At 42.6% G+C, this 72,089-nt stretch overlaps 1 protein-coding gene, 1 long non-coding RNA gene and 1 other non-coding gene across 5 annotated transcripts; 2 read left to right on the top strand and 1 right to left on the bottom strand.

Annotated features, from left to right (window-relative positions):
* The first annotated feature begins 15,733 nt into the window (after window positions 1-15,733).
* LOC116275387 lies at window positions 15,734-28,606 on the top strand. Its single transcript, XR_004184460.1, has 3 exons — window positions 15,734-15,781; window positions 26,582-26,693; window positions 28,524-28,606. It is a non-coding gene; the product is annotated as an uncharacterized LOC116275387 (long non-coding RNA).
* Window positions 17,001-68,614, bottom strand: LOC116275386 (sorting nexin-3). Of its 3 annotated transcripts, XM_031667549.1 has the most exons (5): window positions 68,112-68,614; window positions 29,040-29,135; window positions 20,238-20,362; window positions 18,903-18,958; window positions 17,001-18,038 (listed from the first exon to the last, which is right to left on the bottom strand). In XM_031667549.1, exons 1-5 carry the CDS (start codon window positions 68,271-68,273, stop codon window positions 17,974-17,976), a joined length of 504 nt encoding a protein of 167 aa, XP_031523409.1. In that variant the 5' UTR covers window positions 68,274-68,614; the 3' UTR covers window positions 17,001-17,973. The 3 variants fall into 3 exon arrangements, with proteins under 3 accessions (XP_031523409.1, XP_031523410.1, XP_031523411.1); XM_031667550.1 differs by lacking the exon at window positions 18,903-18,958; XM_031667551.1 differs by lacking the exons at window positions 17,001-18,038; window positions 18,903-18,958; window positions 20,238-20,362 and adding an exon at window positions 28,250-28,413.
* LOC116275590 lies at window positions 49,916-50,019 on the top strand. The gene has a single exon (XR_004184705.1). It is a non-coding gene; the product is annotated as a small nucleolar RNA U13 (small nucleolar RNA).
* Window positions 68,615-72,089: the final 3,475 nt, after the last annotated feature.

Raw genomic sequence — 72,089 nt, 5'->3', positions numbered from 1 at the left:
CTGGGCCAGGGCCCAGGCATCAGTGTTGTTTTGTTTGCTTGTTTGTTTGTTTTTTGAGACGGAGTCTCATTCTGTCGCCCAGGCTGGAGTGCAGTGGAAACAATCTCAGCTCACTGCAAGCTCCGCCTCCCGGGTTCACGCCATTCTCCTGCCTCAGCCTCCCTGAGTAGCTGGGACTACAGGCGCCTGCCACCACATCTGGCTAATTTTTTTTTTTTTTTTTTGTAGTTTTAGTAAAGACAGGATTTCACCATGTTAACCAGGATGGTCTCGATCTCCTGACCTCATGATCCATGCACCTCGGACTCCCAAAGTGCTGGGATTACAGGCTTGAGCCACCGCGCCCAGCTGGCATCAGTGTTTTTAAGGCAATTCCAGTGTGCAACTAAAGATGAGAAGCCCTGATGCTGGCCTTTGGTCAAGAACCCTGGAAAAGGGGCTCATCTTCAGGCTCCAGAGTCGTCTGTGCCCTCATCCGTCATGCCTGGTTGGTCTCCCCCTACTTTCTGGTGACCTTTTAAAAAGTTAATTATTTCCCCTCTTTTTTGCTCTGGCTTGTCATTGAACTCACCCAGCTGATTATGGCGCTTATGATTGAGAACCTCTTCTGACCGCTTCCCTTTCCCCAGAAATTAACATGATCATTAAGGCTTATAATTTTACTCACCAGTGCTATCAATCAAGGGGCTGCAAAAAGGAGTTAAGAGTCCTTTTGTAATTGGCAGCAGCCTGTGATTTGGAGCAGAGCATCCAGGGTCTGTGGGAGGCTGGAGGTGGGGAAGGCCTGGGGTGCAGGGAGGGGCTCTGCCCCCCTTGAGCTGACTCCTAAAGCTTCCCCCAGGGGCTAGCGAGTTTCAGTCTTCCTCCTCCCTGAATATCAAAATAAGGAAGCCAGTTCTTGCCAACGGGACTCCAGGCTCACCCCAAGCTCTGCCATAGGAAGGAAGGTCTCTCAAGGCATCCCTGGGATAAGGAAGATCAGGGAATTTTGTATACACTAGGCAACCCAGGTCTGGCTGGGGAGGGGCAGTGGGCCCAGATAATCTGTAGTTCAGAAGTGGGATTGAGACTGTCAGGCCTAAGAAGGTGATCCATCCTTCCCTAGTCCCCTTGGAACCTTGTTTAGGGCAACAAAAACAACAGCTGAGCCTGATGCAATGCACCCTCCGCCGCTCCCCACAGCCCAGGCAACTCCATGCTCCTTCCACATGCAGCGAGCTGCAGAATCGCAGTGCCCTGGGACAAGGGCTGACCTTCCCTTCTGGGAGGGCTGGGCTGTCTGAAGACATCTCTGACCCATGCAGTGCCTTGTGGTTTATTTTACAGATACATGGTAAGTGGCATGTATGCCAGAGGTGATAGGGTAGTTATTCTCTCTTTCTCTCTCTCTCTTTTTTCTTTCTTTTTTTGAGAAAGTGTCTCACGCTGTCACCTAGGCTGGAGTGCAGTAGTGCGATCTCCACTCACTGCAAGCTCTGCCTCCTGGGTTCAAGCGATTCTCCTGCCCCAGCCTCCCAAATAACTGGAATTACAGGCACGCACCACCATGCCCGGCTAATTTTTGTATTTTTTAGTAGAGATGGGGTTTCACCATATTGGCCAGGCTGCTCTCGAACTCCTGGCCTCAAGTGATCTGCCCACCTCAGTCTCCCAAAGGGCTGGGATTACAGTCATGAGCCACCATGTCCAGCCCTATTTTATTTCAATTACAATATTGTAACCACATGAAAGTGATTTATTTTTATCTTTATTTTATTTATTTATTTATTTGAGATGGAGTATCACTCTGTCGCCCAGGCTGGAGTGCAGTGGTGCAATCACAGCTTACTGCAACCTCCATCTCCTTGGTTCCAGCCACAGCTTGGCTCCTGCCTCAGCCTCCTGAGTAGCTGGGATTACAGGTGTCCACCACCGCACCCAGCTAATTTTTGTGTTTTAATTTTGTAGTTTAGTTTCACGATGTTTGGCCAGGCTGGTCTCGAACTCCTGACCTCAGGTGATCCGCCTGCCTCAGCCTCCCAAAGTGCTGGGATTACAGGCATGAGCCACTGTACCTGGCCTTTTTTTTTTTTTTTTTTTGATAACACTATAGGAAAATCTGGAGACGGATAAATCACCTATAATTCTACTTCTCTAATACAACTATTTTATTTTCGCCTTTTTTTTCTATTTCCTACACGTGTACCTATGTATTTTAACATAATTGTAATCAGAGTAAACATGTTTTGCATTCTGATAGCCCTCTTAACATTCGATCTCTGGCATTGTTACTAGTGGTTATGAAGTCTAGAATTCCTTTTGGTGTTTGCATAATAATTCTGTTAGTTGGTATGTGCCATCATTTTACCTGCCACTCACTGTTTTGGCTAATTAGGCCCAACAAAAATGTTTAAAAAATCAGTTCGCAATATATGAAACAGCATGAATATGACTTACCCGTGGAGATTAGATTCCCAGTCCTTACCTCCTGAGACTGGGACTCAGCAAGTGCGAGGTGGAGCCCTGGCACCTGCATTTCACAACCCTGATGCCATTGGTCCTCACTCCATACTTCCTGAAACACTGCCCTGAGGCTTGCTGAGTTTCTTCAGGGACCATCAATGATAGGGGCTTGGTTATAGCCACCACAGAAACACCAAGAGCAATTGCTTTCATCTTCCCTTCCACTTAACACCAAGGTTGGGCAGAAGATTGGAGTTAACAACTCTTCAAACATCATGTGTAGGGGCTGGGCGCAGCGGCTCATGCCTGTAACCCAGCACTTTGGGAGGCCAAGGCAGCTGGATCACTTGAAGCCAGGAGTTCAAGACCAGCCTGGGCAACATGGTGAAACCCCGTCTCTACTAAAAATACAGAAAATATAAATAGCTGGGCATGTTGGTGCAAACCTGTAATCCCAGCTACTAGGGAGGCTGAGGCAGGAGAATCAGTTGAACTCTGGAGGAGGAGATTGCAAAGAGTGGAGATCATGCCACTGCACTCCAGCCTGTGTCACAGAATGAGGCTGTGTCTCAAAAAAAAAAAAAAAAAAAAAATATATATATATGAAATACATATACACGCACACATATATATGCGTGTGTGTGTGTGTGTCTCACATGTGGGTGGACCAGGTGCAGTGGCTTATTCCTGTAATCCTAGCTGCTTGGGAGGCTGAGGCAGAAGGATGACTAGAGCCCAGGAATTCAAGGCTGCAGTAAGTTTTGTTTGTGCCATTGCACTCCAGCCTAGGCAAAAGAGTGAGATCCTGACCCTGGAAAAAAAAAAGAAAGAAAAGAAAAGAAAAACAACTGTGGGTTACACTGGAGCTTCTTCTCCATGGGGCTGTTCTTCCCCACCTGGGCACTCGCTCTCCTGGAAGGTGGTGCCACAGGACATGTCAGCACCTTGTGGCCCTAGGTCACATCTGCTCCAGGTGCCTTTGTTCCAGTAACTCAATACTCAGATGATGGGGGAGTGGGGGGGACCCACATTTTCCAGCTGGTGGAGATCTGGGCAGTCAGCACAAGGAAGGGGATAGTGAGGGATTGCTTGACTCATGCTGGGCTCGCCTTACTTCCGGCAGCCCGGGCCTCTCTCTCTGCACACACAGGCTGCACTTGCCAGCATCTCTTCTCTCCCAAGCCGAAACCGTCTGGCAGTCTCTTCAACCTGCTCTCTTTCCTCCTCTTTGGTGTCTTGGTGGTCAGAATTATCTGCAAAAAGGAAAATGCCTGCCTTACCTTCCTTTGTTTGCCTTAAACCTCCCAAATCTGGGTCTAGCCCAGCTATAAGCAGAGGCTGAGCAAGCAGGCCCCGGGAGTGAGACTGGGCCCAGAAAATGGCTCCAGAAACCACCAGATGACCACGAGTAGACTGTGGTGAGCACTTGGAGTAACTGCCATGTGATTCCACCCCAAATCTGGCTGCGGCTCAACTTCTTTCAGAAAGGGAGAGGGAGCTGCCACCTCTGAAAAATCAAGTCAGCGACCAGCCCAGCCACTTGCCATGTCCTAGCCTGAGTTTCGTTTCAGGGCCACAGTTGTGAGCGTATTCTTTGCTTTGTTATGAGATCTCTGGGGTGTCGATTTTTCTGGCTAGAAACCTCTGTGGCCTGAGTTCCTGTTCTGTGTCCAGGAAGAATGAGGCACACAGACAAGTGAAGGGTGAAGAAGATGAAGAGTTTTATTTAGTGTTAAAACAGCTCAGAGGAGACCCACAGTGGGTAGCTCCTTTTTCCAGGCAGATCATCCTGTGGAGTGTTGAGCTCTCAGCAGAGAAGCGGCCCTGGAGAGGCTGGCTCCTCTCTGCAGGCAGGTCATTTGGATGTCTCTGCAGGTCTCTGAAGCTCTCAGCAGAGAGGGGCGTCTTGTCTTCCCATTGTCTCTCTACCCTCTTCTCTTATGGCCATCCTCTGCCCTGCTCTGGCTGAGCCCAGTTTTCATGGACCTCAGAGGGGAGGAAGTGGGTGCCAATTGGTCCATGGGCGGCCATGGGTGCCGGGAAGAAGCACCACCAGTCCCCACTTCAGTCTGTGGGACTGGCAGCCCGGCCTTCAAGCCCTCTCTGGCCTGAAGGTGGGGCCTTGCTGAGGACCGGCCCCTTTCAGGCCAGGACTCTGTCTCCAGCTGCCATTCAAGGCCTGGGGGCTCAGCCCCAACCCCACTCCAAGATCAGAGCAGGCGCCAGAAGTGGAGAGAGGCCAGGCGGTGGAACAGACACCCTCGAGCCTGTAGGGATGCGGAGGGCGTGGGGAGTGTCCTTCCTGGGGCCCCCGAAGGTGCAGGCTGCAGCCACGCAGAGGTCCTGCACCTAGGAGGGCGAGGCAGCGGGAGCAGACACCACCGAGCCTGCAGGGATTGGGGTGGGGAGTTTCCCTCCTGGGGCCTTCGAGGGTACAGGCTGCAGAGACGACGGGTCCTGTGCCTAGGAGGGTGGCTGCAGTCTCAGCAGATCCTGCCTGCACCCAGCCCTCCTCCAAGAGCATAAGGAGGTTCGAATCCACAGCTGCAGTTTGGGTGGCTATAGCCCTGCCCAGGAGTCGGGGGACTCCTGCCTGCTCCATGGAGCAGGAGGCCTGGGTCTGCAGCTGTGGTTTGGGAGGCTGTGGCAGCTCCAGGAGTTCCCATCCCAACTAAGACAGAGCAGAGCTCCCGGTGGGGCTCCCACTGGCTCCATGGAGCGTGCAGTCCCAGCCGCGCCTCCCTGCTGCAGCCGGCGTGATGGCGGCAGCCACAGCCATCAACTTTGCCTTCATTTAAGTACAGGCCATGAGAATCATTATAAATGAGTAACAAAATAACTGGGATGATACTTTAAATATATCTATTGCCTGGTTTCTGAGGGGATAAAAACCGACTTACATCTTCTCATCATCTTCATATCCCTCATGTTGTCTTAATTTTAGTTTTCTTTCTTAATTACCTTATTTTATTTCATTTTACTGTTTTTTGAGACCCGGCTTGCTTCGTTGCCCAGGATGGAGTGAAGTGGCATGATCTCATCTCACTATAGCCTGCATCTCTGGGGCTCAAGTGATCCTCCCACCTCGGCCTCCTGAGTAGCTAGGCCTACAGGTGGGCACCACCACGCCCAGCTAATTTTTGTATTTTTTGTAGAGACAGGGTCTTCCTATGTTGCCCAGGCTGGTCTCGAACTCCTGGGCCCAAGCAATTCACCCACCTCAGCCTCTCAGAGTGCTGGGATTACAGGCACGGGCCACCGAGACTGGCTTTAATTGCCTTAATAATGCAGATTCACGGCATGAAAGGAAGGGCGCAACGGTAAAACCTACCCAAAAAATTGAAACTAGATACATCAGCTCTGAAAAATCAACAAATTATTCTCTAGGACGGTAGTCCTTTATTTCAAAAAGGATTCTCAAATGCATGTTTTAGTGGAATTGGCAAGTTTACTAAAATTTCCATTTGCTTTGAATTTTTATGTGGTGCACACATTCACTCTAGGAGGCGCTGTCCATCTCTGGAGAGAGAATCAGAGAGAAGAGGAAGCTTTATGACCTGACCCCCGGGGCCCGGGAGGCTGAATCTCACACAGTCGGTGCCTTCATCCTCCAGAGAGGTGCAGTCATGGAGGTCAGCAGGCCTGCAAGACAAGGTCTGGACAGTTTGAAGTTTTTTGGCGGTTGGCGGGGGTGGGGCGGAGTCCCGCTCCTGTCACCCAGGTGGGAATGCGGTAGTAATGATCTTGGCTCACCGCAACCTCTGCCTCCCAGGTTCCAGCGATTCTCCTGCCTGGAGACAGGGTAGAATCCCAGACTGGTCTCAAACTCTTGGCCTCAAGGGATCTTCCCATGTGGGCCTTTAAGTTCTTTTCATCTACATTTTCCAAAATATCTATCATGTGGTTTTTAATTTGCATTATTTTATATGTTTATTTAGAGACATGGTTTCACTTTATCACCCAGGCTGGATGGAGTGCAGTGGTGCACAGTTCACTGCAGCCTTCACCTCCTGGGCTCAAGCCACCCTCCCACCTCAGCCTCTTGAGTAGCTGGGACCATGGGTGCACGCCACCACGCCTAGCTAATTTCCCCTGCTTCTTTCTTAATATGGAGGTACTGACTCAGTGTTTACATTTGAGGCTTTCTTCTGATTCCCCCTGCCTGAGGGCTTTGTCTCACAGTGCTCTCAACCATGGTTCCCTGCAGGCCCCCCCAGCAACAGTGCCTGGGCTGAGGACAAAGTGCACCAAGCCAGCTTCTGTTTGGTGCTGAAATGTGCGGGAATGTCTATGGGAAGGTTAGAGAGTGGTCAGTGGTGTCGCATTTCTGCACAAGTACAGATCCAGGATAGAGAAACACACTTCTTCTTCTCAGAAAATTCTTAGAAATCAGGAATACTTCTTCAAGGAATTGTTTTTAATTTTTTTGGTCTTTTAAGGAAATTATTGATATGTGTGCACCATGGATGACTCTTAAAACATTATGTGGAGCGAAAGAAGCCAGTCCAAATAGAAGTGTAGTGACTGGCCCAAGACTGGGTGACTTCAAAGCCTGTGTTCTTTCAACCACTCTCCAAGGGCCCCTCCCCTTGGTTTCTAGTCTGAGCCCCAGGTCTGCTGTTAGGGGAGGCCCTTGGACAAGTCCCTTCCCATTATGAGAGGCTTAGATGAGATTGCTTCTAAGATTTGTTACAGTTCTAACATCCTAGCACTTTCCAAGTCTATTTCTTTTAAAAAACTTACTTGTTTTTGGCCGGGTGCGATGGCTCACACCTGTCATCCCAGCACTTTGGAAGACCAAGGCAGGCGGATCACGAGGTCAGGAGTTCAAGACCAGCCTGACCAACATGGTGAAATCCCGTCTCTACTAGAAATACAAAAATATAGCTGGGCATGGTGGCACGTGCCCGTAATCCCAGCTACTCAGGCTGAGGCAGGAGAATCACTTGAACCTGGGAGGCAGAGGTTGTAGTGAGCCGAGATGGCACCACTGCACTCCAGCCTAGGCGACAGAGTGAGACTCTACCAAAAAAAAAAAAAAAAAAAAAAAAAAGCAATAATTAATAAATTAATTTACTTGTTTTTGAATAGTTAATAGTCACATGATACAAAGTTCAAAAGGATATACATGTCACAGACCAGGAAACTAAAGAGATAGGAGGACTAAGTGAAATATGGTTTCCTGGATTGGCTCCTGGAACAGAAAAAGGATATTCTTTAAAACTAGTGAAAGTGGTCCAGCACTGTGGCTCACACCTGTAATCCCAGCACTTTGGGAGGCCAAGGTGAATGGATCACTTGAGTCCAGGAGTTGGAGACCAGCATGGGCAACACAGTGAGCCACGCACCCCCATCTCTAAAAAAATTTAAAAAATAATTAAAAAAAAACCAAACTAGTGAAAGTCAAAGTTTGGAATTTGGTTAGTAACAATGTACCAATACTAGTTTCTTTCTTTCTTTTCTTTTCTTTTTTTTTTGAGACAGAGTCTCACTCTGTTGCCCAGGCTGGAGTCCGGTGGCACAATTTCAGTTCACTACAACCTCTGCCTCCTGGGTTTAAGCGATTCTCCGGCCTCAGCCTCCCTAGTAGCTGGGATTACAGGTGCGTACCACCACACTCGGCTAATTTTTGTGTTTTTGGTAGAGAGGGGGTTTCACTATGTTGACCAAACTGGTCTCGAACTCCTGGTCTCGAGTGATCACCTGCCTTGGCCTCCCGAAGTGTTGAGATTACAGGCGTGAGCCACCACTCCTGGTCCCAGTGCTTGGTTCTTAGTTTTGACAAATATGCCATGGTCCTGTAAGATGTCAGCATGAAGGGGTATATAACTCTTTGTATTCTTACAACTTTTCTGTAAATCTAAAATTATTCCAAAACAGGCCAGGCGCAGTGGCTTACGCCTATAATCCCAGCACTTTGGGAGGCCAAGGCGGGTAGATCACCTGAGGTCATGAGTTTGAGACTAGCCTGGTCAAGATGGTGAAACTCCATCTCTACTAAAAATACAAAAATTAACCAGGCGTGGTGGCACGTGCCTGTAATCCCAGCTACTTGGGAGGCTGAGGCATGAGAATCACTCGAACCTGGGAGGTGGAGGTTGCAGTGAGCTGAGATTGTGCCACTGCACTCCAGCCTGGGTGACAAGAGCAAGACTCTGTCTCAAAGAAAAAAAAATTATTCAAAAATAAAAAGCGTTTTTGTGTTTTTTGTTTTTAAAGTAACGTTTTCCCTTTGTCCCTGTCCTTGAGCCACCCAGTCCCCAAGCCAGACAACCAATGTTCAATGTTATCTCTTTCTTATATAATCTTTAAGATATATTCAATTAATATTAAAAGAAAATCTATATTCTACAAATGTATCTCCAAATAGAAAGTGTGCTCTGAGATAAATTCCTAGAAGTGGGATTCCTGGGCATATAGTTTTCATAGTTATTGCCAAATTGCCTTCCATAAAAGTTGTAACAATCTATCCTTCCACCAGACAATGTGTGTGAGGACCTGTTGTCTCATCAGCTCAGACTGATCTGAGAGTGAACTGGTATTCACTTACTTCAGTTTAAGTCAGACTGTCAACTCTCAAAGTGCTCTTGAACAAAACCTCTCTAGAAAGCTGCCACAAAATGGCGGCTCCATTCTCAAGGAGGGAGTAGAGGCAAGCTGGGAGTTGGCTGCAGTGGCAAAGGGCAGCAAGGTCATGAAGAAGCGCTCGCCAAATGATTAACATTCCTGTCGCCAATTACTACTGTCCTCAAGAGGAGAAGACATTCACAGAAGGGCATTGTCTCTGCTTCACAGCACACAAAGGGTCAAGCCTCACAAATTTGCTCCTAGTTGGGGGGAAAAACCCTCACAGGTCAAAGTGTTCAGATTACAGATCCAGGAAAATCCCTTTGCAGAAAGAAGACAGCAAATCCCCAGTGAAGTTGAAAGGACAAAACTTTCTTCACCTCAGAGACACTCCAATGAATAAACCGGTTAAACATGGTTTGGATTGAGTGAACATGAAAACAACTGGATTAAAGTATAATCTAGCTAGAAAGGAAAGGAAATGTGCGGAGAGCGCTAAGCAATGACAAAGCTGCGGTGTTTACATCTGTCAAGCAGGAACGACCATTCCAGGTTTATAACTGAATTCTCTTAAATGTTTAATTTTTCTTTAGCTCAACATGAGCCTCTGCTCATGTTGGCCTCTTTGATAACACTGGCACCAAGGCAACTGTGCGAGCACGAGGGGTGTAGAGTCCAGGAGTCTGCAGGCACCAGCTGTCAGGGCGAGTGTTCGGCATGGGCCTTGGCCAAGCTGCACACGGTCCAGATTGGAGGCAGCATCCATCACACAGGTGCAGGTTTTAGAATCACAAAGACTTGGGTTTGAATCCCAATTGTACTTTTTACTGGCTGTGTGACCTTGGACAAATTAAACTCTGTTCCATTTCCTCTCTTGGTAAAATGAAGATAATACCCATCCAATAGGGCTGTTTCGATAATTAAATGAGGTAATACATGTAAAAGCCTACACCGAAACCTAAACACTCAATAGGTGGTCGGATCACCAATCTCTGTCTTTCTGTCTCTCCTGCTCCTGTTTCCCCTTGTACACACACCGGAGCACCAAGTGAACCTGTTCCACATCAGGCTAACTCCAGGCACTTCAGATCTTACTCTGTGACAGGAGCATTCAGAGTCTTAAACATTTTTGTAAAGACCCCTACTCACATATCTGTTTGTAAAAGTATAAAATAAAATACATAGGATTATAAAAGAAACCAACTTATTGAAGTATGTTTATTAAAATATTTTAAAACTTGTGATAAAATATGTGCTTCTTTGGAAAATGTTAAACAAGCTGGGTGTGGTGGCTCACACCTGTAATCCCAGCACTTTGGGTGGCCAAGGAGGGCGGATCACTTGAGGCCAGGAGTTTGAGAACAGCCTGACCAACACGGTGAAACCCTGACTCTACTGGAAACAAAAAAAAAATTAGGCATGTGTGCACCTATAGTTCCAGCTACTTGGGAGGCTGAGTCTGGAGAATCGCTCGAACCCGGGAGGTGGAGGCTGCAGTGAGCCGAGATCCCACCACTGCACTCTAGCCTGGGCAACAGATTGAGACCCTGTCTCAAAAAAAAAAAAAAAAAAAAAAAGAAAGAAGAAAAAAATTAAACAAGATCTGGGGGTGAGTCTGATAACTACAATAATTTTCAAGCAGTGATCAATGTATTTCAAGATCTGCAACAACAAATGTGATATAATTAACATACTTACATTTTTTAATTGGTGACAGTCAAAAGTCCTGCTTCTACGAATACTCTGGTTTACTTCTACATTCATAATGGAAGAAATAATAAATTTTAGTTACAGACTATTAAAGGTGACCCCCTCTCTCTCTCCCTTAGAGCAGAAGAAAAAAAAGAATATTAAAGATACACCATTTTCCCATTCAAATTAGACTCCAGGTATTATAAAATATTACCACCTCTGTTCTCAAGACTGCTGATAAAAGATACTTACAAACTGTCATGCCAGCACTCCCTTATTTTACTTTTTTCTCTGACTTCTTTCAAGATTTTATCTTGGTCTGTGGTTTTTTTGCAGTTTGAACATGACATCCCTAGGTGTTTTTGTTATTTTTATTTTTTTACCAACAAGGTTATTATTTTTAAATTTATTCTGCTTGGTGTTCTCTCAGCATCCTGGATCCGCGGTTTGGTTCACTAACTTTGGAAAGGTCTCAGCCATTATTACTTCAAACATATAGACAGTTTGAACGACACGGGTTTGAACTGCGCAGGCCCACTCATACACAGACTTTTCCAATAAAAGTAATAGAATGTGCCTGTCCCTTCTGCCTCCCCTTCCACCTCCTCCACCTCTCCGCCTCCCCACCCCTCGACAGCAAGACCAACCCTTCCTCTTCCTCCTCTTCCTCCTCCTCAGCCTACTCAACGTGAAGATGAGGATGAAGACCTTTATGGTGATCCACTTCCACTTAATGAATAGTGAATGTTTTCTCTTCCTTAGGATTTTCTTAGTAACATTTTCTTTAGCTTACTTTAAAAATACAGTATACACGTAACATACAAAATACTTGTTAACTATGTTATCAGCAAGGCCTCTGGAAAACAGTAGGCTATTAAATTTTGGGGGAGTCAAAAGTTATATGCAAATTTTCAACTATATGAGGGGTTGGCACCCCTAACCCCTGCATTGTTCAACTGTATGTATTTTTTTGCTCTACTCTTTCTTTTTCACGTGTTCCAATTACACATATGCTGTACCTTTTGAAATGATCCCAGTTTTCGGATGGTCTGGGTTTTTTTTCCTACTTTTTCTCTTCCCATTTCAGTTTGGGAAGTTCCTACTGACCTACCTTCAAATTCACTAATTGTTTCCTAAATTTGTCAAGTCTACTTATGAGTCCATCAAAAACATTCTTCGTTTTTATTATAGTGATTTTGATTTTTAGCATTTCCTTTTGAATTTCCATCTCTCTGATTACCCATCTATTCTTGCACATGTCTACTTTTTCCATTACAAATTTTAATATGTTAGGTTGTAATTATCAAACAGGGAATCTGTGTCATATCCAACTCTGGTTCTGATTGCTTTCTCTCTTCAGACTGTTTTTTCTTTCTTTTTGGCATGCCTTGAAATTTTTTTGTTGAAAGCCAGTATGTTGCACTGGGTAATAGAAACTGAGGTAGACAGGCCTTAAGTGTGAAGGTTCATGGTAATCTGGCTAGAGGATGGACTATGTTAAATGTTTGCTGCAGTTACAGGTGCCAGAGGTTTCACCTTCCTCTAGTGTCTTTGCTTTTGCCTGTCTCTTAACTTTGGGTTTCCCTAGTTACTCCTCCACAGAGGGGGACTTCCAGCTGTAATCCACTACGGTTACACTGGAATCCCACTGGTGCGGTGGTAAACTGTGGGAAGCGGGATATTCTATAATCTTCAGATAAAATCTATGTCTTAGTGGGCCTGTGAGCTTCACAAGTGTTTTTCCAGTGGTAGAGCTTTTCCTTTCTGGCCTCCTACTCCCTTCTCTGGCTGCAGCATTTGCAGTCTATTTCCTTGAAATCCTGACCCCTCTTGACTAAGTCCCCATCCCCGCCCCAATTAAGAAAGACAGGAAGCCTAGAGGGGAGGGGCTAGAGTGGGAAGAACGCCCTTCCGCCAATTGGGATAAGGCTCTGGCAGTCTTTCACCCTGGAGAGTAAGCCTTTGTAATAAAGGTTTTGGACATTGATCCCTTTTCCACATCAGAGCCACAGATCTTACTAGATCTTCACCGAGAATGTGGTGGGATTCTTGGAGGTAAAGCTCACGAACCTGTGGAGACCCCTCTTAAGACTATGATCCCCAGGGACTTCTCACTCTCATACTCGCCCACACTCAGCTGCTAGCAATTCATTACCATCTAAGTGTTTCCAACTAGCTTATGGCTCCAGTAGCTTTTGCTCCAGATAAGCAGATTTTGGCTGTCTCTCTCTAGATAGCCGTTTCTCCAGACTTTAGGATGATGGTTTGCCCTTCAACCTCAATTCTCTGATGGGTCCAAGAAAAGTCACTGATTTTCCATTTGTCCAGATTTTTCTTGTTGTAAGGACAAGATGATAACTTTTTCTCTTGAGAAAGGGTCTCACTCTGTCACCCAGGCTGGAGTGCAGCAGCGCAATCACGGCTCACTGCAGCCCCACTCTCCCAGGCTCAGGTGATCTCCCGCCTCAGTCTCCCAAGTAGCTGGGACTACAGGTGCGTGCCACCATCCCTGGCTAATTTTTTAATTTTTATAGAGACTGGGTTTTGCCATGTTGTCCAGGCTGGTCTCGAACTCCTAGGCTCAAGTAATCTACCTGCCTCAGCCTCCCAAAGTACTGTTGATTACGGGTGCATACCACTGTGCCAGGCTTGGTGCCAACTTTCAAGCTTTTTACCTGTAGAAGCTTAAACCAGAATTATTTATATCATTTTGGTCATTCCCTTCCATCCACCTGAACTACTGTGTCCCTTCTTGTCCTCACATTTGCCGTGACTACTGTACCTCTTAGTCTTTTCATGTCTAGGTTTGAGGAAAGGGCTGGTGTTTGATCTCGCCTGTCTGTCAGCACTTTGCACAATCAAGTGCTTGGTGTTGCTAGTTGAGTCCACTGGGTCGCTTTCATTTCTGGCACTCACTCTACAGTAAAGAGCATCTGGGATGAGGTGTTATTGCCCAGCACCCTCTAAGCTTCCTTTGTGCTTTTAAATTCATTTCCCTGGCCTCCAAGTCAGTCTTATTTTCTTAGCAAGGTTGGAATAAAGCAAACTTCACTTCCTGTAAATTAGGATTTACAAAAGTGATTTCTCAAGTTCTGATAAATCCTTTTTTCTCAATTTCTTGATTTCTTTCTGTAATGACTTAAGTAGCCAGGTAAGATCAGATTTGACCAAGTTCAAGGAAATCACAGGGCCTCTGAGCTAAATGACCAAACCTGACAGTTTCGGAATTACTTGGGAAGCTTTAAAAAAGAAAATCCTAAACTCAGTCCTAAGAGAGTAATTGTGGTGGGTAGCTATGTTTAGGAAAATACGATACTTCAAGTAAGCTGTGCCATGTCCAAAAGAGCTACTTACACCTAAACTTAAAATCAAAACTAAAAAACATACTAGGGAGACAAAGTGAAAAATACTATTAGAAAAACCAAACCAAACCTATTCATTCATAACAAACGATATAGGAATTGTTTCTTAACATTCACCCTTTCACTCATTCAGTAACTGTATTGAAAGTCAGAGGCACGGCTGGGCGCGGTGGCTCACGCCTGTAATCCTAGCACTTTGGGAGACTGAGGCGGGTGGATCACTTGAGGTCAGGAGTTCCAGACAAGCCTGACCAACATGGTGAAACCCCGTCTCCACTAAAAAAAATACAAAATTAGCTGGGCATGGTGGCGCACGCCCGTAATCCCAGCTACATCGGAAGGCTGAGGCAGGAGAATTGCTTGAACCCAGGAGGCGGAGGCTGCAGTGAGCCAAGATCATGCCACTGCACTCCAGCCTGGGGAAGAGTGAGACTCCATCTCAATAAAAAAAAAAAAAATCATAGGCCCTGTCCACAAGGAAGTACACCAAGCCATGGCCTTTAGAATCAAACATCTTCACAGTTTATATCCAGTACCATCCTCTCCCGGTTAACCTTGAAAATTCTGCTCAAGCTTCCAAAACCTCAGTCTTCTCATTTGTAAAAATAACATTATGTACCTCATAGGGAAGTTCTGTGACAGAGATCACAGTGGAATTATTACAAACTTATTATCTCTATCCTAAAACAGTTTTAACTCCTTTCCTAGCCTAAACACTGGCGTTTTGTTAATAATAGCAGCTGGCACCCACTGAATATTAATCTATATGCCAGGGAGTGGCCTAAACTCTGTCCATCCATAGCTCAAACACATTTTATCTGTAAAGGCCTGGGGGCCACAGCCTTATTCCTTCATTGGCCATATTCACCCCACTCATGTAACCAAAAAAGGCAAAGCAAGTGGACACAACAGGACAGCTTTTAATCTAGGGTGGCCTCCTAGCAAAGAGGGCTGAGTGGAAAAACCATGGGATGTAATAAAAAGGAGATGCTCCTCCTCCCCTAACACCCCTTCCCCCAAGTCATAATCACTACCAGGGGTCATGATGGCAGAACCTCTGGGTAGCAAACCAAATACCAGATAAACCTATTCTGGAACTGCCATGGTAAATGAGTAAGAGTGGTACCATTTGCTGCTACTACTGTTGTATCCATGACTACCACTGTCAACTAATAACTATTATTATGCTTTTATATGTTCCGACACTGTTCTATGAATTTTACATGTAATCCTCAATGTAAGTTACTAAAGTTACCACCAATATTGACCCTTTATAACTGGCAGGAGTTGAGACAAGGCAATTAAATACTTAAACAATGGACACAGAGCCTGAGATTCCTTAGAATTACCCATCTATTGCTTTGTAATTCACTGCCAAATTAGTTTTTTTAGGAAGATTCTTAAGGGATTCTGGAATCCCCTCCTATGTAGTTAGAATTATGAGCACCTGTATTTTTACTTTAGTGGATTAAAGGCATAGTTTTACTATAAACCATGGTCTCAATTTCCTACGAGACATCACTGAAAAGTACCCTCCTCCATTAGGCAAAAACATGTTACCTGGAATAAACTTTTCGCCTACTTTAAAACCATTGACTTTTCAAGAGCATGCCTGCCCTTAGGAAATTGTGGTAGAGGTTAAAAGTGGGCAGGCTGGTACAAACCATCCTAAACCACACTATTCCTTGTCTGTGAGTGATCAAAATCAAGACTCCATGGTGAGTGGAAACCTTGACATTACTGACATTTTTCTGTTGTGGGAGGCTGGCTTGTTCATTGTAAGAGGTTTAGCAGCATCTCTGACATCCACCTGTTACATTCCAGTAACATTCCCTAGTTGAGACAACCAAAAATATCTTCAGACATTGCCAAACATCCGCTGGGGGACAAAATCATCCCTGGTTGAGAACCACTGCTTTATTTTAATGTTTAACAGAAAAAAAAAAAAAAAAAATTCTTTTGAGACAGGGTCTCACTCTCACCCAGGCTAGAATGAAGTGGCATGATCTTGCCTCATCGCAACCTCAACTTCCTGGGCTCAAGATACACTTCCGGCTAGCCACCCAAGTAGCTGGGACTACAGGCACACACTACCATGTCCAGCTAATTTTTAAACTTTTTGTAGAGACACAGTCTCACTATGTTACCCAGGTTGGTCTCAGAACGCCTGGCCTCAAGCAATCCTCCTGCCTTGGCCTCCCAAAATGCTGGCACTATAGGTGCAAGTCACTGTGCCTTGCTGAGAACCACTGCTTTAAAGAATTATTTGGTTTTGCAGAGCTACCATTATTCTGTTCTGCATACCCAAAACTGACAGCCTTTGACTTTACTTCTCAGTTCACTGAAATAAAACTTACGTGTTGCTTAGCTTTGTACCTTCTTACTTTACGGTAATTGAAATCTCCAGTATTAGGGAACTGTGAAATACTGTTTGAGCAACGAAAGGCCTTATGGGGCAACTATGACTTCTTCCTATGACTTCCATCTGCTTGGTGGACGTCCTAGTTTGGCCAAGACCTAAGCTTGTTTCCTTTTAAATGGACTGATCCATCTTCAGAGGAGACGCCTCTGTTGTAGGAGGACAAAATTTCTTTACCTTGGGATTTAACTCCAAGTCACAACGGGTCCCCAAACCACCAGAAGTTGTACAGACTCAAACTAGAGACCACATTCTGGCTGAAAGGTCTGACCACAACACAAGCTAGGCAGCAAGAAGTCATGTATTTTCTGGTATCTTATCATTTTTGCAGGTCAGGCTACAAGATTGTGCCCTTCTCTTAAAGAGGATAAAGTGTGCTAGTATCCCAAACCAAATTAAAGAGAAAGCACAAACCTGCTGACTAAGAAGAGTTATTACACCCCTGCTAAATTTATTTAAACAAGTCACTCAGTTGAACTAGGAAAAAACTTCTGAAAAATAGGAGAAATGGTATTGAGTTATCTTTAAAAGTCCTTTTAATAAATGACTTGAGATTATAAAACAGTTTTGAAATACACAAAAGTGCTTCAAAATGATTCAGTAAGTCTTAAGGAATAAATTTTTTAGTATATCACTTTTGTTGTTGTTGAAAACACCCCATTCAATGGGTGGAAGTATATTTGATGTCACCACTGTTTAAAGGGAATGGAATGACAGGAATGAGAAGTATATAATTAGTAAATAATCCCTCTCAACAAGTGACTTAAGCAGTCACTCATAGAGAGCAAAGAAAAGCTGGAGGCAACACAATCAGTGCATATCAGAAACGCATTTTAATTTTTATTTGAAAACAACTTAAATTTTTAGACAAATGATTTTAGTATATAAATTTGATTTTGTTTTTATACAGAATATAAAGATTTCCCTCATTAATCTTCCATGTGAAGGGTATTACAAGCCTGAAGGAAGATACTTTCTGCACACAAGTATGTATCTTACGTGTGCAGTATTGGAAACCAATGGTGTAGTGCTCCTACACATAAATTGGGTCAAGTGACATCACACATTAAAAGGGGGAAAGAGAAATATTCTAGTTAATCAGATGCAAGAAGCAAACAAGACACAAAAACTGTGCAAATAAGACCAAGCCAGTAACTTTAGTTAGGACACTGCAGATTACATTGGAATAACAGGTTTGTGAGGCTACAGTGTGCACCACATTAAAACAGCAAGGAAGAGCTATTTATATAGAAAGGCTGGAATGAGGGATTTTCACTAAAGCAAATTAACTTCTTGTCAACTGCCAAAACAAAACAAAACTGAGCATATGAGTGTTAGTATACTGAAGGCATGTTATACCAGTTTCTGTGCAGCATGCTAAAAGTTAGAACTTCTTCACTGGTGCTTATCAATCATTAATAGTCACATTTTTGCCCCTTCTTGCCAAATTTCAGGCATGTCTTATTTTAGATGGAGTATAGCTTTTATCTATTATTTCATCTTGTAAAAACATGTGAAGACAACGTTCATTCTGTGCCAGAGGATGACCAGCGACCCTAAGAATAAAAAATATAAATTTAGTCCAACATTTTACACAAGGTGGGGGAGTTCAAAACACATATTTTAAGGTTAAGAAGTATGTATAATTTTTTTTTTTTTTTTTGAGATGGAGTCTTGCTCTGTTGCCCAGGCTGGAGTGCAGTGCCTGATCTTGACTCATGGCAACCTCCATCTCCTGGGTTCAAGTGATTTTGTGCCTCAGCCCTCTGAGTATCTAGGACTACAGGCGTGTGCCACTATGCCCAGCTAATTTTTACTAGAGACGGGGTTTCACCATGTTGGCCAGGCTGGTCTCAAATCCCTGACCTCAAGTGATCTGTCCACCTCAGCCTCCCAAAGTGCTGGGATTACAGGCATGAGCCACCATGCTTGGCCCAGAAGCATGTACAGTTTACTAATAAGTATTATTCTGGACTGTCCATAAAGCTATGCACTATCAACTAATAGCATATGTTCTTTTGTTTGGTTCACAACTCTTAATTTAGAAAACATTTAATCACAAATTTTTCACTGCATGTGGTACATGTATCCAATTAGCTTTACATATAGCTGGTGTATTCATAAGAAACTTTAATTTTAATGTTAAAAGTGAAACATGTCAATTGATCGTAAGAACCTTTTTTTTTTTTTTTTTTTTTGAGATAAAGTGTTGTTCTGTCACTCAGGCTGGAGTGCAGTAGCGTGATCTCGGCTCACTGCAACCTCCACCTGCCAGGTTCAAGCGATTTTCCTGCCACAGCCTCCTGAGTAGCTGAGACTACCGGCGTGCACCACCACGCCCCACTAATTTTTGTATTTTTAGTAGAGACAGGGTTTTGCCATGTGGCCTTGGAACTCCTGACCTCAAGTGATCTGCGCACCTCGGCCTCCCAAAGTACTGGGATTACAGGTGTGATCCACTGCACCAGGCCAGAATCTATTTTAAAGAGGAGAAGATACAGGATTGAAGTTAGAAATACAATGAAGTTCAATAAAAGCCCCAAATACTAAAAAAACAGGCACAAATATCCAGGCATTTTGTTTTTGCCTGCTTAAAACCAGACTGGGCAACCAGACTCCTATCTTACAACTTAAAAACATCTAATATAGGCCAGGCGTGGTGGCTCATGCTTGTAATCCCAGCACTGTGGGAGACTGAGGCAGGCAGATCACTTGAGGTCAGGAGTTCGAGACCAGCCTGGCCAATATGGCAAACCCCTGTCTCTACTAAAAACACAAAAATAAGCCAGACACTATGGTGTGCACCTATAATCCCAACTACTCAGGTGGCTGAGGCATGAGAATCACTTGAACCTGGGAGGTGGAGGTTTCAGTGAGCCGAGATTGCACCACTACACTCCAAAGCCTGGGTGACAGAGCAAGACTTTGTCAAAAAAAAAAAAAAAAAAAGGTTTACAGACAATGAAGATTGAGTGCTATAGTAGATAACCAAGGGCTTTATGTAACCCTTTCTCTTCTGTTTACCACTCATGCATCTTCAAATCACTAGATAAAATTTAAAGTGTAAGCTCATATTACCATATTCTGTAGGATTTGATTTACTTTTCCTAGTTTAAGGCCAATGCACAATTACAGTGAGGTCTTTCTTGGCATAAATCTTTCTATCATTTTGGCTTTCTATTACTTTACAAAATAGCTGTATTTCAAACGGGAATAAAATTAAAAGCTAAAAATATTGGTTTGAGCTTATCAAGAGTTTCTAAAGTAAGAGAGAAACAATCCTAAGTCCTCTTACATTTTTAAAAGAATACATTTTACCATGAAAATTAAAAATGTGCACCTTTATACAAGACATGCTAATACCTCCATCTGCAATCAGACAAGATGATTGCAAGTATATTGTAAGTTTTATTGTTCATGCTAGAACATACCTTAAATCAGAAAGAATCATAAGTAAAACTGTATTTTTTAAATGCCGTAATTTTAAATGTAATTTGCATAAATTAACCAAGAAAAACAAATACAAAACTTAGGTCAACACAAAGATGCTCATTTCAATCACTCAAGTGTGTTAATATTTATCACATGATATTCAACTTGTCGGATACTTTACTTTGTTTAAATGATATGAAAAGTTAGGAAATGGCTAAAAGGCAACAGTGCAGTTTAGCTTAACATCTAAACTATAAGTAGTCACTTCAAGTAGTCTCAAAACATACCTCACTGCTACACTTTGAGGAATAGGAAGCACTTACTTGTTTATAAACTGCTCCAGCCCTTGTTTTCTTTCCTCAATAAAATTGTCATCAAATATTCCATCATCTCCTCTAAAAGGAAGCTGACGCAAAAACGCTTTCCCAGGGAGTGGGGGAACTACGACCTAAAACATGAAGACGGAAAGTTCTTGATCATGATGACTGGTTGTGAAAATGTATAGAGCACAGCATGAACACAAAGCAAGTCCTCACTATGGCAGCCATCACCTGGTCAAACTAGTTTAAATATAAAAGAGCAAAAAATACACTGAAAAAAGACCAAATGTTTAGATAAATGCAGAATAGCCCATCAGACAAAAGCTCCTAACTCAAAGGCAGGGCCCAGAGCTTATATTAATTTTCTTGGCCTTATCGAAGCACAGGTATACAAAGAGAACACTCACAATACTGAAATAAAGGTTACCATGCCCCTCAGACACTTGTGATGCCACTTGGAGAAGGCAATGCCTTCTTGCAATAGAAACTGCAGAGATCAAAATCAACTCTCAATTAAATGAAGAAATGTTAATGTTCTCTCTGCAACATGGTTAGATAAGAATTCTGGTTTCAGCCGGGCGCGGTGGCTCACGCCTGTAATCCCAGAACTTTGGGAGGCCAAGGTGGGCGGATCATGAGGTCAGGATCATCCTGGCTAACACGGTGAAACCCTATCTCTACTAAAAAACACAAAAAATTAGCCGGGCATGGTGGCGGGTGCCTGTAGTCCCAGCTACTCTGGAGGCTGAAGCAGGAGAATGGTGTGAACCCAGGAGGCGGAGCTTGCAGTAAGCAGCGATCACACTAGTGCACTCCAGCCTGGGCGACAGAGCGAGACTCCATCTCAAAAAAAAAAAAAAAAAAAAAAGAATTCTGGTTTCTTCAACCTCTTACCGTCTGCATTATAGTCTTTCCTGTTTGTGTTTGAGGTGATGACAAAATATCAATAACTCTAGTTGTCACTATTCTGTTTCCTAAATTAAGAAACAAGTCAACTTTCTCCCAAATGTCCTATCCTGCTGTATTTTCCCAAAGACCTGTCATTTCTCCCTTCCCGCACTATAGGAAGATCCCAAATTTTCCCCTTCAAAGCCTAACCAAGGGTCAACTCCTGCGATCTCTCCCTTCTGGGAATTATCCAGAGCTCAAATATTATTATAGGCCAGGTGCAGTGGCTCACATCTGCAATCCCTGCACTTGGGAGGCCAAGGAAGGCGGGAGGATTGCTTGAGACCAGGAGTAACACAAGCCTGGACACATGTCTACAAAAATAAAAAAAAAACTTAGCGGGGTGTGGTGGTGTGAGCCTGTAGTCCCAGCTACTCAGGAGGCAGAGGTGGGAAGATCACTTGAATACAGGAGTTCAGGACTGCAGTGAGCTAAAATCACATTGCTGCACTCTAGCCTAGGTGACAGCGAGACCCCGTCTTAAAAAAAATAAATAAATTTTAAAAAATGTTATTCTGGAGCTCAAAATACTTGTTTTGATTAAATAGCACCTAGCTATTTCACAGGTTTCTTTGGTTTCTCTATCCTAGCATTATTGAGAATCAGGTAATTTTTGTACAGGGGGGCTTTCTTGTGCATTATTTTCTTTCTTGAGATGGGGTCTTGCTCTGTCACCCAGGCTGGAGTTCCATGGTGCAATCATGGCTCACTGCAGCCTCCCCCAGACTCAGGTGATCCTCCTGCGTCAGCCTCCTGAATAGCTGGGACACTACAGGCACACAGCATGCCACCATGCCTGGCTAATTTTTCTATTTTTTGTGGAGATGGTGTTTCACCATGTTGTCCAGACTGGCATTCTTTTCTTTAGCTGTATCCCCGGCCTCTACCCACTAGACATCATAGCACCCCCCGCTGAGACAATAAAAACTGTCTCTAGACAGTGTCAAATGTCTCCCGGGGGATAAAACTGTCTTTGGTGGAAAACCACCAATCTATCATACTAATGTCTTCAAATCAAGACCCCTGTCTTAGGCTTCTTGTGGTTATTTTAAGAAAAACTGGGCATACAACAGAAGCTCAAATATCTGTTAAATGACCAACCACTTAGCTGGATCCTTACTTTAAAACCAAACAGAAAAATGTGTAAGCAAACAATTAGAACAAGGAGAAATATAGATAGTAAACTGATACATATATATATTTCTTTTCACTAATAATAAAAATTACACATATTCAAAAAAATTAAAACTTTAAACCCTTGATACAGTTTCTACACCAAGGAGTTTATCCTCAAACAAAATTCAATAGGGTAAAAAAGGGAAAGAACAACTCGACTTCATGTAGATTAACAAAAAACAAAATAAAAACAAAAAACGAAACGTCTGGCCGGGCGCGGTGGCTCAAGCCTGTGATCCCAGCACTTTGGGAGGCCGAGACGGGCGGATCACGAGGTCAGGAGATCGAGACCATCCTGGCTAACACGGTGAAACCCTGTCTCTACTAAAAAATACAAAAAACTAGCTGGGCGAGGTGGCGGGCGCCTGTAGTCCCAGCTACTCGGGAGGCTGAGGCAGGAGAATGGCGTGAACCCAGGAGGCGGAGCTTGCAGTGAGCTGAGATCCGGCCACTGCACTCCAGCATGGGCAAGAGAGCCAGACTCCGCCTCAAAAAAAAAAAAAACGAAACGTCCAAATAAACTTTATAATCCCTTCCTAGATTTACTCTCCCCAGATGACCAATGATGAAGATATCTAAGGATTTATCTCTGTAAATTTATGCTAGCATTCTTAGATCTCACTCCCATGTTAGCATCTGTTTAGCTAAGAGTTAAAATCTGCAGGGACCTTTTATAACTGAGAAACAAAGGAATGCTAACCATTAAGTTCCAGTAGAATGGCTATCTGGTGAGCAGGGAAAAATATCTGTATCTACACAATTATTATTTAGAAAAAGAATCTAGAACCAGTGTGTTAAATAAACGACCATCATTAATTCAGGGTAGAATTTAGCATGAAACTTAAGAAAAGTATGGCTCGAGGATGTCAAAGAAAGAAGGAAAATGATAAAAAAAAATTTAAGAATATATATATAAAATTAAATATATATAAATTTCATATATAAGGGAAATTTAAGAAAAGGATTGCTATATTATCCTCTGTAGAGATACATTCTTCCTAATATATTCAAACTAGTCATTCAAATGGATGGTGAGGTGGTAGGCAACAGGATTAATGACCTATAAAAATCATAAATGGCTTATCCAGCTAAGATTCTCTTCTACATCAAATTATTTTTGCTAAAGCAGTCTGAAAACACCTAATTGGAATTCTAACACCAGGTTGGGTGCGGTAGCTCACACCTGTAATCCCAGTACTTCAGGAGACCAAGGTGGGCAGATCACCTGAGGTCAGAAGTTCGAGATCAGCCTGGCCAACATGGTGAAACCCTGTGTCTACTAAATATACAAAAAATTAGCCGGGCATGGTGGTGCACGCTTGTAACCCCTTTACTCAGGAGGCTGAGGCAGGAGAATTGCTTGAGCCTGGGAGGCAGAGACTGCAGTAAGCCGGGATTGCACCACAGTACTCCAGCCTGGGCAAGAGCCAGACTCCGTCTCAAAAAAAAAAAAAGAAAAGAAAAAATCTAATACTAATTAAAAGGTCACGAATGCAAAGATATGTGCATACATGTGGGGTGAGAAACAGAGTATCTGGTGAGCATAATATATTGAAAGTAAAGTAAACTAGAATAAAAGCTAAAAGATCTGACCACAATACATGTCGGCTAATTTCTAGCTTAGTTTAACAGATCTTAGTTAAAAGTACTAATATACCACAAAATAACTTGATTACATTGTTCTTTCCAATACTGTAATACGAGTACAACTTTCACATGGATTTAACTCTCAATCTATTTAACTGGTCTAATGGTAAATGTGAAGTATTGTGCTTCAAAAGACAACACCAAGAAAGTGAAAAACAACCCACAGACTGGGAGATACATGCAAAATACGTATCTGATAGGGAACTCTAAGAGTCTTATATATTCTCGACATAACTCTAAAATAAAAAAGATGAACCCATTTAAAAAGGCAAAAGATCTCAATAAAGATTTCTCCAAAGAAGATACATAAACGGCCAGTAAGTACATGAAAAAAAATCAACATTAGTGGCCATCAGAGAAATAAAAATCAAAACCACAATGCAATACCCCTTCACAAACAGTAGGATAGCTATAATAAAGAAGACAGGCAAGCCGGGCGCGGTGGCTCAAGCCTGTAATCCCAGCACTTTGGGAGGCCGAGACGGGCGGATCACGAGGTCAGGAGATCGAGACCATCCTGGCTAACACGGTGAAACCCCGTCTCTATTAAGAAATACAAAAAACTAGCCGGGCGAGGTGGCAGGCGCCTGTAGTCCCAGCTACTCGGGAGGCTGAGGCCGGAGAATGGCGTGAACCCGGGAGGCAGAGCTTGCAGTGAGCTGAGATCCGGCCACTGCACTCCAGCCTGGGCGACAGAGCGAGACTCCGTCTCAAAAAAAAAAAAAAAAAAAAAAAAAGAAGACAGGCAATATAATAAAGAAGACAGGCAATTAATTAGTAGGGATGTGGAGAAAAGTAGAACTTCACATTGCTTGTAAGAATGTTAAAATCATGCAGCTGCTTTGGAAAAACAGTCTGCCAATTCCTCGAAAGGTTAAAAAGAGTTATGATATGACCCAGCAATATACTGGTAGGTATATACTGAAAAGAAATGAAAACACATGTAGACAGAAACCTATGCATAAATGTTCACAGCAGCACTACTAAAAACAGCCAAAAAGTAGAACCAAATGTCCACCAAATAAGTGGATAAATAAAATGTGGTATAAGCATACAATAGGATATTATTTAGGAATAAAACAAAATGAAGTACTGATGCATGTTAGAAAAGCATGAACTGTGAAAACATGTTAAGTGAAAGAAGCCAGACCCAAAAGATCACATATTCTGGGCTTTCATTTATGTATGTCCAGAATGGGCAAATCCACAGAGAAAGGAGACTAGCAGGTGGTTGTCTCAGGCTGAGTGAGGAAGGGTTGGGGAAAAATCAGTAGTGACTACTAATGGGGACAGGGTTTCTTTTAATGGGTGATAAAAATGCTCTGAAATTGAATAGTGCTCTAAAATAGTGATGGTTGCACAACTCTGCGAACATATTAACAACCAGTGAATTATACACTTCAAATGGGTGAAGAGCATGGTATGTGAATTATATCTCAATAAAGCTGTTACTAAAAACAAAAGCGGCCGGGCGGGGTAGCTCACGCCTGTAATCCCAGCACTTTGGGAGGCCAAGGTGGGCAGATCACGAGGCCAGGAGATCGAGACCGTCTTGCTAACATGGTGAAACCCCATCTCTACTAAAAATAAAAATAATAATAATTTTAAAAAGCAAAATATACTATTCAGCAAAAGTTTATTAAACATTTCCAGTGTGCCACATGGTATGTGAAGCAAAGCCCAAAGCCTATGAATCAAGACACTTCTCAGCTAGGTGTGGTGGCTCATGCCTGTAACTCCAGCACTTTGGGAGGCCAAGGCAGGAGGATTGAGGCCAGGAGTTCGAGACCAGCCTGGGCAACATAGTGAAACCCCGTTCTTACAAAAAAATTCTAAAAATTAGCTGGACATGGTGGCTCATGCCTGTAGTCCCAGCTACTTGGGAGGCTGAGGCAGGACAATCACTTGAGACCAGGAGTTGGAGGATGTTATAGTATGCTATGATCACACCACTGCATTCCAGCTTGGGCAACAGAGCAAGACTCTGTCAATCAATTAATCTATCAATCTCCTAACCATCTGTAATTTGTATATAGTGAGATACAAATCTTTATTTCCTAATAGACAAATATTTCAACTCCATTTGCTGAATTCCTTTCCCACTGAATGATAATGTTATTTTTGTTATGAACTAAATTCCCTATAAATACATGGGTCAAAGTCTAAACTCTATTACATTCCACTCATCTATCTGCCCAACCTAAAGCAATATACACTGCATAACAGTTTCCATCAGAGATGGACCACATAAGATAATAATGGTTGTGCCATAAGATTATAATGGAGGTAAAAAATTCTTATTGCCTAGAAATGTCTTGGTGATCCTGATTGTGTGCAGGCCTAGGCTCCTATGTATATTTGTGACTTGATTTTTAAGAAAAAGTTAAAAAAATTTTAAATAGAGAACAGCTTATAAAATAAGAATATAAAGAACATATTTTTGTACAGTTGTTCAATACGTTTGTGTTTTAAGCTAAGTGTTAAATTACAAGAGTCAAAGAGTTAAAGTAAAAAGTTTAAAAACTAAGCTAAGATTAATTATTGAAGAAAAATATTTTATAAATTTCAATGTACAGTGTTTATAAAGCCTGCAGTAATAAACAGGAATGTCCTAGGTCTTCACATTCACTTGCCACGTACTCGCTGACTCACCCAGAACAACTTTCAATCCTGCAAGCTCCATTTATGGTAAGTGCCCTATACAGGTGTACCATTTAAAAAATTGTCAGTGCTTTAAAAAAAAAAAAAAAATTCTTCCACGCTGTATTTTTTACCATATCTTTTCTATGTTTAGATGCACAAATGCTTCCCACTGTGTTACAACTGCCTGTAGTATTCAGTACAGTAACATGTTGGATAGGCTTGTAGTCTAGGAGCAATAAGCTGTACCATATAGCCTAGGTGTGTAGCAGGCTACACCACCTGCGTTTGTGTGAGTATACTCATATGATGTTTGCACAAACAATGAAATCACCTAAGGATGCATTTCTTAAAATGTATTCTCATCATTAAGTGCCATATGACTACACCACATTGTTTGAATTACTATAGCTTTAAGATATGTTTTGACGTCTGGTAGAACAAACACCTGCTGCCCACTATATACTGAAAATATTTTTTGGTTATTCTTGAGTTTTTACTGATTCTAAAGCTCATATATAAATCTTCAAGTTTATAAACACCCCTACTGAAATTTCTACTAGAATCTTATGAATTTATAAATAAGTTAGAAGATACTGCTCTACTTCATGCAGGTCTCTGCTAATGTCACCTAGAGCGAGGCCTTCCCTGCGCTCTATATGAGAGTGGCTCCCCTGGCACTTCCTACTTCCCTTAGTTTAGCTTTGTCTTATTTTTTTTTTAGAGCTTCTCATCATATGACATCTATATATTTTACTACATTTTTCCTGCCTTCTCTTCAACAACCCCCTCCCCGCTGCAATTTACCTAATAAGATATAAGCACCATAAAAGAGGGGACCTTAATTTGTTCATAGCTCTACCCATAACTCCTAGAACACAAAGAATGAGCTCTCTAAAATGTTCATAAAATAAACAAATCTTCAAAAGTAAATATTCCAAACGAGGAACACAGTATTACAATGAATACAGTATCACACTTTTTTTTTTTTTTTTTTTTTTTTTAGACAGGGTCTGGCTCTGGTGCCCATGCTGGAGTGCAGCTGTAAGACTACAGCTCACTTCAATCTCTGCCTCCTGGGCTCAAGTGATCCTCTTGCCTCAGCCTCCTGAGTGCTGGGACTACAGGTGCATGTCACCATGCCTGGCTAATTTTTGTATTTTTGGTAGCGATGGGGTTTCGCATGTTGCCCAGGCTGGTCTCGAACTCCTGAGCGTAAGTGATCCATTGGCGTTGGCCTCCCAAAGTGCTGGGATTATAGGCGTAAGCCACTGCACCTGGTCGCTCTTTATTTACGTCTTATTTTTTCTGGTAAAGTTTTAGAGCTTTCTTAACATGGATTTTGTATTTCTAGTTTTATTCCTTTTTAAACATTTTGGAAGAGATGGGGCGCGACTCACAATGTTGCCCAGGCTGGTCTTGAACTCCTGGGCTCAGGAGATCCTCCTGACTCAGCCTACCAAAGTACTGGGATTATAGGCATGAGCCACCATGCTTGGCCTTCTTTATATTTTTGTTGGAATGCTATTATCTGCATATTTTGTGCTCTTATGCAGCCATTTTTAAGCTAGAAACAGAAAAAAAAAAAAACAACCAAAACACTTATTAAACTTGAGAAATGAGTACAAACTAGCCTTCATCTAGTTCAGGACTCCTACCATACCCACTTCTTTTCACCTACTTTCTAGTCACAAAATAACTTTTCATCATTCTGAGCATACCATGTCCTTCCATGACTCCTTGCCTCTGATGTCATTCTGAGGCAGGGCTGAAATGAGAGACATCAGAGTGAGACCTTGCTTTAACTTATTTTGAAGCCAAAGCTACCAAATTCTATTCTAAGAAGATCAGGCATGTAACAGTGTTTTTAAATTGCAGGCAGCAACCCACTAGTGGATCACGGCTATCATTTAAAAACGCTAATCTGAAAAGTATCAACATATATCACACAGAGTGAGGTCTTTTACTGCTTTATGAAACTTCTGTTACATGAACACGTGTGATGAAAAAAACTTATGTGTCAGTAAAACAAAATTGGAAATACACTGACATTTATAAAATGTACTGAGAAAGAGAAACCTGGCTTAAGTGTGTGGAGAGGGGAAGATGGAATAGGACGATGAGGGAAAGGAAGGAAGTAATAGCAAGAAGATTCTAAGAAGTGTTATTCAAGTGTGAGTCAGCAAAGACCTCAACTGAGCCAAAGTAGACAAGAGAAAGAGTTCTAAGGAAAATTTACAAAGACTCTACCTCTATAAAATGACATCGAACTATCTGAAAAAAAGAAATCACATTTGCTTTTACCCATTTTATTCAAGATCATTTTCCTGAGAAATATTAAACATTAAAACTTGGAATGTTTTGCTTTAAAACCGCATTTCGAATCATTCTTACCTTGCTCTCTCTTTCTAATTCACTTCGCAGCCATTCAAAGTCACTGTATCTTCTTCTAACAGTAGATTCTTTCAGCTTGAAAATAGGAAGATTTGTCTGAAACAAAAAAAGTTACTCCTAAATTGAAGTACATTAAGGAAACGTCAAAAAAATGGAGGAATGGGGGAATCTAGGCTTGCCAATTGATAATATGGCAAATCTGATTACCTTACCAAAAGAAATCATGACTTTCTTTTTCTTTTTTTTGGGACAGAATCTCGCTTTGTTGCCTAGGCTGGAGTGCAATGGCACGATCTCGGCTCACTGCAACCTCCACCTCCCAGGTTCAAGTGATTTCTCCACCTCAGCCTCCTGAGTAGCTGGGATTACAGGCACCCACCATCATGCCCAGCTAATTTTTGTATTTTTGTAGAGATGGGGTTTTACCATGTTGTCCAGGCTGGTCTTGAACTCCTGACCTCAGGTGATCTGCCCACCTCGGCCTCCCAAAGTGCTGGGATTACAGGCATGAGCCACCACACCCGGCCGAAATCATGAGGTTTTTAAGATGACCTTTTACCCATAACAAAAAAAAACTTTGCTAGTTCTTTTTTTTTTCTGAGACAGAGTCTCGCTCTGTCGCCCAGGCAGAGATGCAATCTTGGCTCACTGCAACCTACGCCTCCTGGGTTCAAGTGATTCTCCTGCCTCAGCCTCCCAAGTAGCTGGGATTACAGGCACCTGCCACCAGGCCTGGCTAATTTTCTTGTATTTTTAGTACAGGCGGGGTTTCACCATGTTGGCCAGGCTGATCACAAATTCGTGATCTCACGTGATCTGCCGCCTCAGTCTCCCAGAGTGCTAGGCTTACAGGCCTGAGCCACTGCCTGGCCCACTAGTTCTTTAAAAGTATTTACACAAGAATACAACTTTTAAATGTACCTTTGCATGCATGCTTTTGGATGTCATTCTGCCTGGGGCTATCTGCATAAATGTAGGTCATTTTCTTATTATTTTGGTGAGCTTTAAAAATGTCAACTAAGCAGGGGTGAAAAAAGGTTAGCTCTTGACTATTCTTCTAGCTAGTACCTCAGCAAACAGTCCTCATAGGGGAAATACAATTAACCTTTTCAATTTTAAAATTTAATTTTCTTGGTGCTCATTCATTATAGCAAAACCCCAACTTATGTCTCAATGCCTATCACTGCCCATTGATGTAGAAATTCTTTTTCTTCTCCCAGAGAGAGGGTCTCACTGCATTGCCCAGGCTGGATTTAAACTCCTAGGCTCAAGCAATCCTCTCGCCTTGGCCTCCCAGGTAGCTGGGACTGCAGGGTCATACCACTGTGCTGGCTCACTTTACTTTATTTTTTGAGACAGAGTCTGCTCTGTTGCCCAGGCTGGAGTGCAGTGGCACGATCTCGGCTCACTGCAAGCTCCGCAGCCTAGGGTCATGCCATTCTCCTGCCTCAGCCTCCCAAGTAGCTGGGACTACAGGCCCAGCCGCCACGCCCGGCTAATTTTTTGTATTTTTAGTGGAGACGGGTTTCACCGTGTTAGCCAGGATGGTCTCCATCTCCTGGCCTCATGATCCACCCACCTCAGCCTCCCAAAGTGCTGGGATTACAGGCGTGAGCCACCGTAACCCGCCCACTTAGCTACTTTTAAAGGAAAACAAAATATTTTGTTAAGAGGACTAGATTAGATCTTGCATAAAAAAAGACCTAAATAAAACATTATTCTTAACGGCCACCTAAAAAATGCCAAAAACAGCAGGGAAAGTGCTGCATACAGTGTCTGTGGTCTTACCACTAGTAGGAAATTAAATCGTACTCAGTAGACCAAGCTCATAAACCCAGAGCTTTAAAAGCGAGGGCAAGAACCGAAAACATAACACCCAGTACTTGGAAGTTACACCAGAATGTAAGAAAATTTCTGGAGACTTTGTTCTTTATAAGATTGCAAAGGCTACTTGTTGCCACTTCAGTCAACTTCTACATTTAAAAAAAAGTAACAAGAAAGATTTCTATTATCTTTTACTGGATTCCTTTTAAAGAAAAAATATGCTGGGCCTGGCGGGGTGGCTCACGTCTGTAATCCCAGCTGTTTGGGAGGCCGAGGTGGAAGGACCACGAGGTCAAGAGTTCGAGACCAGCAAGAGATCAGCCTGACCAATAGCCTGACCAATACGGTGAAACCCCGTCTCCACTAAAAATATAAAACTTAGCTGGGCATGGTGGCGGGCGCCTGTAATCCCAGCTACTTGGGAGGCTGAGGCAGGAGAACTGCTTGAACCCGGGAGGTGGAGGTGGCAGTGAGCCAAAGATCGCTCCACTGCACTCCAGCCCGAGCGACAGCAAGACTCTGACTCAAAAAAAAAAAAAAAGATGTTACCAAATCCAATAAGAAATGGTTTATGACTAAAGACACTAAAGACTATTAGGAGTGGTATGAGACCAGTATTTTATAATTAAGAAGAGATTTCAGGCCTGGCACGGTGGCTCATGCCTGTAATCCTAGTGCTCTGGGAGGCTGAGGTGGGAGGACTGCTTGACGCCAAGAGTTACCAGCCTGGGAAACATAAAAAGATTCCATCTATACAAAAAATAAAATAAATTTACTGGGCATGGTGGCATGTGCCTGTGGTCCTAACTACTTGGGAGGCTGAGGTAGGAGGATCTCTTGAACCCAGGAGTTCAAGACTGTAGTGAACTGTGATTGTACCACTGCACTCCAGCATGGGCAATGAACGAGACCCTCTCTCAAAAAAAAAAAAAAAAAAAAAAAAAAAGAAGATAGATTTTATTTTATTTGAGACAGGATCTCACTCTAACCCAGGCTGGAGAGCAGCGGCATGATCACAGCAGGGTCAAGTGATTTCTCCCACCTCAACCCCCTGGGTAGCTCAGCCTACAGGCACATGCCATCACACCTGGCTAATTTTTGTACTTTTGGTAGAGACAGGGTTTCACCATGTTGCCCAGGCTGGTCTTGAACTCCTGAGTACAAGGAATCCACCTGTATTAGACTCCCAAAGAGCTGGGATTACAGGCATGAGCCACCGTGCCCAGCCAAAAAGATTTTAAAATGTGCAAAATATCACAGAGTTTGTAGGTGACAGAAATGACTTAACACAATAACTAATGCCATACTCTACCAAAAATACTACTCAACACTATATATTCTCTTAGATTATATTCTGTCTGTTAATTCAGACCTTGAATTAATTAGCACAGAATTTGCATAGAACTGCAAAGTGTTTTACAACTGGAAGAAAAAAGTTAAGTGCCACCTGAAGGAAAGACTGGCTTCCTACTGTGTATACAGGGACATCATCTTGTAATATTAACTCCTAAGAAAGTTCTACCTATTTGTTAAGCTTAATGCCACTGGTAAATAGCTGTCACTCAACACAATAAAAGCTTTTTATTAAGGACCTTACATCCATTTTGTAGTGGTCTCAATTTTTTCCTAAGTGTATTAACTTCTCTATGTTGTATACCTTATAGCTTAGAATTCTCAACAGATGCTATTGGGCATAACAGCGTATAGGTTTCAAGCATGAAACCAAATCTCACAAGAGATTTAAAAGCACTTGAATTTTCTTTCCCAGGTAACCACAACATTTGTTCATTGTATTAATGACTAAGGAAATAATTGCACCTAACAAGACTCTTATTATACTAAAAGTCAAGCTTATATTTAAAGATGCTGGCTTGTTGTACAGAGGGTATTCTCATTCCCCACAGGGAATAAAATTAGGTCCCCTGGAGAGTAGAATAATTCCCAGAAAGAAAGCACTGGATTATTTCTCTCTAATTTCACCTATTGGCTTTTTAACCAAGTTCACCCTTCCGCATTAAAATATTAAGTCTTTGTAAGTGTCTTAAAGATAAAAAGGCCTTTACAGAGCTGAGTGTTTTCTGCAGGTGAGATTTTACATTCTGAATTCCCTCCTCTCAAATTACTTTACAAAGGGGATTAACTGCTCTCTTTATTCAAATACGTTAAGATCAAGCTTGTGAAAAGAGTCCCCTAAGAATTTTCATACTTCTGGGTACGGAAGTCTATAAAGTTAATCTCTGAAACAACATATCAAGCTTACAGGTACAATGTTGAGAGAAGAGTGCCAATTCAGCTCATTTTACCTTCCATTTTCCCTTTTGAACTTTTGACACAATCATGATTATATCTGATTCACTCTAATAGAAAGGGGAGGGGTGATGGGGGAAAAGTCCTTTCCCTTCTCTGATTAGCTAATAGTTTGATAGTTTATATACTTACAGAGGATCATGATTAGCTTAAGAAAGTTCTTTTAGTTTTCTTAACTGGTTATGATTTCTTTTTGCATGAGGACTTCTTTAGAGTTTAAAGTCACATCAAGAAATTCGAACATCACTTGCCCATTACATATGCAGTGGTTAACTTAGCTTGTTAAACATCTTCCTGATCATTACAAGGACTTGTAATTCAACGTCACCGATTAAAATAAGTAAGTGGAAAATGTGGGGGGTTTTTGTTGTTGTTTGTTCACTGCTGAAACTCCTGTGATTGGTCACTTTCAACTTATTCAACTTTTATAAAATGACTGAAGGGAGGACAGGTTTTTTACCTACAGCTTCAGGAGGACTAAACTATTATTTACTGATCATCTATAAAAGGCACCATGCTAGATAAGGTAGAATCATTATTTATAATGATGAATAAGGTGCAGACCTGGCCCTTATGAAACATATACCAACCAAGGAGGTTAGAAAATAAGCACATAAAAAGTTGAATTTCCATGGTTAAAAAGACTACAAACTGGCTGGGCATGATGGCTCAAGCCTGTAATCCCTGTACTTTGGGAGGCCAAGGTGGGCGGATCATCTGAGGTCAGGAGTTCGCAAACAGCCTGGCCAACGTGGTGAAACCCTGTCTATACTAAAAATACAAAAATCAGCCAGGCGTGGTGGCGGGTGCCTGTAAGCCCAGCTACTTGGGATGCTGAGGCAGAATTGCTTGAACCCGGGAGGTGGAGACTACAGTGAACCAAGATCGCGCCATTGCACTCCAGCCTGGGCAACAAGAGCGAAACTCTGTTAAAAAAAAAAAAAAAAAAAATTAGCTGGGCATGGTGGCACATGCCTGTAGTGGGAGGATAAGGTGTCAGGACGGCTTCAGCCTTCAAGACTGAGGCTGCATGAGCTGTGATCACATCACTCACTGCACTTCAGCCTGGGTGACAGAGGGAGACTGTCTCAAAAAAAAAAAAAAGGAGGGGGGGGCATTTTGGTGAATACATTATCCATTACTGTATTAAATGCACATAACTTTTGAATGAACAATTTCAATGGGAATTAATCCTACAAATATTTCCACACATACAAAAATATTTCAGCATTGTTTGTAATAGAAAAAAAAAAAGACCAGAAACAATAAATCTTACATTACAAACTTACATTACACAGCCTTTTACAAAATATAACTCAGCCATAGGTTAATCAGAAAAGCTGTCTAGAATGTATGACACATAAAAAGTTTCAGGCCGGGCGCGGTGGCTCATGCCTCAAATCCCAGCACTTTGAGAGGCCGAGGCGGGTGGCTCACTTGAGGTCAGGAGTTCAAGACCAGCCTGGCCAACACAGTGAAACCCCATCTCTACTAAAAATACAAACATTAGCTGGGCGAGGTGGCACGAGCCTATAATTTCTGCTACTCGGGAGGCTGCGGCAGGATAATCGCTTGAACCCGGGAGGCGGAGGTTGCAGTGAGGTGAGATCATGCCACTGCACTACCGCTTGGGCAACAGAGTGAGACTCCACCTCAACAACAACAAAAAAATTTCAGAACAGTATATTCCATAGCATAATACCATTTGTGTAATACAAAAAGCACGAAGGAATTGACAATTGATTTGGCCCGGATTCATTCATTCTTTCCCTTCCTTTTTTTTCCTTTCCTCGGTCTCTCTGCTTCCCCTCCCTCCCTGCCTTCCTTCCTTTAGAGACAGGGTCTCCCTAAGTTGCTCAGGCTGGTCTTGAACTCCTGGGCTCAAGGGATCCTTCCACCTCAGCCTCCCAAAGTGCTGGGATTTGAGGTGTGAGCCACTGCATACAGCCAGCCGGGACTCTTTTTTGTTTTGTTTTTGAGACAGAGTTTCGCTCTTGTTGCCCATGCTAGAGTGCAATGGCCTCAGCCAGGACAGAGCTAGCCATACTATAAGACAGTTGAAAACGGTGACAATGGTGTGAGCTAAATGCAGAGAAGAAGTAAGTACAGGGTATATTTAGTATATATTTCTTGAATATTCTAAAGCATAGGCAGTGGTGGGAAATAAAACTGAAAAGTTTAAACTGGACTCTAAATATAGGGCTAAGGTGCCTACCTGTGAGCACCGGGAGTTAATATGTTTGAATAGAAAAATGATAGCTATGAACAGAAAAAATAGAACAGAGAAGTTACCACAGAAGTAGAAGCCACAGATGAGCTGCATGTAGGTTTAAGGTGTAGAATTAAGAACAGATGGCTCTAGTTAATTCTTAGGTTTATCTGCTTTGAAGTGTATGGACAAGAGTCAGACTACTGAGGCAAATTACAGCAAAAATCCCTTAAAGGTTTTATCTTGGATGTCACTTTAAATGCTCTAGATTTATCCAGAAAGAATGAATTCTGAAATTAAATGTAAATCAGGCTTAAATATTGTTAACTTACTTTAAGATGACTAAAACTTTTGAAATTTAAACAGCAAGATTTAGTATTCTCTCACCCCAATATTCATATTTTCCCCCAATTTTAAGAGAAGTTTCTTAGTATCAGGCTGAGTATGAAGTGGAAGCCATAATTTTCTTCCTAGCTACTGTTCATTTTATTTCCTAACAGGTAAAAGTGTCAAATACAACCATCTGTATGAAATAGTATTTGTAGGAAATACAAGAAATATGTTATTTGTGGTAAATAACAATAGATCAGCCAATATGGGCACAGTGATCACAGACAGGTAAGATGGGAGACAAGCAAAAGTATAGCATGGGGCAAGAACCAAAAAGTAAGCCACAGCCTTCATCTATTTGTATAGGTATATATTAGCAAATGCCGAAGACAGTGAGTTTGAGTAACCCTGGACTACTTTAGACTTCAGTTTTGTTCATGGAGTTCAAAAGTTCTGCAAATCACGTTTCATCATATATCTGAAGCAAAGACAGAGGCTCAAATAATCTGGATAGCTCTCAAGGGTTCTATGTAAGAAACCCAATATTAACAGTCACTTAAAGCTATGTCAGGGCCCAAACTAACATTTAAAGAGCAGATAATTATAATTATCTGCATCTCAAAAAAGTTAAGTTCGTTGCCTGGAATCCACTGAGTCTATAAAACTATCTTATTCCACACTCAAAATATGCCTTTGTTAATTGTTATTTGCCAAATGCTAATCTGTTACCACTACTTAGTAACATTTCTTTGGAAAACTATAAAATAGATTACCAATATTATCAAAGACGACAGGAAAAAACAGAGGGTCTCGCTGTGTTGCCAAGGGTGGAGTACAGTGGCAAGATCCTAGCATACAACAGACACTTGGGCTGGAGGGATCCTCCCACCTCTGGTGGTTATTTATTTATTTATTTTTTTGAGACAGAGTCTTGCCTTGTCACTCAGGCTGGAGTGCAATGGCGCAATCTCAGCTCACTGCAACCTCTGCCTCCTGCCTCAGTCTTCCGCATAGCTGGGATTACAGGCGCGCATTACCATGCCTGGCTAATTTTTTTGTATCTTTAGTAGAGATGGGATTTCACCATGTTGGCCAGGATGGTCTTGAACTCCTGACCTTGTGATCCCCCCACCTCGACCTCCCAAAGTGCTGAGATTATCGGCGTGAGCCACTGCACATTTCAAAGGTTCTCTGGACTAAAAGCTTATTCTTCATTTAAATGACTTCTTCTCAGCCTTATTAAGAGTTCATCTAGGTTATAAACCATATCTCAAGGTCACAGGTAGACACCTTAGCCCCATATTTAGAGTGCAGTTTAAACTTTTCGGTTTTATTTCCCACCATTCCCTACGCTTTAGAATATTCAAGAATTATATACTGCACGTTGTTTCTTTAGTCATCTTTTTTTTTTTTTTTTTTTTTTTTTTCAAGGCACGAGACGGAGTCTCACTGTGTCTCCCAGGCTGGAGTGCAGTGGCGCGATCTCGGCTCACTGCAAGCTCCGCCCCCCGGGTTCACGCCATTCTCCCGCCTCAGCCTCCCAAGTAGCTGGGACTACAGGCGCCCGCTACCGCGCCCGGCTAGTTTTTTGTATTTTTAGTAGAGACGGGGTTTCACCATGTTAGCCAGGATAGTCTCAATCTCCTGACCTTGTGATCCACCCGCCTCGGCCTCCCAAAGTGCTGGGATTACAGGCTTGAGCCACCGCGCCCGGCCTCTTTAGTCATCTTTAACCTAGAAGAGTCGCCCCTGCCTTGTTGTCATTGAAGACATTGACAATAAAGAGTTCAGGCTAGCTATCTGAGCTACAGTCTACATTTGGGTTTGTCTGTTTCCTCATGACCAGTTTTGTTATGCATTATTGGCAGTAATGTTCCTAAACCACAGGAATGTTGATGTTTTCTGAGGCATCACATCACAAGGCATATAATGTCAGTTTGTCCCATGACTGGGTCACTTGGTAAGGAGAGGTCAGATTCCTCCAATAGTTATCTTTCCCACCTTTTAATACCTTTTTCTTGAACCAGCCCTTCATAATAAAATTTAGTGCCATTTAGAATTTGCCCAGCGAATTTGAACTTACAAAACTATCAGACCACAGAATAAACTCTGCTTCTTGGAGAATTCACATTTTTAGGTGAAGTTATTTATCTAACTTTAACCATTAGGAGAGAAATTGCTTTACTGAAGGAAAGCCCCACTCCCTGCCAAATACAGTATTAATATACAGATGTATTAAGTACAGTATGTTCTCAATTTGTTGATTTAATAAACAGAATTAAAGAAGGGTTTATAGTCTACTTCGATATTTGTACTCTTCTGGAGAAATTCAGGGTAATGCTCAAGCTAGTAGGTATCTTGCTTTTCATTTGCAAGATGAGAATATATTTTGCTTGGCTCATGAAAAAGTGATGAAATAATTACAAGATCCTGGGACATTCAAAGAACTAGAAAAGAACAAGACTAAAAACCTGAAGAGAATTGTTCAATGTTATTTTGTTGCTATTTGTATATACCAGGAACAAAACTGCAAAGTGATAAAATGTTAAGAGACACATGTGTATGCCAGATACTAAACCAGCCATTTTCTACAAAAAGTATTACTAATCACACAGGGTAAGATCATCAGGAATGCAAATGGACATTACATACTAAGGAAAAGATTTTTGAAACCATGGTATAGAGGTCTAAAACAAGTGCTCCCTTCAAGTCTAAGCATAAGAAACTACCACATTATTGGTCTCCAAAAAGGTAGGTCTTATACACTTACACAGGCTGACCTATTAAAGTCAGCAGCTCACAGATACCCTATATGTTACCTGATTATCACTGATAGCCAAGCAGAAAACCAAGCCTCAAAATGTGATCACCTGAATATAGCTTAACAATAGATATTAGAAAAATGTTTACTAGGTGTTTCTAGTATTTCTTCAGATAGTGTCACGTGTACATTTGAAAAGAGACTGGCAACAACATCAAAAGTATACTCAATAGGCCATACTCTATTCAACCAATCCTAAGAGATGTAAATGGATGCCCCACTACAGTTCTCATTAAACAGCCGCATTTCTCCAAATATCTACATCTAGAGATAAAAGATAAACTGAGAAGTGCTTAAGCTATTACTTCTCCCTTCAGTACTTTTGATACCTGTTTTACCCAATCTGGAACAGCATGAATAACTGGAGATATGGTTTATAACCTAGATGAACTCTTAATAAGGCTGAGAAGAAGTCATTTAAATGAAGAATAAGCTTTTAGTCCCGAGAACCTTTGAAATGTAGATTGTCACTAAGCCAAAGTATTTAGTTTCTTTCTTTAAAAAATAAGGACATGGCCTTCCAGTGATACAATTCCTCGTTATTTTAAAAGAAGTATCCTTTATGGTATAATTTCCAAAACAGTAGAGAATTATCTAGACTAGCTTAAATCCATAAACCAAGGAATTCCAGATATTTTCCTACATTGCCCATATTCTTCATTTGTGAATTAGCAACAAGACTCACTGGAGAGCTCACACAAGGTTTTCAATGAGTAATCTCTAATGAAACTGTGCAATAATAACTCTATTTTAAAGGAAAATTCATTCACAACAATTCATGCAGATTTACATAATCCTACAGGCTTATGCTGAAATAAAACTGTCTATTAATAGTCTAACACCTTTTTTGGACAATCTTTAAAATGCAAAACTATTTTCTGTATCTTCCCAACTTGTCCATGCTAAGAAACACACTCAAGTGACACCAACTAGAGAATCTCCTGCAACTGATCTAGGGTGGAATCTGGACATCAGCATTTTCAAATGATTCTCAAGTGCATCCAGGGTCAAGAACTGCTGCCCCAGGAGTTCGAGACCAGCCTGGCCAACATGGCAAAACCCTGTCTCTACTAAAAATACAAAAATTAGCCGGGCGTGGTGGCACACACCTGTAATTCCAGCAACTCGGGAGGCTGAGGCAGGAGAATCGCTTGAGACCGGGAGGCAGAGGTTGCAGTGAGCCAAGGTTGTTCCACTGCACTCCAGCCTGGCTGACAGAGGGAATAACTGCTGCCCTAGACTTAACAAATGTGAAAGAGGGTAGGAACTTGAGAATTCGTACAACCACCAAGTAATTCTGGTTTAGCTGGGACAGATATGGGCGATAATATTTTACCTCTTTAAGGGTAGTGATTTGGAATAATACTGTGAGAATGGAGTGTAAAGTCATTATAAGTAAAACTATGATGTGGAAGCCAGTTAAAGAATATTGGTTAAGAAGCTCTATTCAGTAAGTACTCGTATTTTCTAAGCTTCTACATATGGAGCATCAGGCCGCTATGGACCACAGGGATCTCAAGACATCCTCCTCAAGGGTTATATTTACATTATATTTACAGTGTGAAGGGGGGATGGGGACGGGAGAATGGAATACTCTTCCAAGATTCATTACATGTGGCATTTACAACCACAATCACATAGCTCTTTGATGTTTGAATGAAAGGGTGGAGACCAGTATTTGAGAATCAGGGTAAAATTAAAATATATATAAAACATATACATGTGACAGCTGGGTGCGGTGGCTCACGCTTGTAATCCCAGCACTTTGGGAGGCCGAGGCGGGTGGATCACCTGAGGTCAGGAGTTCAAAACCAGCCTGGCCAAAATGGCAAAACCTGTCTCTACCAAAAGTATAAAAATTAACCAGGCATGGGGGCATATGCCTGTAGTTCCAGCTACTCGGAGGCCGAGGCAGGAGAATCGCTTGAACCCAGGAGGCGAAGGTTGTGGTGAGCCAAAATTGCACCACTGCACTCTAGCCTGGGCGACAGAGTGAGACTCTGTCACAAAAAACAAAACAAAACATATACATGTGAATATACTGAGTTTGCATGGTGGACGTACAAAAGATATCCTTACAATTAAAAAACATACATACTGGCTTGTAGATATTCCATTTCAGTATACAGCCTTTTAGATTTTTATATATACAAATCTTGGCCGGGCGCGGTGGCTCAAGCCTGTAATCCCAGCACTTTGGGAGGCCGAGACGGGTGGATCACGAGGTCAGGAGATCGAGACCATCCTGGCGAACACGGTGAAACCCCGTCTCTACTAAAAAATACAAAAAACTAGCCGGGCGAGATGGCGGGCGCCTGTAGTCCCAGTTACTTGGGAGGCTGAGGCAGGAGAATGGTGTAAACCCGGGAGGCGGAGCTTGCAGAGAGCTGAGATCCGGCCACTGCACTCCAGCCCGGGCGACAGAGCGAGACTCTGTCTCAAAAAAAAAAAAAAAACAAACAAAAAAATCTTATTTTTATTAAATACATTATCAGCTTCTCATATCATTGACATGATTATATATAGGCATCCCTGGGTGAGAGGCTGTATAGTACAATGATTAAGCACACAGTTCTGGAACTAGAAAATCTGGTTTTAATCTGAATTCCTGCATTAACCAGCTATCTAACTCTGGGCAAAATGCTATGGATGAAAACTAGATGAAGCCTTGATACAGATCCAGGGAGTTTAAATATTTTCCTTAGGATAAACCCTAAAGGTGAAATTCCTAGGCCAAAGACTATAAATATTAAGTCTTCAGGCCGGGCGCGGTGGCTCAAGCCTGTAATCCCAGCACTTTGGGAGGCCGAGACGGGTGGATCATGAGGTCAGGAGATCGAGACCATCCTGGCTAACACGGTGAAACCCCGTCTCTACTAAAAAATACAAAAAAATAGCCGGGCGCGGTGGCGGGCGCCTGTAGTCCCAACTACTCGGGAGGCTGAGGCAGGAGAATGGCGTGAACCCGGGAGGCGGAGCTTGCAGTGAGCTGAGATCCGGCCACTGCACTCCAGCCTGGGCGGCAGAGCGAGACTCCGTCTCAAAAAAAAAAAAAAAAAAAAATAAATAAATAAATAAATAAATAAATAAATAAATATTAAGTCTTCAAGTTGTCCTCCAGAAAGGCTACTTTGCTGTAAAATGAGAAGAACACTGCAGTAGTAGTAGCTACTTTACTTTAGTAGCCTACAATAAACCATAACACTCAATATTTAAATATTGTTCTGTATCCTCTCTCACACTGGCTTGGCCATGTGACTGCCTTTGATCAAACATTTGTGAATTGGGGCCTGTCCTCTTGGAACATCTGTTCATAAAGACATTCTCTCTTGGGATCCTGTCACCGCTATTCTGTGAGAAGTCTAGCTCTCCCCATGAAGAACTGAGGACCTGATCTACATTCCCATCTGAGCTCCCAGCTGGCAGCCAGCCATATGACTGAGTTATCTCGAAAATAAATCTTCCAGTCCCAGTCAAGTGTCTCTACAGATATCAAGTGGAATAGAGACAAGTCATGACTTCTAAGACCTGACCAAACTGTAGAACTGTAATGAAGTGAATGTTTAATTGTAACTGTTTTTGGTCACCAACTTTTAGGGTTTTTACATAGCAATAATCAACTGAAGCAATAACCTGACTTTGGTAGAGTTATGCTAAACAAGACACAGATTATGAGAGGATAGTATTTCATCTCTAAAAACTTGGTAACTCAAAAGTATGTAGACTTGGGCCAGGTGCAGTGGCTCACACCTGTAATCCCAGCATGTTGGGATGCCACTTGAGGTCAGGAGATCACGACTAGCCTGCCCAATATGGTGAAACCCCGTCTCTACTAAAAATACAAAATTAGCCAGGCATGGTGGCACATGCCTGTAGTCCCAGCTACTCGGGAGACTGAGGCACAAGAATCGCTTGAACCTGGGAAGCAGAGGTTGCAGTGAGCTGATATCACGCACTGCACTCCAGCCTGGGCGACAGAGTGAGACTCTACCTTAAAAAAAAAAAAGTATATAAGACTTGTTATTTAACTCTTTGCTCTTTACTTCTTTTCTAATTCCTTAATTAGCTTCTGATTATATTCTGAGTAGTTGAGGTTCCTCAGTAATACAGAAAAGTCAATTAATTCTGGATTATTCAGCAAGGAAAGAATTCCTTCATAATTTAGAAATCTGATAAAATGAGCTAAAGTTTTTCTATGCTAAAGAAAGGTAAGATTCTAAATAAAAACTGTAATTTAAGACTGAGTTGCTCTCTACAATAAATAACTTACTAAACCTCTAAGAATAGTTGTATGAAACAGTTTTGGCCGGGCATGATGGCTTGTGCCTGTAATCCCAGCACTTTGGGAGGCTGAAGCAGAATGATTGCTTGAAGTCAGGAGTTCAATACCAAGCTGGCCAACACAGCAATACCCTGTCTCTCTCTCTACCTCTCTCTCTCTCTCTCTCTCTCTCTATATATATATAAAATAGTTTGCCACCTATATTATAAAAGAACAAAACTAAGCTGTTTCTTCAAAGCTTGAAGTATTACCTGGAAAACTATAAAAAACATGAAAATGAATGTTTAATAAGTCTAAATTCTCTAACACATGAGTGATACATATAGTAATAAACTCTTCCAGTCAGAGTGATTAGCTATAACAGCAACTAGACAATGACATTAAACACTACACACATGCATGCTTTAAATTTGCAGATTGACAGTAGTGCCATTACAACACTTTACTCCTTTCATAAAGCTCCACAAAGAATGTTTATTGTTCTAACAGCCTGAGAGTACTCAAATCACTAACATAAAAATCTGTTTATTAGAAATGGAAAGTAACTGTCTAAGAATCCCCCAAATAAACCATGGTTAAGAGGAGCTGCGACTTGCCATCAAAAGTTTCAATACATAATCAGGTCAGCACAATTTAAAATATTTTCTGGCTTCTTTAACTGTTAGGTATAATAAGCGTTTGAGGTGGAGCTGGAGAGCAGAATATTCTGGTTCTTTTCCTCATAATTTAAAGTTGATTTCTAAGTACTTCGGCCACCTTTCTCTCTACCTTCCAATACCTTCCCCTCTACTCTGAGTTGCAGAGTTCGTAAGAAAAGGAAATCATTCCAGATCCTTTATCTCTAGCCCTCAAATCTTACTTGGAAGCATGGTAAGATTTTAAACCATGACATCTATCAATATTGATTATGACAGCTCATTAGCCATTAAAATGATTTTACTTAGAATGCTAATAAGTACACAGCATAAAAGGCATGAAGAAACTACCATGAGGCCAGGTGCGGTGGCTCACGCCTGTAATCCCAGCACTTTGGGAGGCCGAGGCAGGCAGATCAATCACCTGAGGTCAAGAGCTCGAGACCAGCCTGGCTAACATGGTGAAGCCCCATCTCTACTAAAAATACAAAAATTAGCCAGGCATGGCGGTGAGTGCCTGTAGTCCAGCTACTCAGGAGTCTGAGGCAGGAGAATCACGTGAACCAGGGAGGCGGAGGTTGCAGTGAGCTGAAATTGCGCCACTGCACTCTAGCCTGGGGGACAAGAGTGAGACTCCGTTTCAAAAAAAAAGAATCTACCATGATAGGCTGGGTGCAGTGGCTCGTATCTGTAATCCTAGCACCTTGGAAGGCTGAGGTAAGCTGACTGCTTGAACTCAGGAGTTTGAGACCAGCCTTGGCAACATAGCAAAACCCTATCTTTACTAAAATACAAAATTAGCCAGGCATGGTGGCACACGCCTGTAGTCTCAGCTACTCGGGAGGCTGAAGTGGGAGATCACCTGAGCCCAGGAGGTCAAGGCTGAAGTGAGCTGCCCACTCCAGCCTGGGCAACAGAGCAAGACTCTGCCTCCAAAAAAAAAAAAAAAAGAATCAACTATAATGGATATCCCTCTTCCCCAAAAAGAATCTACCATGAACTACGTACATGAACATTGTGTCCCTGCATTAGCTGATTTTATGACACAGTTAAGAATTATAAGAGGATACCCAAGCAGAGTAGGTGTCACAGTACAGACAAAAATAGGTCAGGAAAGAGAATTAAAGAGAAGGAATACCACTAGGGAGGTTTCTGTAAGACAGTACACAATTTTTGGAGTACATTATGATAAAAACATGTATGTACAATGTTTCAGTCTCAGAGGCTTTAAAGCTAACAAAATTGTTCTAAGTATACTTTTTATAGCTACTTACACCATTATGTATCAAAAGCGTTTGTGAGAGCCAGGTACAGTGGCATGTGCCTGTAGTCCCAGCTACTAGAGAGCCTAAGGTAGGCGGATCCTTTGAGCCCAGGAATTTGAGACCAGCCTAGGCAACTCAGTGAAACCTCCACCTCAAACCCCCCTAAAAAAGAAATTTTTTTTTAAAAAAAAGTGTCCCAGTTTTGATGCTCACATTTGTGGATGAAGAGTTTAAAGTCTCTTATTTTTCCGCTCACCTAAGAAATTCCAGGTTTTATTCACTAAGGCTGTATCTTAACAAGGTTCAAATAATTGGTGTATCACTTTTGTAGTGGAAGTTCTTGACATGTTGCATGAGGTGGGGGGAAAATGCAAACAAATAAATATTTGCTTTGTACCAATGATAAGAGCTAACCACAAACCCGTGACACCTTTTCTTTCTTTTTTTTTGGAGACAGAGCCTCACAGGTCACCCAGGCTGGACTGCCATGTGCAATCTCGGTTCACTGAAACTTCCATCTCCTGGGTTCAAGCGGTTTTCCTACGTCAGCCTCCTGAGTAGCTAGAATTACATGCATGTGCCCCCAAATCCTGCTAATTATTATTATTATTATTATTATTTTTTTGAGACGGAGTCTCGCTCTGTCGCCCAGGCTGGAGTACAGTGGCTGGATCTCAGCTCACTGCAAGCTCCACCTCCCGGGTTTACGCCATTCTCCTGCCTCAGCCTCCAGAGTAGCTGGGACTACAGGCGCCCGCCACCTCGCCCGGCTAGTTTTTTGTATTTTTCAGTAGAGACGGGGTTTCATCACATTGGCCAGGCTGTTCTCGAACTCCTGACCTCAAGTGATCCACTCGCCTCAGCCTCCCAAAGCGCTGGGATTACAGGCGTGAGCCACTGTGCCCAGCCCTTGATGCCTTTTCTGATTCCTAGAAGTAGCAGGGAAAAATGGATTAGTCAAGCAGACCCGGGATCAACTCCTCTTTCTGGAACTCATTAACAGTATGATCACGCCAAATTACCAAATTACTTTCCTTCTCTAATCTGAGTTTTACCATCTTTAAAATGAGCCAGGTGCAGTGGCTCATGTTTGTGATCCCAGCTACTCCGGAGGACTGCTTGAGGCCAAGAGTTCAAGACCAGCCTGGGCAACATAGCAAGACCCTGTCTCAAGAAAGAAAAGAAAAGAAAAGAAAGCAAAAGAAAGGAAAAGAAAGGAAAGGAAAAGGAAAAGAAAAGAAAGAAAATACTGTCAATTACCTTAATAATTAAGTAGAAACTATTATTATACATTCTTCTCACATATTGTCACAGGTTATCACTTACTGAATACTTAATGTAGGGCAAATATTATGCCTTAAGTCACATTTACTCCCCTGAAGTTTTATTTTATGGTTGAAGACATTCAAAAGAGAAGAATTAAGCAACTTGTTCAAGGTCACATTTCCATTAACAAGAGAGAGGATTCTTGCACAGGTTCAACTTTAAAGTCTATGCTCTAAAGTCATACTATGGTTATAGTACCTGACCCAAAGCAGATATTAAATAAAGCTTTAAAACTCTACTAAATGAGCATTTAATGACTACCTCGACAACTACTATGTTCAAGGGGCATGGGAATATTTGATTAAGAGGCTTCTAAAAACATTTAAACACTGCATAAAAAGTGTTTCTGAGCACCCATAAATTAAGAGTAAAAGCATAATAACGTAAAGAAAAACATAACATGAATAAGACCATTTCTCTTAAAAATATGAGAACCTAAAAGGTATAAAATAAAAAGGTAAAGGGGGAACTGCTGGAATAGTAGAGTGAAGTTCAACAGAGCCTCTCTCCAAAATTCAATGAAAAAAACTAGACAAACACACCAAACCACCATATCAGAACTCTGGAAAGTGGGCACAGGCGTATAACAAATTGAAAAGTGATCATTCAAGAAAAACTACTCAACTCAGTTAAGAAGAGCAGAAGTCTGCATGTGAGTTTTTTGTTTTTGTTTTTGAGAAGGAGTCTCGCTCTTGTTGCCCAGGCTGGAGTGCAGTGGTGCGATTTCAGCTTTTGGCAACCTCTGCCTTGTGGGTTCAAGCGATTCTTCTGCCTCAGCCTCCCGAGTAGCTGGGATTACGGGCACCCGCCACCACGCCTGGCTAATTTTTGTATTTTCAGTAGATATGCAGTTTCACCATGTTAGCCAGGCTGGTCTCAAAATCCTGACCTCAGGTGATCCACCCGCCTCGGCCTTCCAGAGTGTTGGGATTACAGGCATGAGCCACCGTGCCCAGCCAGAAGTCTGTGTGTTTTAACCTAGGGCTATTGTTACCATGTTCCACCAGCTCTATCAATGGTAGTTCTACCAGGATGGGGCAAGCTGTGAAAACCAACACCATCACTGCTGGAGGGGGGCCACTGGTTAGGAGTAGAATATAGAAAAGTCCCAAATGCGGGACTATTGTTGAAACCAACAGCAATATTGGCAGCAAACAGTTGGGAAGGCTAATATTGCAGCAACCCAAGGTTGCAATATTGGGGGCAAGCAACAAACCAGCAGACTTACCAGAAGAATTACATAGCCATGGTGGGCCTTGATTAGCTCCCAGGTATCTGTGGAGGTCTGAGGGTCTGTGTGATGTCAGGCGCGGTGGTTCACGCCTGTAATCCTAGCACTTTGGGAGTCTGAGGCAGGTGGATCACGAGGTCAGGAGTATGAGACCAGCCTGGCCAACATGGTGAAACCCTGTCTCTACTAAAAATACAAAAAATTAGCTGGGTATGGTGGCACATGCCTATAATCCCAGCTACTTGGGAGGCTGAGGCAGAAGAATCTCTTGAACCCAGGAGGTCCAATGGAGGCTGCAGTGAGCCAAGATCACGCCACTGCACTCAAGCTTGAGCGACAGAGCAAGACTCCGTCTCAAAAAAAAAAGTATGTGTGCTTACACAAAGCTGTATGCATGCTCAGCTGGAAAGGACCCTAGTCATAGAAACATCCATGGCTCAATGACACCTTTAACAGACACAGGACAGCCATGGACATGAGAAGACGGCACGAAGTAAAAGCTGGGGCAAACTTGTAAACTGCCTGAACTTTGACTTTGTTTTCCAACTTGCATTGGCAAAAAGCAGAAGCTAGTCAGGTGCAGTGGCTCACGCCTGTAATCCTAACACTTTGGAAGGCGAAGGTGGGAGGACTGCTTAAGGCTAGGAGTTCAAGACCAACCTGGCCAACAGAGCAAGACCCTGTCTCTTAAAAAAGAAAAAGGCTGAAGCCTCACTGGCTGCAGTAGCTACGCATAACCTTTGACCAGTCATTTCTGACCACTAAGAGAAACTGACAAACTGACTCAGGGTGACCCTTAGAAAACCTGGCAAAAAAAAATTGATCTCTGCTATCACCACCTCATACTACAGACTTAATGCAGGCAACTCCCTAAAAAAAAAATAGCAACCACCACCTCCCTTTGGGAAGGGGCAGGAGGCAATCTAACTCAGAGTCTCCACAATGTATTATCTAAAACGTTCAGTTTAACAAAAAATTATGAGACATGCAAAGAAACTGGAAAGTGTGAGCCATAGATAGGATAAAAAGTCAGAAACTGTCTCTGGGGAGGTTCAGCTGTTCAGCTGTCCAGGATTTCCAAGCAGCTATCAATACGTTCAAATTAAAGGAAACCATGCTTAAAGAACTGAAAGAAAAGCATGATGACAATGATTCAAGGAATAGAGAATCTCAACAAAAAGATTATAAAAAAAAAAAACACTGAATTGGACCTCTACAGCTGAAAAGTATAATAGCTGAAACGAAAAATTAACTGAAGGGGATCAACAGTGGATTCAAACTGGCAGACAAAAGCATCAGCAAACTTGAAGACACATCAAGAAATTGTCCAATCTGAAAAGCAGAAAGAAAGAAAAAAATAAGAATGAACAGAGTCTCAGGGACCTGTAGGATACCAACAAGCCTATCAACACACATGTAACGGGAGTCCCATGATGACAGAAACAATAAATAATGGCTCAAAACTTTAAAAATTTGACTAAACCCTTAATCTATACATCCAAGAAGCTCAATGAACTCTAAGTAGGATAAACACAAAGAGATCCCCACCCAACAATCACAGTAAAACTGTTAAAAGCTAAAGAAAAGCAAAATCTTGAATTTAGTGGCAAGAGAAATCTACTCATCAATACAGGGGATCCATAGTAAGATTAAGAGCTGACTTCTCACCAGAAACAATGGAGACAAGGAAGCAGTAGCATATTAAGAGTGCTCAAAGAAAAAAAGAAAATCAACAAAGAATTCCCTATCCAGTGTGGTAGGCTGAATTCCAAGATGGTGCCTAAAATTGCCACCACTTGGCAGACACACCTCCCTGAGAATGTGAGAAAGGCCTATGAATGAGATGGATGTCACTTCCATAATTAGGTTACATTACATGGCAAAGGTGAAGGGATTTTACAGATATTAAACTCCCTAATCAGTTTGACTTTGACTTCACCGAGTTTTTTTGTGAGTAGTCTTGACTTAACCAGGTGAGCCCCTTAAAAAGGGGCTTTAGTCTTCACTGAGATCAAAGAGGTTTTTTTCCACTGGCCTTTAAGAGGAAGGCTACTCTAAACTCTACAGCTCCAGGAAAATAATACTGCCCACAACTGTGTAAGCCTGGAAGAGAACTCCGGAGCCTTAGATGAAACCACAACCCTGACCAACCTTCCTTGATTATAGGCACTGTGAGACTCCAAGCAAAATGTCCAGATAAGCCATATTCAGACTTCTCACTTACAGAAACTTGTGAGATATTTGGTGGTGTTTTTTAAATAATTAAAAACTCAATCTATTTATTTAAATTTTTACTTTTTCAAAGACACAGTGTCTTGCTTATTTCCCAGGCTGGAGTACAGGCTATTTACAGGCATGATCACAGCACAATGCAGCCGCCTCAAACTCCTGGGCTAAAGTGATTCTCCTGTCTTAGCCTCCTGTGTAGATGGGACTATAGGCACAAACCACTGCACCTGGCTGGGGGTGTTTTGAGAGCTACAATTGTGGTAATTTTTAATTCAGCAATAAAAAACTAATACATCTAACAAGACTATCCTTCAAAAATAAAAACATGAAGACAGTCTCAGACAAAAAAAAAAAAAAAAAAAAAAGACTACAAGCCTTCATACTTAGCAGACCTGACTTATAAGAAATACTAAAGAAATCCTTCTGTAGTTTGTAAGCATGATGATTGGGTTTTCATGCTCATGTGTGTGACATGCCTCCTTCAAACCTTGTTATGACTTCAGCACATTACCCATCTGATGGGAACCTTAGAAGAAGAAAAAAGAAATACTAAAGAAAGCCCTTCAGGCTGAAAAAAATGATACCAGATGGTAAATGAAATCCACATGAAGAGCCAGGTGTGGTGGCTCACACCTGTAATCCCAGTATTTTAGGAGGCCAAGGGCGGGGTGGATCACCTGAGGTTGAGAGTTCGAGACCAGCCTGGCCACCATGGTGAAACTCCCTCTCCACTGAAAATACAAAAATTAGCCAGGCGTGGTGGTATGCGCCTGTAATCCCAGCTACTTGGAAGGCTGAGGCACAAGAATCGCATGAACCTGGGAGGTGAAGGTTGCAGTGAGCCGAGATTGTGCCACTGCACCCCAGCCTGGGTGAGAAAGTGAGACTCTGCCTCAAAAATCAAAACAGGTTAAAAGTGAAAGGACAGAAAATTACATACCCTGCAAATACTCATAAAAAAACTGGACTGGCTATATTAGTGTTAGATAAAGTAGACTGTAAAACACAACAGATGAGTAAGAACTGAGGGTTCTTGGCAAAAAGTCATAAAGAACTACTTTTTTCCTTGCTTTGATAGTTTGAAGGGAAAGAAACTGCCCTCTCCAGTTCCCCCCCCTTTTTTTTTCCTTCTTTATGAGATGGTAGGTCTCACCCTGTCACCCAGGGTGGAGTGCAGTAGTGCAATCCTGGCCCACTGCAGCCTTGACCTCCTGGGCTCAAACAATCCTCCCACCTCAGTCTCCCGAGTAGCTGGGACTATAGGTGCACGCCACCATACCTAGCTAATTTTTGTATTTTTTGTAGAGAGGAGGGTCTCATTATGTTACCCAAACTGGTTTTTTACTCTTGACCTCAAGTGATCCTCCTGCTTTGGCCTTCCAAAGTTCTGGGATTACAGGAGATAGCCACTGTACCTGGCCCCTCCATACTATTTGTTTCCATATTTATTACTGCGGTAAAATATGCATAACATAAAATTATCATTTTCAGCATGTTTAAGTGTACAGAGTTCTGTGGCATTAAGTAAATCCATATTGTTATGCAAACATCACCACCATCAATCTCTAGAATATCCACATTTAAAATAATATAGTCTGTAAGAATATAAGGAATTTTTTCTTTTTTCTTTTTTGGCTCTGTTGCCAGGTGGGAGTGCGGTGGCACTATCTCAGCTCACTGCAACCTGCAACCTCTACCTCTTGGGTTCAAGAAATTATGTCTCAGCCTTCCCAGTAGCTGGGACTACAGGCATTCGTCACCATGCCCGCCTAATTTTTCGTATTTTTAGTAGAGATGGGGTTTCGTCATGTTGCCAGTCTGGTCTTGAACTTCTGACCTCAAGTAATCCACCCACCTCGGCCTCCTAAAGTGCTGGGGTTACAGGCATGAGCCACTGTGCCCGGCCAAGAAAATTTTTTTTTTTTTTTAAAGTTCTGGGATACTTGTGCAAAACGTGCAGGTTTGTTACATAGGTATACATGTGCCATGGTGGTTTGCTGCACCTGTCAACCCGTCATCTAGGTTTTAAGCCCCACATGCATTAGGTATTTGTTCTAATGCTCTCCCTCCCCTTGTCCCCCAGTCCCTGGCAGGTCCTGGTGTGTGATGTTCCCCTCCCTGTGTCCATGTGTTCTCATTGTTCATCTCCCACTAATGAGTGAAAACATGCGGTGTTTGGTTTTCTGTTCCTGTGTTAGTTTGCTGAGGATGGTGGTTTCCAATTTCATCCATGTCCCTGCAAAGGACATGAACTCATTCTTTTTTATGGCTGCATAGTATTCCATGGTGTATATGTGCCACATTTTCTTTATCCAGTCTATCACTGATGGGCATTTGGGTGGGTTCCAAGTCTTCACTATTGTAAATAGTGCTGCAATAAACATACGTGTGCATGTGTCTTTATAGGAGAATGATTTATAATCCTTTGGGTATATATCCAGTAATGGGATTGCTGGATCAAATGGTATATTTCTGGTTCTAGATCCTTGAGGAAATGCCACATTGTCTTCCACAATGGTTGAACTAATTTACACTCCCACCAACAGTGTAAAAGCGTTCCTACTTCTCCACATCGTCGCATCCGTTGTTTCCTGACATTTTAATGACCACCATTCTAACTAGCGTGAGATGGTATCTCACTGTAGTTTTGATTTGCATTTCTCTAATGACCAATGATGATGAGATTTTTAAAATATGTTTGTTGGCCACGTAAATGTCTTCTTTTGAGAAGCGTCTGTTCATATCCTTCACCCACTTTTTGAAGGGGTTGTTTTTTTCTTGTAAATTTAAGTTCCTTGTAGATTCTGGATATTAGACCTTTGTCAGATGGATAGATTGCAAAAATTTTCTCCCATTCTGTAGGTTGCCTGCTCACCCTGATAATAGTTTCTTTTGCTGTGCTGAACCTTTTTAATTAGATTCCATTTGTCAATTTTGGCTTTTGCTGCCATTGCTTTTGGTGTTTTAGTCATGAAGTCTTTGCTCATGTCTATGTTCTGAATGGCACTGCCTAGGTTTTATTCTAGGGTTCTTATGGTTTTAGGTTTTACATTTAAGTCTTTAATCCATCAGAGTTAATTTTTGTATAAGGTGTAAAGAAGGGGTCCAGTTTGTTTTCTGTATATGGCTAACCAGTTTTCCCAGCACTGTTTATTAAATAGGGAATCCTTTCCCCATTGCTTGTTTTTGTCAGGTTTCTCGAGGATCAGATGGTTGTAGATGTGTGGTGTTATTTCTGAGGCCTCTAAGTAAGAAATTCTTAAAAGAGCTTTGAGCATTCCTTTTTTTTTTTTTTTTTTTTTTGAGATAGGGTCATGCCCTGTTGCCCTGGCTAGACTACAGACGTGCAATCTCAGCTCACTACAACCTCTGCCTCCCAGGTTCAAGTGATTCTCCTGCCTCAGCCTCCCGACTAGCTGGGATTACAGGCGCACACCACCATGTCTGCCTAATTTTTTTTTTTTTTTTTTTTTTTGGTCTTTTTAGTAGAGACAGGGTTTCACCATGTTGGACAGGCTGGTCTCAAACTCCTGATCTCTGGTGATCCACCCACCTTGGCCTCCCAAAATGCTGGGATTATAGGCATGAGACACTGCACCTGCTCTTTTTTTTTTTCTTAAAATTGTGTTGATTCTTTTTATTTTTTTTGCCTGGGAACACAAACTCATTATAGAAGAGAATGTGTTCTCAGCATTTTATTTTATTTTTTTTTAAGAGATAGGGTTTGCTGTGTTGCCCAGGCTAGAGTGCAGTGGCAAGATCATAACTCAGTGCAGATTCTAATTCCTGGCCTCAAACGATCCTCCTACCTCAGCCTCCCAAATAGCTAAGACTACAGGCTCAAGTCCACACTGGATTACCTTTTGGCAAGAGGAATCAGGAAAGATCATTAGAGTTTAGCATGGGAAAAGAGCAAGTAAACTTTCTTAGCTATATCATAAAGCATGATCAGGAAGTGATATGGTTTGGTTGTATGTCCCTACCCAAATCTCATCTTGAATTGTAACCCCCACGTGTAACCCCCCAGGTGACTGGATCATGGGGGCGGTTCCGCCATGCTCTCCTCGTGATAATGAGTGAGTTATCACGAAAGCTGACGGTTTTATAAGGGGCTCTTTCTGCTCACTTTCTCTTTCCTGGCGCCTTGTGAAGCAGGTACTTGCTTCTTCTTTGCCTTCCATGCTTGTAAGTTTCCTGAGGCCTCCCCAGCTATGCAGTACTGTGAGTCAATTAAACCTCTTTCCTTTATAAATTACCCAGTCTCAGGTAGTAAATTTATAGTGTGAAAATGGAGTAAGACAGGAGGAAACAGGAAACGATTATTGCTAAGTAAGAACGATGAAGTGGTCGATATCTATGATCTATTTTTTGAGTGTGTGACCAGGTCTCACTCTGTCACCTAGGCTGGAGTGCAGTAGCATGACCACGGCTTAATGTAGCCTCGACCTCTTGGGCTCAAGTGATCCTTCTACCTCAGCCTCCTAAGTAGTTGGGACTACTAGTCCATGCCACTATGCCCAGCTAATTAAAAAAAAAAAAGTTTAAGTCTCCCTGTGTTGCCCAGGCTGGTCTTGAATGCCTGGGCTCAAGTGATCTTCCCACCTCTGCCTCCCAAAGTGCTAAAATTATAGGCATGAGCCACCATGTCCAGTCTATCATCTGTTTTAAGTGGAAATAATAGTGATTACAGTTTGTAAGAAAATGCAGTAGAATAAACTATATCAGAGAAAACACAGAGTGAAAGTGCCTACCATACCGCCTGAACACAGATGCTTAAAACAAATTATAGCCAGGTGCAGTGACTCATGCCTGTAATCTCAGCACTCTGGGAGGCAGAGGAAGGAGGATTGCTTGAGCTCAGGAGTTCAAAACCAGCCTGGGCAACACAGCGAGACCCTGTCTCTGTTTATTAAAAAAATAAAATTAAAATAACAATTTTAAAACCAAATTATACATTATATATAAAATTATAAATAAAAATCGAGAAAAATGTTTGAGTCAGAGAGTAACAAGGAACCACTCCAGTATTATTACTGTGCGATTCTGGCAGGCCATTGACGTCAGATGTTGGCAGTGAAGGGCAGAAGAGACAGGTGCTCCCCCTACCTAAAACACTACTGGCTCTCTTTTTGCCCTCACACACTTCTGGCCCCTCAGGGCAGACCTGGGTTTCCACTACACCTTATGCATATTTTACGAATTTACCTCTCCCTACTCTCCTTACCACCAGTTTGGAAGCTTCTAAAGGCTAGGCATGTCTTATTCATCTCTTAAACAAGCATCTAGCAATGTCTGGAATATAGCAGACAGTTCATAAATGTTCATTTATTGGACAGTTCTGGGGAAAACTTATCAGAGAAATCTAGCCCTGTTTCAGGCGGTTGGGAACTTACTAAATGCAGTAACATATGTTATTAAACTTAGCATTCCAAGTACTCGATAAAGCAACTGACCCACAGGAGCTACTCAAGTTAAAATCAACAACTCTAAAAAAGAAATTTAGTTAGAAAAAAACAATTGATCAGATGTCTTGAAGGAAGAAAACTCAGCAAATATCAATTATAGATAAGAATCATATCCTGATGTCTAAAGAAAAACGCTCTAAAATGGCAATTTATCCCAACTTAAGTATATCAACATAATCTGGCCTTATAAACTAAGACAAAAATTCTATCAGTTTACTGCGTTGTCCCATTTAGAGTCGGTATCACAGTTTCTCAATTTTCCACTTAACTCCTTCCTTTCTTTTTTTGAGACAGGGTCTCACTCTGTCACCCAGGCTGGAGTGCAGTGGTACCATTATAGCTCACTGCAGCCTCAACCTCCTGGGCTCAAATGAGTCTCCCACCTCAACCTCCTGAGTAGCTGGGACTACAGGTGTGCACCACCACACCCAGCTTTTAGACAGACAGACAAAGTTTGTAGAAAGGACTTACCTAATAGTTCAACCAAGACTAATTTAAATTTTAATAACTATTATTTATACAATGGCACACTGCCCTGTTACATAGGGGTTTAACATGTAAGAACACGAAACATTAAGACAGGTGTAATGGCTCACATCTGTAGTACCAGCTACTCAGAAGACTGAGGCAGATAAGAGGATTGCTTGAGCTCAGGAGTTCAAGACCAACCTGGGCTACATAGTGATATTCTGTCTCTTAAAAAACACACACACACATAAAACCCCACAAATCATTAAATGATGATACTGTATAAGAAATTAATTAATTATACAAAAATTAGCTGGGCGTGGTGGCACGCGCCTGTAATCCCAGCTACTCGGGAGGCTGAGGCAGGAGAATCGCTTGAACCCGGGAAGTGGAGGTTGCAGTGAGCCAAGATCGCGCCACTGCACTCCAGCCTGGCAACAGAGTGAGACTCCGTCTCAAAAAAAGAAAAAATTAATTAATTCTGGCTAGAAAATATCTAAACCATGATCCTGGCTAGAACTGATTGCAGTCAATTTTGTTTTGCATCATCTTCAGTGTTGGCACTGGTTTGCTGACCGACCCTGAACCACCATGTACCTGGTGCCCACTAGTTTATCAGCACCAACTTTCTTTGCTTTATGTGGGTATTCAAAGGAGTTTACATAAATGGCTTCGAGTGAGAAAATAAACTTCAAAAGTTGAAAATCCTTGTGCCTGGCCTTAGTATTACCAGTGGGATGACAACACAAAGTTACAATTTCTATGTAAAACTGGACCTCTAGGAGGAAAGAATGGTATCTAATATTTCATTCACCACCCAACAATAGGGCTATGCATTAAGATCCTATTATTTGATGAATGTGCAGTGTTATATTTAATGACTATTTCCTCAGTCGTTTACTACTGGCTTCCTAAATGAATATTCTTTCCATAGCCTCAAGATATTTTTTAGGGTTTGAGACAGGGTTCTACTCTGTCACATAGGCTGGAGTGCAGTGGTGTGATCTTGGCTCACTGCAACATCCGCCTCCAGGGTGCAAGTGATCCTCCCACCTCAGGCTCTTGAGTAGCTGGGACTACAGGGGCACACCACCACATCTGGCTAATTTTTATATTTTTAGTAGAGACAGGGTTTTGCCATGTTGGTCAGGCTGGTCTTGAACTCCTGACCTCAAGTGATCCACCCACCTCAGACTCCACAAGTGCTGGAATTACAGGAGTGAGGCACCATGCCTGGCCTCATGTTTTGATAAAAGATTCTCCAAGTACCTTTTGATTTCCATTATTTCAATGTCACATGAGCAAATTCTAGACACAAAATTGGCAAACCTTTTCTTAAAGGGCAAGATAGTAAACATACTGTTTCAACTACTCAATTCTGCCCTTATAGTATAAAAGTGGTCTTACATAATACGGGAAGAAATGGATATGCTGTGTTCCAATAAAACTTTATTTATAAAAAAAGGTGGGGCCGGGCGCGGTGGCTCAAGCCTGTAATCCCAACACTTTGGGAGGCCGAGACGGGTGGATCACGAGGTCAGGAGATCGAGACCATCCTGGCTGACACGGTGAAACCCCGTCTCTACTAAAAAATACAAAAAACTAGCCGGGCGAGGTGGCGGGCGCCTGTAGTCCCAGCTACTCGGGAGGCTGAGGCAGGAGAATGGCGTGAACCCGGGAGGTGGAGCTTGCAGTGAGCTGAGATCCGGCCACTGCACTCCAGCCTGGGCGACAGAGTGAGACTCCGTCTCAAAAAAATAAAATAAAAAATAAAATAAATTTAAAAAGGTAAGCCCACAGTTTGCCAACCCCTGCTCTATCTATACTCCTTAGTGTCCTACGAATGTCCTCAGTTATATACCACAGGGGAATCTTTGGGTGTAAATTTAAGACAAGACCTGGTGATATACACATACATGCCTAGCTGACAAGATTTTTCTCTACTTGTTTCCACTTGAAGATAACCAGTAAAGTCAACACAAGAGAGGGGTGAGATACCAAGACCAGACACATACTGTTTCTCAGTATGGATGAGACTTATTGTACAACAGAGAAGGTCATTCCACAAGGGCAGGACTAGAAAAAACAGAAAGCAAACAAGCTATAGGTGACAGGTGCTAAAATAACTTTACGAAAGCCAAAAGAAATGCTCCATCAGTGATAAAATCTAAGTTTACAGAACAAATAATTATGGAATGACCATTCCGATACTGCTGGACACAAAGTAACTTTACGAAATTATTTTAAGTAATTATCTACTTCTCTGCTAGGAGATTAAGTGATTCTCTGCTAAGAGACACTGGCCTCATTTATTTTGGTGGCTCAAATTATATACTCCCATCATTCAATGTCAGCAACTTCAATGGTGGGCCTAAGTAAAACCAATATAGTTTTAAGCAGCCTTGGAAGGGGAAAAAAAGGTTAATCAACTATTTTTAGAATCTCTAGCCCAAGCTCAAGGTATACCCCTATCAGATATGCCATGTCTTCATGCTTGCCTTTTTTCTCAACTTAACAAAATTATCATGAAAGAATCAAAACTTACTCACTTAAGACTTCCAAACTAATGAAAGTACAATTTTATTTCTTGCAAATCAAATGAACTTACTCTAAACCGAAATTCCAGGCATCAGCAAAAAAAAAAAAGGAGTAAGAGATGATCACAGTGTAGCTTAAAGCCATATCCTAGAAGGGCCAACCACAACCATTTGTTAATGTGGCAAAGCAAAGAACAGCATCTACTCTTCCCTTCTTCACATGGCTGCCTGGTTAAATTTCCCAGCTTCTTTTATAGCTAAGTACGGCAATGGGGCAGAAACAGAAATAATACAACTTCCTGGTTGTGTCCTTCAAGGGCAGAAATAAACCTTCCCCCTGACTAGAATGTGAATATATTAGAAGCTGATAGTCAAGCCACGATACTAACTCTGGACCGTGCCTGAAACCTCTCCATGTGGAGAAAAAACCAAAAGAACAACAAAATTATCTTCTTTATCTGAGAACAGCCCAAACTCCATACTATTTGATACAACCTTTCTGGCAAGCTATAGCAAACATCACATTTTACCAACACATTCCAAATTCCTAGGTTGTCAGTTAAATATTTCTTTAAAGAAGTAGTGGCCAGGCGTGGTGGCTCACGCCTGTATTTTGGGAGGCTGAAGTGGGCAGATCACTTGAGGCCAGGAGTTTGAGACCAGCCTTGGCAACATGGTGAAACCCCATCTCTACTAAAAATACAAAAATTAGCCGGGCATGGCGGTGCACGACCTGTATACTCCCAGCTACTTGGGAGGCTGAAGCACGAGAATTGCTTGAACCACAGAGGCGGAGGCTGCAGTGAGCTGAGATTGCACCATTGCACTCCAGTCTGGGCAACAGAGTGAGACTCTGTCTAAAAAAATAAATAAAATTAAAAAAACAAAAAACGAAGTAGAACTTTGGTTGAAAGCTTTATGTCTTTTAACTAAGGAATCAAAATAGTAAACTGCAGTTCCAGTTTCCTATGCAGGGTCTGGGGAAGGAATGCTAGGCACCACGGCCAGCGTTCCTGACAGGCACCTATGGCAAGAAGCCCCTGACAAGAAACAGGCCAAGGAGATGTATGAGGAAGACAAGGATTTCAAGCAGAAACAAAAAGAGGAGCAGAAAAAACTTGGGGAGCTAAAAGCAAAGGCGACAGGGAAGGGTTCCCTTGACAGGTGGAATTAACAAATCTGGCAAAAGTCTATGGCCATTCTATCCTGAATGCACCCAATTGCTCGTCTGATCTCAGAAGCTAAGTAGGGTTGGGCCTGGTTAGTACTTAGAAGGGAGAAATCTGGAAAACAAGAACAAAAACCAAAAAACGAACCACTGTGCCCGAGGCAATGATGACCCTTGATCCCATTCCTATTTAAATATCTGTATTTCCTACCATAAAATCTTCTGCTTCCACCCTAGGAAGCAAAGGATGAAACGTCTTGGAGCCTGTTGCACACGTAAGAATAAGCTTTCTCTCTCTCTCTCTCTCTCTTTTTTTTTTAAGCACAGAGTCTCGCTGCCACCCAGGATGGAATGTGGTAGTGCAATCTCGACTGACTGCATCCTCTGCCTCCAGGGTTCAAGCAATCTTTGTGCCTCAGCCTCCTGAGTAGCTGGGATTATAGGCATGCACCACCACACTGGCTAATTTTTGTATTTTAGTAGATATGGGTTTTTGCCATGTTGGTAAGGCTGGTCTCGAACTCCTGATCTCGAGTGATCCACCCACCTCAGCCTCCCAAAGTGCTGGGATTACAGGCATGAGCTACCTACTGCACCCGGCCCTAGGAATAAACTTCTGGAAAAAAGAAAATAGCAGTTCCAAGATTTTCTTGGACACCATCTTTCTTATCTGATATTCAATTGCTGGCTCTGTTTACATGAAAGCAGCATTACATGGTACAAACATCAAAGTATCTAATAATAACAGTCTAGTACTTTTTGGAAGGGGTGAGATAAGCATGATGATGAAGGTGAGCAGGAGAGGAAAATTTCTATTACATGTGATCACCAGGATAGTTCAAAGCATTTTTTTAGATTTTCCCCTTTTAAAAGTATAAAGTGACAATATTTATAAAGATTCCTTTTTTGGGGGGCCAGGCGCGGTGGCTCAAGCCTGTAATCCCAGCACTTTGGGAGGCCGAGACGGGCGGATCACGAGGTCAGGAGATCGAGACCATCCTGGCTAACACGGTGAAACCCCGTCTCTACTAAAAAATAAAAAAAAATTAGCCGGGTGAGGTGGCGGGCGCCTGTAGTCCCAGCTACTCGGGAGGCTGAGGCAGGAGAATGGCGGGAACCCGGGAGGCGGAGCTTGCAGTGAGCTGAGATCCGGCCACTGCACTCCAGCCTGGGCGACAGAGCGAGACTCCGTCTCAAAAAAAAAAAAAAAAAAAAAAAAAAAAAAAAAAGATTCCTTTTTTGAGGCATGCTTGATGGCATGCAACAGTAATCCCAGCTACTTGGCTGAGGTGGGAGGCTCACTTCAGCCCAGGAGTTCAAGACCAGCCTCGACAACACAGCATAACACTGTCTCCAAAAAATCCCTTTCTTAAATGAATATGTATTTTTGTCTTTTTTTTTGTTTTTTACTTCTGGCTTACTTTCATGATTATTATATAGAGATGTAGACATGGATGATGCAAGACAAAGGTAAAAAGATCTGGCTTGACTGGATGTAGTCTGTGTCTCCCCTCCTTCCCAAAACCTTAAGCTGTAGAGATCAGTATGCTTTCAGTTAATATTTAAATGCCTCCCCTCCAAAAAGTTTTCTATCTTTGGCAAATGTCGCTGGTTTTCCTCTCTGTTGCCAAGATCTGCTATTCATTTTATGTTTTACTATTTTAGAATCTGTTTTTTTTTTTTTAACCCCATCAAAGCTACCAACCACTGTGGTTCTATGTATATTTCTCCTCCTTCTCTACTGTCTATCTCAGTGAGACAGAGAGCATGATAAACAGCAGCAGAAATCCTTGCTGCATATCAGTAAAGTGCCCTTACTGGGATGCTTTTTAAACCACCACTGCCAGCCAGGCGCGGTGGCTCACGCCTGTAATCCCAGCACTTCTGGAGGCCGAGGTGGGTGGATCATGAGGTCAGGAGATTGAGACCATCCTGGCTAACATGGTGAAACCCCACCTCTACTAAAAACACAAAAAATTAGCTGGGCGTGGTGGCCGGCACCTGTAGTCCCAGCTACTCAGGAGGCTGAGGCAGGAGAATGGCGTGAACTCGGGAGGTGCAACTTGCAGTGAGCCAAGATCGTGCCACTGCACTCCAGCCTGGGTGACAGAGCAAGACTCCGTCTCAAAGACAAAAAAAAGAAAAAAAACCCCACCACTGCCCAAACCCCACCCCACCCCAATTAAAAGAAAACCTGAATGGTTTCAAAGGCTCCTCAGGTGGTATGAATGTTCTGTGAGGGCTCTGGGCAATCATGGTGAAACCTTTGTCTGAGACAAGCCTGGGCAACATGGAGAAACCCTGTCTCTACAAATACAAAAAAATTAGCCAGGCATAGTTGCATGCTCCTGAAGCCCCAATTACTCAGGAGGTGAAGGTGGGAGGGTTGCCTGAGCCCAGGAGGTTGAGGCTGCAATGAGCTGAGATTGCACCACCGTGCACTCTAGCTTGGGCAAGAGTGAGAACCTGTCTCAAAAAAAAATATGGGCTCTGAAGGTCAGAAAAATCTAGGTTCAAATCCCAGTTTTACCATTTAATAGCTGGGACCTTGGGGAAGTTAACTTTCCTAAACTTCATTTATTTATAAGTGTTCACTATGTGCCAAGCAGTGTTAGATATTGAGTAAGGGTGATTATGACTCCCTGTTCTCTAAGAGCTTATAATGGGTGATAGGAACTTACAGGAAGCCAAAGACAAGCAAACAAATTTAATCCTAACAAGGCTACTAGGACACACAGGAAGGAAATCTGGTCCAGAGTCAAGGGATCAGCAAAATCTCTAAAAAGGGGACATTAAGGCTGAGTCCTGCAGGATAAGTCATAGTAACCAGATGAGGCTGTTAAAGGAAGCCTGTTCTTAACAGAGGAGGAAGTGTGTGCAAAAGGCCTGGATACAAAAGAACTCAGCTTAATTGGGAGATACCAGTTCAGGACTGGAGTCAAAATGAGGAAAGGACAAGAGATGAGGATCAATTGGGACTTCGGCTTCTACATCTGCAAAACAGGAGTATTATCTACTCTGCTTGGTTATCTCAATATTAAATTTTACACATACAGCACAGTGCCTTGCACATAATAGATACTCAAATGATACATCCCTTAACAGAACAGAATCCCTAAAAACTCAATATAACAGGGCTACTTTAAAATTGCCACTGTCTTCCTCCCCCACTCTCCATTCTCTTAAGGGATGGATGAGATAAGAACAGAATCTTCACTGCTAATAGCATGCTTCTCCTTGATGGAGATCCTAGATATGTCAGCCATAGCTGGCAGGAACATGTATAACAGACAACATCTCATTGGCCAATTGATATTTCTGCAGATGTCCTTTGGCATCAAAATGTCCTGATTTTTTTTTTTTTTTTGAGATGGAGTCTTGCTCTGTTGCCCAGGCTACAGTGCAGTGGCGCGATCTCGGCTCACTGCAAGCTCTGCCTCCCGGGTTCACGCCATTCTCCTGCCTCAGCCTCCTGAGTAGCTGGGACTACAGGCGCCCACCACCACGCCCGGCTAATTTTTTGTATTTTTAATAGAGACGGGGTTTCACCGTGTTAGCCAGGATGGTCTCGATCTCCTGACCTCGTGATCTGCCCGCCTCGGCCTCCCAAAGTGCTGGGATTACAAGCGTGAGCCACCGCGCCTGGCCTTTCTTTTCTTTTTTTAGAGACAGGGTCTCACTGTGTCACCCAGGCTAGAGTGCAGTGGTGTGATCATGACTCACTGCAGCCTTGACCTCCTCCTGGGCTCAAGAAATCCTCCCACTTCAGCCTCCCACATAGGTGGGACTACAGGCACATACCACCGCACCTGGCTAATTTTTAAATTTTTGTAGAGACAGGGTCTCACTGCATTGCCCAGGCCGTGTGGCAACACCTGAGCTCAAGTAGTCCTCCCACCTTGGCCTCCCAAAGTGCTGGGATTACATACAGGATTTGCCATGCCCGACCCCCCAAATCTTTAAAATACTATTAATATTTTAGCCCTTCAATAATACATGTTTATAATTCCTAATATTAAGTCTAAGATTTTAAAATTTATTTCTCAGCTTCCAATCTGGGTATTAATGACTCCTAATTTAAGATTAGATGACTGACCCAGAGGAAAAAACATACAAGTTTAGAAAGGCAAGCAGTCAAGATAAGATGCTACATTTATTTAGCATCTTGCTAAAATTTTTACCAGCCAACGTTATTATTCAGCTTTATGCTTTAATAAAGCTCAACTTTAAAAGATTATTTGCAGCCGGGTATGGTGGCTCATACTTATAATCCTAGCAGTTTTGGAGGCTGAGGTGGGAGTATTACTTGAGCCCAGGAGTTCAAGAGCAGCCCGGGCAACATAGTGAGATCTCGTCTCTACAAATAATTTAAAAATTAGCTGGGTGTGGTGGTGTGTGCCTGTGGTCCTAACTACTAGAGAGGCTGAGGTTGGGAGGATCATTTGAGCTTGGAGGTCAAGGCTTCGGTGAGCTGTGATTGCACCATTGCACTCTAGGCTGAGAGTCAGAGGGAGACCCTGCCTTGAAAAAATAAATACATACACAAAGGTTACTTGGTTAAGTACCAAATAAGATAGCTTCTTTTTATACCATGCTTACTTAATGAAGGTACACTTCCAAGACAAGTAGGTTTCTTGGTAAGAAAATCTAACAATTTTAGTAACTCAACCACACGTTAACACAGAAAATGTAGTTGATCACTGACGTTTAATTTAGAAAATGTCTATCTTCAGAAAGAGCTAAATTCTGCGTGCTTATTATGTGCCAGGCACTGTGCTAGAAAGATTCATGTGCCTTATCCCATTTAGTCCTAAGAGGTAGGTACTATTATTAGCACACCTATTTCACAGACGGGAAGTGGAGCTTTGATTTTGTACCCTACCCAGCTAGGAAATGCTAAATCTGTTCTTTGAACTGAGGACTATGTCAGAGCTCAAGAAAGATTCTAATTCCATTCCTGTTCAAAACAGTGGTCTCCAGGTAAAATAGATCTTGATTAATTTAAAAATCTCCAGAATATTAAAGTTACATTACAGCACAAACTTATAAACAGTGACTGAATTTTACTTTCAGCCTTCTCTTTAATATGCCTAAATAATTCTAGACCTTGAACTTTCCTAAACCTTTAATCATTTATGGCGCTCTCTGCTGTACCTATCCATTAGAACAATTTTTAAAAACATAACACTGTGTAATTATTTTCAAAAGCCCAGAGATACTAATCAAGTGATCCTAATAGTCTTAAACACTATCCTAAAACCAAAAGATAAATGGAGATTGGGAAACTTGCATTCTAAGTGCCACCATCCAGATAAAATTGCCCTGTGAATTAGAGTAATTTCAATCAGATCCTGTAAAACTGAAAATTGTTCTCAAGACCAGAATAAGACAGTAACTGTAAGATAGTTTAAAAGTTCAAATTCTGGAACATAAAATGGTTTTCCATATAGCAAATTCAATAGCAAAAGGTAGTCAGTAGGGGTTAGGGAGAGCAGCAACAGTTTAGAGAATAATAAAATTGCAGGGCTGGGTGGGGTGGCTCATGCCCGTAATTCCAACACTGGGAGGCTGAGTGGGGCAGGGTCACTTGAGGCCAGGAGTTCAAGACCATCATGGGCAACATAGCAAGTTTCAACTGACAAAAAAAAAAAATTAGCCAGGGGTAGTAGCACCCTGTAGTCCCCAGCTACCTGGGAGGCTGAGGCGGGGGTAACACTTGAGCCCTGAAGTTTGAGACTGCAGTGAGCCATGATCACGCCACTGCATTCCAGCCTGGGCTACAGAGCGGGACTCTTATTTCAAGAAAAAAAAAAAATTACAAAATATTAAACTATTCATGTCATAGCCACTCTGCCTTAACGCAAGACTATAATTACGCTAAAAAAATCATATGCTGCTCAAATAAGGGCTAATTTCCTTACTATATAGTGTCCTTAGTTTTAAGCTAACACATTACATACTAAAAGAAATCCAGGCCGGGTGTGGGGGCTCACGCCTGTAATCCCAGCACTTTGGGAGGCAAAGGCGGATGAATCATGAGGTCAAGGGATCCAGACCATTCTGGTCAACACAGTGAAACCCCATGTCTACTAAAAGTACAAAAATTAGCTGGGCATGGTGGCGCATGCCTGTAGTTCCAGCTACTTGGGTGGCTGAGGCAGGAGAATGGCTTTAACTCGGGAGGCAGAGGTTGCAGTGGGCCGAGATTGCGCCACTGCACTCCAGCCTGGCGACAGAGCAAGACTCCGTCTCAAAAAAAAAAAAAAAAAAAAAAGAAAGAAAGAAATCCAAAGGCATTTCATGCATTAAAAACTCAATTAGGTTTTCATATAGGCACCTGCATTTACGACTGTTAACAGCTATTAACACCCAGTGAGTTGGTTTATACAAAAATACAAACCAAAGTAAGTGTATAATTTGTTAGTTCTCTGACTCATTAATCATTCTTAAAAAAGATTATTTTCAGGCCGGGCGCAGTGGTTCATGTCTGTAATCCCAGCACTTTGGGAAGCCAAGGCAGGTGTATAACGAGGTCAGGAGTTCAAGACCAGCCTGACCAACAGGGTGAAACCCCATCTCTACTAAAAATACAAAAATTAGCCAGACATGGTGGCTTATGCCTGTAATCCCAGCTACTCAGGAGGCTGAGGCAGGAGAATTGCTTGAACCTGGGAGGCGGAGGTTGCTGTGAGCCCAAATAGCGCCACTGCACTCCAACCTGGGCGACAGAGCAAGACTCCATCTCAAAAAAAAAAAAAAAAATTATTTTATTTAACATACAAATGACTATTCTGGGCTCAAGTGATGCTCCCACCTCAGCCTCCGGAGTAGCTGCGACCTCAGGCATGCGCACTACCATGCCCAGCTAATTTCTTTTTTTGTGGAGAAGGGGTTTCAACGTGTTGCCCAGGCTGGTCTCAAACTTCAGAGCTCAAGGGATCCACCAGCCTCAGCCTCCCACAGTGCTGGGACGAGAGGCGTGAGCCACTGCGCCACGCCCAAAAACCATTTTTAAGTGTCACATCAGTTATTTGCTAAGGTATTAGTTGTATTTACAAAAAAAAAAAAAAAAAAAAAGAGGATTAAGTTATTATACTAGAATCCATTTAATATAATGCACTCGGCAAGATAAACTCAGTTAGTAAGTGGAGGAAGTGTAGGCAGGATATTCCAATTCAATTTTGTGACAGGAAGTACCTGCTATGGAAGTCTAGAAACAAGAATACCAAGTTCTGTTTTAGCACAAGAGAAAAAAAAAAAAAGAAAACACTGGTGTATAGGGCAAAAGAGGAAGTTCTTTTTAGTGAACCATCTGTCAGGTATTACAGACAATTAGAAAAACATTCACTTTTCCGCTAAGTTCATGTGGGAATGTAGTTCCCCAGGTGTACTGGAGACTGGATTTTGCAGTTTCCCTATGGCAACATAGCCTATGATTCAATTTTTATTCATTTATTTAGAGACAGGGTTTCGCTCTTGTTGCCCAGGCTGGAATGCAATGGCCCGATCTAGACTCACTGCAACCTCTGCCTCCCTAGATCAAGCGATTCTCCAGCCTCAGCCTCCCGAGTAGCTAGGATTACAGGCACGCGCCACCACACCCGGCTAATTTTGTATTTCTAGTACAGATAGGGTTTCTCCATGCTGATCAGGCTGGTGTCGAACTCCCAACCTCGGTGTTCCGCCCATCTGGTCCTCCCAAAGTGCTGGGATTACAGGCGTGAGTCACCGCGCCCGGCCTATGATTCACATTTTACACATCCATAAGAAGACAACAGTGGCTTGAAACAGTAAACTATTCGTTTCATATTTTAAAGTTTAATTTTTTAAAATCAATACTAACTACATAAGAATCATTTTTAAAAAATACTTAAGTTTCACAACTTAAGTGAATATACTAATGAGCTGTCCACTTAAAAATGGTTAGGATGGCAAAGTTCACGTTTTGTGTTTTTTACGACACAAAGTGCGTAAGTTAATGAGAAATTATTTCACTTAAATGTTAATAGTAGCTTGTCATATAAATTTTGATTAAAGGCAAAATCCTCATACTTAATTTTTAATAAAGTAATTTGCTGTCATCTTTAAGTTAATGTAATTAATTTTTAAAGATGCTTCCATACATGGGCAAATTCTTTAATACTTAACTATAGAGTGAAAGTGAAGCACTATTTTCAATATCTTTCAAATCATCTGAATTATTTATTGCCAACAAACACTAGTTGTGAAATTAGGTATATTTTATTTCTGTTGATTTCTTCATTCAGTTAAATGCAAATCTCGAATTAAGACAGCAAGATCTCTAAATAAATAGGCTTTTCTTAAAGCAACTGTAGTTTTGGATTATGAGGTAAGTGACACCACACTTCAGCCTTTAGCAGGGCGGTGGCCCAAAGTGCTTAAGTCAACCATGTCCAATCACCCTTCTGGTCTGGCTCAGCCCTATCAAAAATCGTCAGGCTTCTGTGAACTTTCATTAAGTCCCGTTTAGAAGACTACACAACCTAGGTTACTTTAGTAGCTCGGGAAGGGCCTGGAGCAGCGGGCTTGGCTTGCTACCTCTGGGAAGTCTCCAGGAAGAGAAAACTGGGAAAAGGCTTTAACTTTGCGCAAGCCCCTTCTCTCAGTCAACATCTCCTTCCCTTCCCAGTGAAGGGATGTGTTCTCGAAAGATCTACCCCTTTCCAACTCAAATGTCATTCCCAGATCAGCTGCTGGAGGGGCAAGCGGCGCTCAACCCACGCCCTCCTCTTCGAGCACCTTCTCCAAGTGCTAGGGCGCCGGGCTCGCTCTGCAGCCCCCCACACCAGCCCTACAGGAAGAGGGGCCCTGGCTCACGACCCCGGCCAGCCTCTGCAAGGGGGCTCCCGGCCTGGGCGGCTGTGGCTGCCCGCGGAGGTTCACTCCTGGGCCGAGTGGGGGGTGACCAGAGCCAGCGGGAGGGGTTTCTTGGGAGAGGGGAAAGACGGCCTCACCTTGACCCTGATTTCGTAAGTGGTGAAGCGGCCCCGGCCGACCCCCACCGTCTGCGGGTTGCTCACATCGATCTCGAGGAAGTTGCTGGGGGGTCCATAGGCATCATTCAGGTTCTGCGGCTTGGTGATCAGCCGCCGGGTGTCAGCCACGGTCTCCGCCATTTCGCTATAGCCGCCGCCGCCGCGGGCTCCCTCCGCCCCCTCCGCGTTCAGCCTCCGCCGCCGCTGCTGCCCGCCGTGGGGACACGGGGCTCGCGCGCAGCGGTCGCGAAGCGAACGAGCACGTAGAGCGGGCGTTCACCCCGCACGCGAAGCTCCTCCCCGCGCCCCTCAAGCTTCCGCGTCCGAGCCCAGGGGAGAAACAGCTGACTCGCTGGAACGCCGCGCTCGGGTCCCGGGAGGACCCGCCGAAGCTAGGGAGGGGCACTGCGGGTTGGGCTGTGAGGAGAAGCGGTGTCATGGGACTCGCGGTTGCAAACAGGTTCCGGCCGGACTACAGCGCCCACAACGCACCGCGAGCGCCGCCGCCGCGGGGCTGCGGCCGATGAAGCGAGGACCGAGACGCCGAGGGGCGGTGCTTCCTGTCTCTGTGCGCCAGCCTCGGCCTGCGGCGGGGCAGACCGCCGGAAACGGCCTTCGCGGCGTTAGGAATTGCGGGCGAAAGTTAAACGGGGAGATTTTAGAGATTCGCCAGCAAATCGAAACAAAACTGCCCCTACTAACTGTACCAACAGTGAACCCTTGTAAATGCCTTTCTGGAGAGGGTTAAACAAATGCCTGAAATGATTTTGCCATAAACCTGAGCGTTCCACCAGACACCCATCTGAATTGATAAGTTGAAACCAGTAAAGTGTGGGAGTGAAATAAAAACAAAAGCCCTAGGTAAATCCTAGCATTATGGTCAAACCATATTTGGAGACAGGTCGGCCCGCTAAAACAAAGTAACAGTAGACCGGCTGCAAGCTGCCTTGGATGTCCGCTTTCATTTCTCACGAAGTCCTGGTAAGTTTTTTTTTTTTTTTTGAAAGTATTAAACGTACCTCTACAGGACTGGAAATGCAACTCACATAAGCCTTTTTAAGAAACGGGGAGGAAGGCCGGGCACGGTGGCTTATGCCTGTAATCCCAGCACTTTGGGAGGCCGAGGCGGGCGGATCACGAGGTCAGGAGTTCGAGACTAGCCTTGCCCACATAGTGAAACCCCATCTCTACTTAAAAATGCAAAATTAGCTGGGCGTGGTGGTGTGCGCCTGTAATCCCAGCTACTTAGGAGGCTGAGGCAGGAGAATCGCTTGAACCCAGGAGGCGGAAGTTGCAGTGAGCCGAGATCGTGCCGTTGCACTCCAGCCTGGGCAATAGAGTGAGACTTCGTCTCAAAAAAAAAAAAAAAAAGAAACGGGGAGAAAACCCAGTTAATTAGGAATTAGGTCCTAGTTCATCTCTCATGGTCTAATGGGAAATGCAGATTTTAAATGTTGAGATACGATACATTTTTCTCTCTTTGTCCAGAGAGTTATCCCTCTTAATGGTATGGTCTCACAACTATTTCTGCATTTTTTAATATGTCAAGTTTAATCCTATAATTACTTTAACCTGATCTTCCCCTCTCCCCCATTTTTTTATATTTTAAGTTATTAGTAATTATTTGTGGAGACGGGATCTCACTATGATTTCCAGGCTGGTCTCCAACTCCTAGCATCAAAGTGATCCTCCCGCCGCAGCCTACCATAAGTACTGAGATGGCAGGCATAAGCCACCGTGCTCAGCCTGATCTGTCCCTTGATCCCTTGAACTGAAATTTTCTTTTCTTTTCTTTTCTTTCTTTCTTTCTTTCTTTTTTTTTTTTTTTTTTTTTGAGACGGAGTCTCGCTGTGTCGTTCAGACTGGAGTGCAGTGGCGCATCTTGTCTTACTGCAATCTCCACCTTCCGGATTCAAGCGATTCTCCTGCCTCAGCCTCCCGAGTAGCTGGGATTACAGGCGTGCGCCACGACACCCAGCTAACTTTTGTGTATTTTTAGTAGAAACGGGGTTTCGCCTTGTTGGCCGGGCTGGTCTCGAACTCCTAACATCAGCCGATCCGCCTGCCTCAGCCTCCCAAAGTGCTGGTAGTACAGGCGTGAGCCACAGTGCCCGGCCAACAGCAACCATTCTTAATAACACTAAGAAACACTGGAATAAAAAGAAATTACTTGGCCGGGTGCGGTGGTTTACTCTTGTAATCCCAGCACTCTCAGAGGCCGAGGCGGGCGGATCACCTCAGGTCGGGAGTTCGAGACCAGCCTGACCAACATGGAGAAACCCCGTCTCTACTAAAAATATAAAATTAGCCAGGCGTGGTAGCACATGCCTGTAATCCCAGCTACTCGGGAAGCTGAGGCAGGAGAATTGCTTGAATCTGGGCGGTGGAGATTGTGGTGAGCCGAGATCATGCCATTGCACTACAGCCTGGACAACAAGAGCAAAACTCCGTCTCAAAAAAAAAAAAAGAAAAGAAAAGAAAAAGAAATTACTTAAATACAATGTATATTATTTTCCAGAAAACAACATTCATTTATTCATTCAACAAATATTTGTTGAAGGCCTATTAGATGTTTTCATTCTAGGTGCTAGAGATTAAAGGGTAGATAAGTCAGGTTTATAACCTAGTATATAGTCTATCTTAGGGAGACAAATCAGTAAATAATACACCTGCCAATATGATTGGTGCTATGAGACAAAACTGAATAATGTGACAGATAGCGACAGACAAGCTCATTAGATATTAATGCTGGGCATGTCTCCTAATACAACAGACCAAATGGGAATTTGACTGGTATGATTAGAAATGTGAGCTCAAGAAATGTATATCAATGGCTCTGAATTGAAGTCTATGAAAGCTAAGAGACCAGGAACTACTGTATTTGTTGTCATCGGTGACACCTGAACAAAGCAATCATAGAATATTCTCATAGAATGCTTCTGTCTGATTCCTTGGTGGCCACTCAGGGCACACTTGGGCAGCCGGAACAAATGCCTGCAGTGGGGAAGCGGCTAGGAGGGACAGCAGCACAGGATCATAGCACAGTTGTATAGCCAAAGAAGACCTTCTTGGTGTAAATATCAGGAAAAAAAAAATCTTTATTTTTCAGGAATTGTGATTGCATTTCTAGAATGCAAATCCAGAAAGAATAAGCTACTAGAATTAACAAAATGTAGTGGCAGAATAGAAATATAGAATATAATAGCTTTCCTTTGTCTAGGCAATATCTAGCTAGAATGGAAATAGAAGAAAATACCCTGTTCACAAATGACCAGAAGTACAAAATATCTAGGAAGGAAGGGATAGGAGCTACAGGGAGCAAAGGAAACATAGGACTAAAACTATGAAATTGTATTAAAAGATGTAAGACAAAACCTAAAGAGAAAAGAGTCTGTGTTCCTGGATGGGAGGACTTAATATCAGAAAAATATCACTCTATCTAAAATTAATAACTTAATACAATTAGAATCTCAGTGTGGTTAGTTTTACTCACCCACTCCTACCTTGGATGGATGGGTGGCAATGAGTCAAGTTTTTTTTTTTTTGAGATGGAGTCTTGCTCTGTCACCCAGGCTGAAGTGCAGTGGCACGATCTTGGCTCACTACCTCTGCCTCCTGGGTTCAAGCTATTCTCCTGCCTCAGCCTCCCAAGTAGCTAGGACTACAGGCGCCCGCCAGCACGCCCAGCTAATTTTTGTGTTTTTAGTAGAAACGGGGTTTCACCATGTTGGCCAGGCTGGTCTCGGACTCCTGACCTTGTGATCCACCCACCTTGGCCTCCCAAAGTGCTGGGATTACAGGTGTGAGCCACTGCACCTGGCCCAAAGGTTTTATCGTTCAGAAATGGCAAAACTCGGCTGGGCACGGTGACTCACGCCTGTAATCCCAGCACTTTGGGAGGCCGAGATGGGCGGATCACCTGAGGTCAGAAGTTCAAGACCAGCCTGGCCAACATGG

This window comes from Papio anubis, chromosome 6 (genome assembly GCF_008728515.1).
Source record: "Papio anubis isolate 15944 chromosome 6, Panubis1.0, whole genome shotgun sequence".
Lineage (NCBI taxonomy): Eukaryota > Metazoa > Chordata > Mammalia > Primates > Cercopithecidae > Papio > Papio anubis.
The sequence above is the reverse complement of the archived record's forward strand: the minus strand, read 5'-3'. Positions and strand labels throughout refer to the sequence as shown.

Bases quoted from the DNA above. Each gene is read 5' to 3' on its own strand.
- LOC116275386 (XM_031667549.1), bottom strand. From the start codon at position 68,273: ATGGCGGAGACCGTGGCTGACACCCGGCGGCTGATCACCAAGCCGCAG. The intron at 20,363-29,039 runs GTAAGAATGATT...TTCATGTTTTAG, and splicing joins AATTAGAAAGAGAGAGCAAG to GTCGTAGTTCCCCCACTCCC. The intron at 18,039-18,902 runs GTGCGCAGATCA...TTTTATTCTTAG, and splicing joins CAGTACTTTGGGAGGCCGAG to GGTCGCTGGTCATCCTCTGG.